This window comes from Macaca fascicularis, chromosome 2 (genome assembly GCF_037993035.2).
Source record: "Macaca fascicularis isolate 582-1 chromosome 2, T2T-MFA8v1.1".
NCBI classification, from domain to species: Eukaryota; Metazoa; Chordata; class Mammalia; order Primates; family Cercopithecidae; genus Macaca; species Macaca fascicularis.
In genome coordinates, this window is record NC_088376.1 from 111,532,553 (window position 1) to 111,598,847 (window position 66,295).

At 55.7% G+C, this 66,295-nt stretch overlaps 4 protein-coding genes across 4 annotated transcripts; all 4 read right to left on the reverse strand.

Annotated features, from left to right (window-relative positions):
- Window positions 1–979: 979 nt before the first annotated feature.
- On the reverse strand, window positions 980–1,794 carry UCN2 (urocortin 2). Its single transcript, XM_045386289.3, has one exon. The coding sequence runs from the start codon at window positions 1,421–1,423 to the stop codon at window positions 1,079–1,081; it is 345 nt and encodes a 114-aa protein (XP_045242224.2). The 5' UTR covers window positions 1,424–1,794; the 3' UTR covers window positions 980–1,078.
- A 572-nt stretch (window positions 1,795–2,366) lies between these two features.
- Window positions 2,367–34,202, reverse strand: COL7A1 (collagen type VII alpha 1 chain). The gene is made up of 119 exons (XM_065540561.2): window positions 34,163–34,202; window positions 33,970–34,055; window positions 33,263–33,443; window positions 32,437–32,596; window positions 32,256–32,349; window positions 32,002–32,163; window positions 31,675–31,838; window positions 31,470–31,599; window positions 31,251–31,367; window positions 31,002–31,148; window positions 30,798–30,914; window positions 30,573–30,722; window positions 30,364–30,492; window positions 29,600–29,743; window positions 29,386–29,511; window positions 29,140–29,283; window positions 28,520–28,639; window positions 28,247–28,390; window positions 27,790–27,915; window positions 27,562–27,708; window positions 27,185–27,307; window positions 26,701–26,847; window positions 26,326–26,460; window positions 26,096–26,239; window positions 25,878–26,014; window positions 25,464–25,590; window positions 25,233–25,379; window positions 24,975–25,147; window positions 24,841–24,876; window positions 24,731–24,757; window positions 24,590–24,634; window positions 24,456–24,518; window positions 23,935–24,015; window positions 23,810–23,845; window positions 23,634–23,669; window positions 23,385–23,456; window positions 23,199–23,276; window positions 22,936–22,962; window positions 22,801–22,854; window positions 22,618–22,680; window positions 22,456–22,515; window positions 22,293–22,328; window positions 22,030–22,074; window positions 21,917–21,952; window positions 21,518–21,562; window positions 21,387–21,422; window positions 21,232–21,267; window positions 20,825–20,857; window positions 20,621–20,674; window positions 20,174–20,233; window positions 20,049–20,084; window positions 19,861–19,941; window positions 19,724–19,759; window positions 19,484–19,528; window positions 19,187–19,258; window positions 18,906–18,950; window positions 18,637–18,663; window positions 18,390–18,419; window positions 18,193–18,273; window positions 18,086–18,121; window positions 17,975–18,010; window positions 17,803–17,883; window positions 17,525–17,560; window positions 17,038–17,100; window positions 16,906–16,950; window positions 15,267–15,302; window positions 15,159–15,194; window positions 14,946–15,041; window positions 14,792–14,827; window positions 14,669–14,704; window positions 14,518–14,565; window positions 14,136–14,171; window positions 13,905–14,027; window positions 13,622–13,822; window positions 13,491–13,526; window positions 13,348–13,410; window positions 13,081–13,149; window positions 12,961–13,005; window positions 12,772–12,834; window positions 12,546–12,590; window positions 12,181–12,216; window positions 12,016–12,051; window positions 11,849–11,893; window positions 11,652–11,684; window positions 11,510–11,572; window positions 11,358–11,393; window positions 11,199–11,279; window positions 10,997–11,065; window positions 10,831–10,866; window positions 10,709–10,750; window positions 10,467–10,511; window positions 10,341–10,385; window positions 9,581–9,616; window positions 9,439–9,498; window positions 9,193–9,300; window positions 8,973–9,044; window positions 8,797–8,832; window positions 8,607–8,666; window positions 8,466–8,510; window positions 8,216–8,251; window positions 8,060–8,095; window positions 7,927–7,983; window positions 7,715–7,786; window positions 7,127–7,198; window positions 6,849–6,884; window positions 6,417–6,497; window positions 6,164–6,217; window positions 6,036–6,089; window positions 5,900–5,962; window positions 5,463–5,525; window positions 5,242–5,358; window positions 5,000–5,077; window positions 4,850–4,903; window positions 4,577–4,625; window positions 3,929–3,961; window positions 3,704–3,790; window positions 3,403–3,495; window positions 3,074–3,271; window positions 2,367–2,714 (listed from the first exon to the last, which is right to left on the reverse strand). The coding sequence occupies exons 2-119, from the start codon at window positions 34,052–34,054 to the stop codon at window positions 2,698–2,700; spliced, it is 8,832 nt and encodes a 2,943-aa protein (XP_065396633.1). The 5' UTR covers window position 34,055; window positions 34,163–34,202; the 3' UTR covers window positions 2,367–2,697.
- A 3,661-nt stretch (window positions 34,203–37,863) lies between these two features.
- UQCRC1 (ubiquinol-cytochrome c reductase core protein 1) lies at window positions 37,864–49,452 on the reverse strand. The gene is made up of 13 exons (XM_045386286.2): window positions 49,356–49,452; window positions 48,953–49,093; window positions 45,223–45,309; window positions 43,817–43,946; window positions 43,400–43,598; window positions 42,729–42,808; window positions 40,214–40,329; window positions 39,846–39,989; window positions 39,551–39,711; window positions 39,341–39,426; window positions 38,922–39,010; window positions 38,495–38,570; window positions 37,864–38,052 (listed from the first exon to the last, which is right to left on the reverse strand). Exons 1-13 carry the CDS (start codon window positions 49,422–49,424, stop codon window positions 37,988–37,990), a joined length of 1,443 nt encoding a protein of 480 aa, XP_045242221.1. The 5' UTR covers window positions 49,425–49,452; the 3' UTR covers window positions 37,864–37,987.
- Window positions 49,453–60,713: 11,261 nt separating this feature from the next.
- TMEM89 (transmembrane protein 89) lies at window positions 60,714–62,543 on the reverse strand. The gene is made up of 2 exons (XM_005547032.5): window positions 61,325–62,543; window positions 60,714–60,904 (listed from the first exon to the last, which is right to left on the reverse strand). Exons 1-2 carry the CDS (start codon window positions 61,724–61,726, stop codon window positions 60,719–60,721), a joined length of 588 nt encoding a protein of 195 aa, XP_005547089.2. The 5' UTR covers window positions 61,727–62,543; the 3' UTR covers window positions 60,714–60,718.
- Between the last annotated feature and the right edge of the window lie 3,752 nt (window positions 62,544–66,295).

The window sequence follows — 66,295 nt, forward strand, 5'->3', positions numbered from 1 at the left end:
AGCCAGGTGTGACTCACCCCTCATGTGTCACAGCCTGGGTGCACATGACTGGGATTCTTGCACATCCCATCCTTCAATTGCTTTGCATTTATTGAGCACCTCCTGCTGCAGGACTTCCATGTCTGCTACACACACAATGCTCACAGGCTTGCTGGTGTCGCTTTGCTTTACAGATAAGGAAATCAAGGCTTGGAAAGGTGAACACCTTTGCCCAGGGCAATCTGTGCATGAAGTGGGGCAGAGTTTGGTCAGAGCTCCAGCAGCCTGAGCCCTGTCTCCTGTGAGCCATGCGTGTCCCTGGGTTGAGGCTGGGGATGCAGGGGTACATGGGGAGGACAGTGCCTGGCTAGGAGTTGTGCTTGCTTCATGCAGGTTTGGGGGACAAGCACCCACTCCTCTCAGACCCCTCACGTACCTTTACCCTGCTCACACACACTCATAGCTGTCAGAGGACCAGCCACACACGCACACATGCGTGCCATGGTCATAGGCTTCCTGTGTTCAGGCTTTGTGTCTGGAGATACCCCTCACAGCCCCGTCCATCTGGGGCAGGTGCTGCCTCATGGGGCACAGAGCAAGCAAGTGACCCTCAGCCAGCATCTCCCTGTGTGGTGGCCTGTGGCAGGACAGACCTATGGGCCTCAGAGGGTTGTCTCAGAGGCAGTGTTGAGCTCTCGTGTTGAGGCTCCTGAAAGTAACACGATGATGACTGCATGTGGCAGTGTCCAGGTGCTCTGTGACTATGGGGCACCCAGACACAGCAAGACTCGCCACAGCAGTGACCTTACGTGGTAGCATCCAAGCTGTTCAGACATATATTAGGTCTGTGGGGCACACAGGCATGGCAAGACTCCATGTGGCAGTGACCCAGCTTAGCAATGTCCAATATCCAAGCTGTCCAGACACACTGTGACTCTGTGGGGCACTCAGATGTGAAATGACCTGCATGACAGTGGCTTCATGTGGCAGTGTCCAGACACTCTATGCCCAGATGTGGCAGCATCTGTCCAGCTGTGTGGCTAACCTCCAGGTCTTCCCATCCAGGGCAGCCCTATCACTGTGACCCTCTCCCTCAGGCTCAGCGGCGGCCGACACGGGCCAGGATGCGGGCGTTGGTGGTGGCCTGCTCCCTGGCAGCCCTGGCCCGGGCTTGCTCCAGTAAGATCTGCAAGAGGCCGATGGAGACATCCAGCGATAGGACAATGCGCGAGCCAGAGTGGCGGGTGGGGTTGCGGTGGCTCTGGGCAGCCCAGGGCCATGTGGGAGCAGCTGAGGGGCTCTCTGAGGCTGCAGGTGCAGGTCCGGGAGTGGTCTGGGGAGCATTCTGAGGGCGGAGCTGGAAGGTTGGGATAGGGGTCACTGGGACAACCAGGACTCTGCCAAACATCAGGACCATCAGCACCAGCAGAGCACACCTGGTCATCGTGAGGTCAGGCTGCAAGGAGAAAATGGGCTCAGGGCAGGGGCCCTGGTCAACAGGGGTCCATGGACAGAGACAGATGGCAAGGGCAGAGCGACAGAGAGGGGGATGGAGAGAGAGGAAGACACCGAGAAAGGGGTTAGAGAGTCCAGGCCGGAGACAGAGAAGGGGAAACAAGAGGAAAGGCAGAAAGCAAGACAGAAAAAAAGAGACAAAGAAATTCAGAGACAGAGAGACAGCGAGAGGGGGAGATGAAGGAGATGGAGGCAGAGCAAAATGGAGACTGGAAGAAAAAGACAGAGACAGAAACCATCCCAGAGACAGGGAGCACGATGGAAAGAAAGATTCAGACAGAGAGAAACACAGAGTCCACAGGAGGGCAGGCAGTTCTCAGCAGGAGAGCTTGCAGCTGATCCAGGAAAGAGAAGGGCAGGAATGGGGTCTCAGAGGCAGAAAAGCAGCTAGAGATCCCAGAGCCCTCTGGGTCCAAGCCCTCCATAAAGCCAAACCCCAGATCCACTCAACCCCCAAGATCCTTCCCATCCCTACCCAACCCAGTCCTACCGCCACCAGCTTCTTCTGGGGTAAGTCAGGCTGCCGTGGCTGCCTGGGGCTGGGGCCAGGCAATGCTGTCCTGTGGTCTGACCCTCTACCCCGCTTCAGGGCCCATTTATCTCCCTCAGCCCCCTGGGGTGGGAGCTGGGACATGCTTCCTGGCATGAGGCAGCCCCCCAGCTATGACTCATCCCTCCCAGGGGGCAGTGGAGACATGTCCTTAGCTCCCACCCTATCTACTCCTTTCTGGGGACAAGTTAGAGACTGCAAATCACAAGACAGTGACCAGGACTGGGCAGAGGGACTGTGTACCCATGCAGAATAATACCAACCCCCCCAGGGAAAACCTTCCCCCTTGACACCCCCATTTTCCCAAACAGTCACAACAGGAGCCTTTTAAAACAGCAGCTTTAATGCCCCCCAGAATCAGCACCATGTCATCACAGGCTTGGGTCAAGGGGCGGGTCAGACGCCAGTCACATCCGCTCACTGCCCACAGCCACCCCCCACAGTGAGTCATCTGCCAGGGTGGCAGGAGCCACAATGGGGGTTTGTCCACAGGGGGGAAGGCCAGACCCACGGGACCAAGTCACTGAAATAACAGACATGCACACGCACGCTCACGTGCACACAAGCCTCTAGCACCAAGGGGAGGGACAGCGGGTTCTGCTGAGACCCTGACTCCTCTAGGGGATGCTGAATCTCAGCTCATCATCTGGGCCTCAGTCCTGGGTAGCACCTGGTGAGGACAGGTTGGAAACGGTCATCAGCCATCTGACCTTACCCAGAGAAGCTGAGGCAGAGGCACCCATGGGGAGGGAGTTGAGGCTACAACAGGAAGTGGGGGCTCTGACCTCAGAAGGGACCATACTTAGGTCTTTAAAGAAGGGAACATGGAAGGGGACCCTACTGGGGGCTCCACAGCTGGTGCTCAATATTCAGCTCTTTGGTCTGGGTGTCTGCCCCAGGTCCCCTAGTGTGAAGGAGCGTCTCCTCCAGGACCCTGACCTGGGACCCTGGCCCAAGGACTCCTCCCCCAGACCCTGATCCAGGCAGGTTCAGTGCCCAGTCCCCCCACTGTGGGGGCTCAGCTCATACCTATCCCCTGGCTCTGGGCCACTCGGGGTGGGCAGCGGCGCTCACAGGCCTCACGGGTCCCAAAACGGTTGGCATTCCCTCCACAGCCGCCATAGACAAAAGGGTGACAGGCCTCTGTGCTGCCTGGCACAGCCCGATGGTACCAGCGCAGGGTGTAGGCAGTACAGGAGCCCTCATCCAGCGGCAGGGAACAGGGGTCTGGGCCAATGGGGTCAAGTCAATAGGGGTTGTGGGAATCAGAGAGGGTTAAAAGGTCAGGGGAAGGTCAGCAAGGGTCAGCTCTGCCTGCCCCTCCCCAAGCCCCGTTGGGCGCAGCCCCCCATTCTCACCATCGCTATCCCAAGGGGCTTCAGGGTCCTGGTACTCCTCCACGGAATACTCGGAGTATTCGGAGTACTCATCATCCTCAGGGGGCACCCGCTCTGCAGGTAGGGCAGGGTGTGCTGGGAACAGTGGCTGCTGGCCCCGGGGCAAGGTGGGCAGCACTGATCTCCATTGTGTGCACACAGTGCCCATGCGTGTGCCCTGCATGCAGACCCTATGTGCTTGGCATGTGCCCTGCATGCATGAACACCCATGTGCATGTCTGGGCCCCACCCATAGCTGCCCCACGGGTTCAGCTGTCCTCACCTTCCTCCTCTGCATGAGAGACGCGGAGCACAGGCACAGCATGGAGCTGGGAGCCAGCAGTGTCTGCAGCATAACTAGGTAGGGGTCCTGGAGCCAAGAGCAGGGGCCTCAGGGCCCTGAGGTCACCATGGGCAGCCATCCCAGCCAACCCCGCTGAAAGGACCCAGGTGATAGGCAAGGCAGGGCCTGGGGTGAAGAAAGTTCTGCGAGTAGAAAACTACTCACGTGATCCGGATGCGATGAACTGGCCCTGGCAGGCTAGAGGGGGCAGAGAGGGATAGAGAGAAAATGACAGAGAGAAGGATGGGAAGATGGAGAGACAGACAGAGACACACACGCAGAGGGGTAGAGATACACAAAGAGACATCAGGAGAGGGTAACAGACAGGAGAGAGAGGAAGAGAGAGGGTGGGAGGTAGATAGAGAGATGGAAAAAGGGAAGAAGGCAGAGGAGAGGGAAGTTGGGAACAGGCCAACAAAAGGCAAGAGACAGAAGCAGGCCAGACACAGAAACACGCAGGCGGCGCAGACAGAGATGGGAAGACACAGCTTCACTCTGATGCCCCTCAGGGTCGTCATAGTCCCATCGGGTCCAGGTCAGGCCCAAGGGGACCAGCTCTGGCTCCCACCATCATCCTGCTCCCCATACAGCCAAGCTGGACATCCAAGAACACTGCATGGCAATCCTCATCTGCCTGTGTGTCGCCCTTCACTGGGGACACGTGTCATGTGTCAGTACTGAAGCACACGTGTCCTGTGTATCCATCCATCCCCCCATTTTCTTAACTGCTTGCCCTGTAAGTTCTAGGGGCCTGCCTGCCCTTGCCTAGGGTGCTGGCACGGAGTGGGAGACTGCAGGCTGGGCACCACTCACCGCAGTGCTGACTCATCTCCTGGCGCACAAAGCCCCGGATGTCATCCTCCTGGGAGCAGAAGGCCAAGGGAACCATGAAGAACCCATGGCTCACAGGAAGGACATAGGGCACATAATGCAGGGACCATAGAGAGACTGCATGGAGCCAGGGCCCAGGGGTCAGGGTGCTGGGTGAGGGAGGGAGGGCCCCAGCCTACCCAGGCCCACCCAGGCCCACCCAGGCCCATCCAGGCCCACCCAGGCCCATCCAGGCCCATCCAGGCTCACACTCACCGTCAGTGCAGCTTCTCCCTTCTCGCCTCGGGGGCCAGCAGGCCCTGGCCGCCCCTATGTGTAACAGATGGGACCAGGCTGTGACCTCTGATCTCAGGGACAACAGAGGTCACCCCGATCTCTGACCCAAGCCTGGGAATCCCAACTCACCTGCTCCCCTCTCTCGCCAGGGGCTCCAGGGGCCCCAGGAGCCCCCACCACTCTCTCTCCAGGGGGACCTCGCTCACCCTGTCAGACACAGGGACCAAATGAGCAGGGTCAGAGACAGCAGGGATCAGGAGTCAGGCAGGTTGGGGGTCACAGCTTCAAAGGTTGGGGCAGGCAGGCTGGAGGATGATTATGAGGTTGGAAGGGTAGGGAAGGGGTCAGGAGTCAGAGCTGGGGCCCCTTACCTTCTGGCCCTGAAGTCCTTCAGGGCCTCTGGGACCAACACCGCCAGGTGGCCCCGGGGAACCAGCAGAGCCATCACTACCCCTGGGGCCTGGGAAGCCCCCAATTCCTGGGGTTCCCTGGGGAGATATAAGACAGAGTCAGTAATTAGAGGCCCCAAAGATGGACCCTCTCCCAAAGGGCACGCTTCCCTCAATTCACCATGACCATGGCCTCAACTCACCCGTTCCCCTTTCTCGCCCTGGTCACCCTTGGGGCCTGGCTGCCCATCAAAGCCTCGGTCACCCTGGGAACAGAAGAAGCATGAGAGACCTTCTGCCCTGATCTCCCTCAGCTCTGGACCCTCCCTGAACTGCCATGCACTCCCTGGCCTAATGCCCAAACTTTCTGTAACCCGAGTACCTGTGAGCCAACCAGATGTGATCCCCATGACTCCAACTCCACTATAGCCCCCTGTCCTGATACACATGCCCCCTCTACCTCCCATGCTTTCATCCTAACTCCACTGTGACCCCAACCCACCTTGACACCTCAAGACTAGCCCCACTTCAGTCCCAACCCTCCACAGCCTTCCTTGTCCCTACACCCCCATGACCCGACTGTGAGCTTCCCTGCCCCATCCTGACTCCCTGTCATGTCCACTGTCCACAGACCCTGTACCTTGGGACCGATCAGGCCCTCCTTGCCAGGGGCCCCCGACTGGCCCGGCACACCAGGCTCCCCCTGGAGAAAAAAAGACATGAGCTTGGCCCCAGTCCGCCCATGGCCCCCTCATTCTGAGCGTGCCCACACTCACCATCTCTCCTTTGTGTCCTGCCAGCCCAGGGCGGCCTGGGGGACCAGCTTCTCCCTGCAGGCATCAGGCAGTGGGGTCAGCCTTAGGCCCCAGGCCCCATAGCCCCCCATCCCCCATCCCCTCTGCACCTTGTCTCCCTTCTCTCCATCAAGGCCACAGGCTCCCTTCACTCCCCGTTCACCCTGAGGGAGAAAAGCAGGTGAAGAAGTGATTCCCAGACGCCTCACTCTGTGATCCCCTTCGCCCTGAAACCAACTCTCCAAACAGGCCTCAGGTACTCCAACCTCTGACCCAGCACCCTAACATCTGACCCCAGGCCACTCGCCCTTCAACATTAGGCCTTTCTGACCAGAAAAAAATACAATCTTGTTTCTTTCCTACCTTGAGGCCCCGGGGACCCATGAAGCCAACATCTCCTTTTCCTCCTCGAATGCCAGGCACTCCATCCTTTCCTGGGGAGCCCTAGCAGGGAGAGGGTCCATGTGAGGTCAGAGGAGGTCAGCGAGGGACCAAAGAGAATTGCCCTGGATAGTGGGTAGGGAACTCCATGGGATGGGAGTCACCTCTGGAGGTCGGAGCCACTGAGGCTTGCCATGGGGACAAGGGTCACCACAGGCAGGGGATAAGGGTCACCATCAGCAGGGGATACCATCATAGGTGGCTACTGTGGAAGTGGGGGACCCTGGGCAACATGAGGACACCATGAGAGCACTGGGTCACTGTAAGGTCAAAAGCTACCACATTGGTGGGACCACCACGGTGACGGGGGCCCTCTGGGAACAGGGGGCCCCTGTGGGAGCAGGGGCATCTTACCGGGTCACCAGGGATCCCTGCTGCACCAGGTTGACCCTGTGAGAAACACAGATGGGGGAGCCCTTCAGTGGGACTGTCCCCAATGCTGGCCCATCCGCTGCATGTGTGGCCACTCAGATGCTCAGTGGCCGGGGCCCAGCCCACACACAGATCCCAGGTGAACACACATGGGGCCAGCAGCGAGGGAGCCAGAACCCCCAGCACTCAGAGGACCCCCAGGATATGTGTGTGTGTGATGCCGGCTCTGGACCTGGGCCTGGGCCTGGGGCAGGACTTGCCTGGGGTCCTGGGAGTCCACGCAGTCCTGGCGACCCAGCTGAGCCCTTGTCACCAGGCTCTCCCTTGCTGCCCTGTGGGATAGGGAGAGGGATACAATCAGGACCAGACCAGGCTGGCAGCTTAGAATACAATGAGCCCGCCAGCTGGGGCAGAGCTTGAGTCACTCACGACTGGACCCAGCGGCACGCCCCTCCCAGCCCATGCCATAGCAGGGTGGAGCTGGGGGCTGTAGTCCACAGACTGGCTCATTTCTTACCCCAAGGACTCCAGACTCTTGCCCCTCCCTCTTATCACTGGGTTCCTCATCCCATCTGAAGCACCTTCAGATGGGGACACCCAAGGAGCCCCCTTCCTGTCCCTATAGGGCCCCTCATAGGGCCAGTGCACAGAGCTCTCCTAACCTCACACCAAAGCCTTGAGCTCTCCCTGGAGCCCCTCCTCTCAGTCACTCCACAGTCAGCCACAGAACCCCTTCCCCCTGAACCCCAGAAAGTCCCCTCCTATCCTCCCCTCCTGCCCTCACAGACGCTGTGGAACTCCCATAGCCACAGGACCCCACAGACAGTACACCACCCCCTTCCCCGTACCTTGTCACCAGGGTCCCCACTATCTCCCCGAGGTCCTTTGTCACCATCCAAGCCCCGAGGCCCTCGTTCGCCCTGGGTTGGGTAAGAAGTCATGGTAAGGGGCTGAAGGTCCCTCACCCTCTGGGGGTTTGAGCTCTCAGATGCCCTGGGCCAGCCCCATGGGGTCCCTCTCGCACCCGGGGAAGACCCAGTCTGCATGTGAGCTCACTCACCATGTCCCCCTTGGCACCCCGTGGCCCTGGAGGCCCCAGGATCACAGCGGAGTCTCCCTGAGGGGGCAGGGAGGAGTCAGAGGAGTTGGGAGCACCCTGGCCCCTGCCCTGCCCTCCCCATGCCCACACTCACCTTGTCGCCCTTTAGTCCTGCAGTCCCAACATCACCCTATTGTGCGAAAGAGTGTGAGTCCCACCCAAACTGGGGAGGCCCCAGGCCTGAATTCTAATATCATGCAAGATCCACTCACCCGTCCCACTCATGCCAGGACCTTCCCCACATTCCTACCTTCTCCCCACGCTCTCCCCTGCTGCCAGGGGGCCCCTGTGTGAGAGAAGGCGACTGTGAGCTACAGGAACTAGGGCAGTGGAGGAAAGAGGAGGATCGGGGGGAGGAGGGAAACACTGGGGACCAAAGGGGACAGGGGTAGACCAGGAGGGCCAGAGGGCTAGGGAGGATGGCAGAGAGTCCTGGGGCACAAAGGGCACAGGCAGGGGACTGAAGTCACAGCACTGTCACTTCCTCCAGCGGGACCCACCGTGAGTCCTCGGGGTCCCTCCTGGCCAGGGCGGCCATCTTCACCCTGGATGGTGACATTAAGTTCATTGACTCAGAGGTTGGAAATCTGAGGCAAGAGCTGGGATGAAGGGAGCTCGGCTGTGGAGTAGGACGTACATACCCGGACGCCTGGCTCCCCACGCTCGCCTCGGGGCCCGGGCAGCCCTGCTCCAGGGTCTCCCTGGAGACCAACAGGACACGGGGGATCAGTGAGGGGAATCAGTGGGGGACGCAGGATCATGGGAGGTCAGTGGAGGCTGGAGGGGGTGACGAGGGCACAAGAGACAGCCGGTAGCATTTGTCCAACCTACCTTGTCTCCTTTGAGTCCAGAGGCCCCAGGTGGTCCCTATAGGTCAGAGTGAGGTGAGGGTCCTGTGGGTCTCAAAGTGCCTCCCCCAACACCCCACCGTATGGCCCGGCCCCCATCTTAAGTCCTCACGAGGACAGGCAATCAAACACGTGGGGCTTTAGGGCACCTCTACTCACCACTGACCCCGGTGGTCCAGGTGGCCCCAAGGGGCCTGGAACTCCTTCTCTCCCTGGGGGGCCTGCCAGACCCTACCAGAAAAATGGAGCAAGAGAGGCAGAGAGTGACTTGGAAACCCTCCTACCCTCTGCCCCCTCAAGACTGGGAACCCCCAAAGCAGGGCGCTCTCCTCCCACCACAGATTCACCAAGCCCCTACATGCTGTTTCCAGTCCCTCACCCGCTCTCCGCTAGGGCCTGGCTGACCCATCTCTCCTCGAGGGCCTGTCTGACCCGGGAACCCAACAACACCAGGAGCACCAGGGGGGCCAGGGAGGCCCAGATCTCCCTGAAATCAACACAGCAAAGGGAGGAAATGGTCAATGCAGGACCTCTCCCGGGACTCTCATCAGAACTCCCTCTTCCTCCTACCTCCAGCAGCCGCCTGGCCCGCTGCCCCCACAACCGGTGATGGGGTATGACTTACCTTCACACCTGGAGGGCCAGGCAGCCCAGGGGAGCCTGGGACCCCAACTCCTGGGTCACCCTTTGAGGAAAAGAGGCATCAGATCAAGCTCATGGAGTCTCAGGACCAGGACCCCAGCAGGGACCCTTCTGGGTACACATACCTTGAAACCTTTGGGTCCTGGAGCCCCTTTCTGACCCTAAAAAACCCAGCAAACAGCATGTGAGAGGGTAGGAACATGAGCACAGAGTTCAGACATGGCCCAAAATATTCCCAGGGGAGCTCAGATGTGACCATGAACACCTGGGAACTCAGACATGCGACCAAGAATTGGCTCACAGGAGCTCAGACATGACCATGGCCTGTCTCAGGATGGCACAGACAGAGGGACACTCAGATACGACCATAGACAGGTGGGAGTTCCGGCATGGCCACAGGCACACGGAGCCCACACACGAGTGCAGACATCTGGCTCCACAGACGTGAGTGCGGACACACGGGAGCTCAGAGGGGAACCCCAACACGTCCACTCCCGGGTAGAGCAGGCGTGGCCACAGGCTGAACGCTGGCAGTCAGGGGCAGGGGAAAGGAGGACTGTAAACACAGGACCAAGGAGAGGTTCACAAGAACTCAGGTGTGTTCTGGGATCTGGGAGATCAGACCAGAGCACACATGTGTGTCCAGATGCGGTGAGGAACAGACCAAGGACAGGCACACAGAAGCCAAGACACGGCCCCCCAGAGCTCAGTGTGTGGAAGCCAACAGCCTGTGGCTCCCTGTTCTCCAGGGAGCAGGCTCCTGGATGTTGGGACATGCAGCCTGACTCAGGGGCTCAGACATGTGCCCAGGCCCAAGAGTGGCCCCTTGTGCCCACCATCACCCGTCTCAGGCCAGGCTCACCCTTGCCCGGGCCCCAGACTCACATCTTCCCCAGGGTCTCCGGGCTCCCCTGCACGGCCAGCTTCACCCTGCAAAGAATGGCTGGAGAGGGGTGTCTGGACTGAGCCTTCTCTTCTCAGTACTCAGGTCCTGGGGCCAGCCCACCTCACCTTCTCGCCTCGCGGCCCTGGCAGTCCTCGGTCACCTTTGGCTCCCTGTTGACAGAGGTCAGGAGGCAACACAGTCACAGATGAGACTCCAGAGGGAGGCATGAGGCCAGGGCTCAAATATGGGGTCTACTGTGAAAGCTGAGGGTCATGAGGGTAGGTAAACTATGGGTCAAAGGTCAGATGTTGGGCCACTGGAGAGACAGGAACCCCAGAACTTCTGCTGTCAGAAGTTCCCTACTCACCGGCTCACCCACCAGGTCTCCAGCAAGGCCTCCAGGGGCTCCCTGGTAAGGGGGAGGGGTCAGTGGGATTCCTCGGCCCCCACCAGTTGACCCCTCCTCACTGGCAGCCCCTACACACTCACCTTCTCTCCCTTTGCTCCAGGGAGCCCGACCACAGCCTGTGGGGAATGCTAGTGAGTTTCCTTCTCCTCCCCGCCCCCACCCTGCCACCGCCACGCGTTTGGAAACAGGCTTGTGGGTGAAGCAGAGGAGTTACTGCAGGGGGTGGAAGTCAGGGTCAAAGATCACCTGTCCAGGGGCCCCCGTGGGGCCAGGCTCTCCTTTAGGTCCGACAGGGCCGGGCAGACCTGGTGATCCCTATGGCACAGCAGCGGGAGGAACTCAGTGTCTCCACTACCACCCCTGCTGCCCCACTCCTCATATTTCAAGCTCACAGCGGGGCACCACACCCCACAGCAGGCCCACAGCGAGCTGCCCCCAGAACACATACTGGCACACCAGGGCTCCCTCTGTCTCCATCTTTTCCACCGGCACCATCTCGACCTGGGGCTCCCGGCTTCCCTGTCTCCCCCTGAGAGGGAGGAGCTCTGTCAGGGCTGCCTGCTGACCCCTGACCCCTGGAGCCCAACCCTTGACCCCCAGAACTCACCACTTGTCCAGGCAAACCTGGAGACCCCTGTGGACCCTGAGGGAGAACAAGTAGGATGTCAGGGTAACAAGGGACACACAAGGACATGAGAGAACATGGGCCCCAAGGAGTGAAAACACAGTGTCCCTGCAGGGGCCCCAGGGCTCACTCACCACAAGGCCCGAAGGCCCGGGGGGACCAGGAAGTCCCACAGCTCCAGTAGGTCCAGGCAGGCCCTGGAGGAAGAGAAAGTTCAGGGCAGTGCCAACCCCACCCATCTCCCTATGACCCTAACATGTGAGCTAGGCCACTCACCCGTCCAGGGGGTCCTGTCTCTCCAGGCTCCCCCTGCAAACAACCCAGAGACTGCATGAGCAGAGCCCACGCGGCCAGGGCTCCTGGAGCTCAGCCTCACTGCAGGAGATGACAGCCCAGGAGGTTGGCACACACTACCCCGGGCATGGACATGGCTCAAAGGAGCCTCCTCCTCCCATCCACACACCTAGACTCACCTTCAGGCCAGAGGGTCCCTGGGGTCCTGCAGGGCCAGCAAGACCCTAGAGAAAAGGGTCAAGGGCAGGGAACAGGGCTCAGGGATTAACACAGAGAAGGTGTGGCTTATCAGTTGTGGCCAATGCCTATCCCATCCCTTCCAGACCCTCACTCCCTGGTCACTCACCGGGGCACCAGGTGGTCCAGGGTCTCCATGACCACCCTGTTGGGGAGAAAAAGAGTCTGATTAGGGGGAATTAGCCTCGCCCCACCAGGGAAACTAAGGCAGTACTGCTCATTGGGGCAGGGCACAGGATGGAGGCAGGATAGGTGAAGGTTCTTGGGTACTCACCGCTGGGCCAGGGGGTCCTCTTGGACCCTGCAGACCCTACGTAGAGAGGGCACTGATGAGCCTCAATCTGGGCCTCACTTGGGCCTGTTCCCAACCTCTGGGGCTTTTACCTTGGGGCAATTTCCATACCTCACCCTTTCCAGTCACAGATAACACCTACCTATGGGCTGCCTCTCACAGATAGCACACATGGGCCTGCACACACACATCCACATACAACCACACACACAGACACAGGCACACACAGACAGGCACACACAAGCAGGCACACACAAACACACACACACAGACATGCACACACACAGCAGCAGCAGCACCTAGCGGAGGGTCCAGAGCCTGGGCCGGGTGCTTCAGCCATCACTCACCGGCTTCCCTTCAGGCCCAGCCACACCACGCTCTCCCGGTAGACCCTGCAGAGAACAGGTTTCAGGCCTTAGTTTCCCAGTTCCAACTTCCCCTCCACCCACCATCCCCCTTGACAGAGTCAGGACTCAGACAGTCCCAGGCAGTGCAGACCCCAGCCCTGCACATAGAACAACATATATGAGAGCCACCTTCTTGCACATGTGTGGCTGTTGGGCAAGGACTTACCAGGTTGCCATCCTGGCCCCTCGGTCCAGGCTCTCCCCGGTCTCCTTTGATGCCTGGCACACCCTGAAGGCAGAGTGTTGTGCCCTGAGCCCCCAGTCACTGCCACACACCCAGGTACTTAAGCACATCACCTCTCACGTGCCCCCAGAAAGGAGGGGGACTCTATGGAAGTGTGGGGAGAGGTCTCACCCTGTCTCCTTTGGGACCTCGGTCACCATCGCTGCCTGGCTCCCCCTGTGGGGATGAGATGTCAAGTCAGTCCCTAGTGCCACGGTAGAGGGTGGCCCCGAGCTGAACCCACACACTGACCTTAGCACCCTTGAGTCCAGGGGGTCCCTGTTCTCCAGAGAGTGCAGGACCTGGCCCATCCACAGACACCTAAAAACACAAGGTCACAGGGGAGAGATGTCTCTGTCATAGAGGCATGGGCGGGTCATCACAGATCTTAGCATCACAGAGGGTTACAGGGTCAGAAATTCCAGGGTCATGGCACACACTACCATATTTCTGGGGACCAAGCTAAGGGTGGCTTCCTGGTCACCAGTCACAGGCTTAGGGCAGGGATGGGGTGATCACCTTGGGGCCAGGGGGTCCAGGGAGCCCAGGGGATCCAGGGAGGCCAGGAGGGCCATCTCTGCCCTGCAGGAAACAAGAAAACGGGGTGGCAGCCCCAGCACAGCCTCCAGGCAGCCTGCCCCACAGAGCCCATCGCAGCCCACCTGTTCTCCACGTTCTCCTTTCTCTCCCCGTTCTCCCTGAAATGCAAACAGCGGGTGAGGGCCAAGCCCATGGGGGTCCCACCCCTCCCAACCGCTCTTCCCTTACTCTCCCGGCCAGCCCCCAGCCTCACCCTCTCTCCTGGCCTTCCTGCCTCTCCCACACCCCCAGCCCTGCCTGGGAGCCCGGGAATACCAGGCTTTCCAGGCTCCCCGGCAAGGCCGGGAGGTCCAGGGGGGCCCCTCTCCCCAAGGGCCAGGCCAGGTGGCCCCTGAGGGCCAGGGTCTCCACGGTCTCCCTTCAGCCCGCGTTCTCCAGGAAAGCCGATGGGGCCCTGCAGGAGTTGAAGAGAGAATGCTGGTTGCTGTACAGCTACACCCCCACAGGGTACACCCCACTGAGCCACCTCTGCTCACCTCCTTGCCTGGGGAGCCCCGCTCGCCTGGGTCCCCCTTGGGGCCTCGACGCCGTTCGGGCACAGGCAGGAAGCTACCAGAGCTCTCATCCCAGGTCTCCACGATCTCCCGCAGGGCAGACACCTGAGGGACAGCAAGAGGTCAGAGGAGCGGGGTGCATCGCTGCAGCTCCCGTGCCTGTGGGCCCTGCTAGGCCCACTTGCCCCTATCCCCAGCCCCTAAACAACCCACCTTGATGCCTGCAGTTTCCAGCAACCGATCCACGTTCTAGGGACAAAGGCTGGGTGAAGGGCTGCCCATGACAGAGAAGCTCCTGCCTTCTGCTCCACGCAGCCTCAGGAAAGCACCTCCACGCCCTTTTCCCCAGGCCTCTTGCCCAGAGCACCCTTTAGCACTTGGCTGAGGCATGGCTGGAGACCCCTGAGAGCCCCTTTCTGGCATGTCCCCACTGCCCAAGTTCCCTTGAGTGTGGGCTACAAGAACCCCAATGGGGCAGGGCACTGAACATACAGCACAGAACCTATGGAGCCTCGTGGCAAGGGGAAGGGGATGGTGAGGTGGCCCCCATGGGCATGCAAAACAGAATCAAGGGGACTTCCCAAGGCTGGCTCACCGGCACACTTCCAGGCTCTCCTCGCAGGCCACGCTCTCCAGGGAGGCCCTGGAAAAATGAAGACAAACTGCTAGGAACCAGCCTATGGGCGTGCATGTGCGCATGTGGGTGCTGTGGCTACCTGGGCGTGTGGAAAAGGTGGGGGCCTCACCTGCTCCCCTTTGGATCCAGTCTCCCCACGGTCACCCTGAAAACAAGAATGACCAGGTGAGGAAATGACCCCCAGCCTGGTCAGCCCCTCATCACGCCCCCTACCCAACATCCACACACTTACCTTGGGGCCCGTGCCTCCTGGAACACCAGGAAAACCCTGAGATATGGCAGAACACAAAGGGGTCACACAGGCCTATGGCTTCCTGGGAGGGTTATCCATGAAAACATAATGGCTTCTAATGCTCTCAAGTCCCAGAATGACCCAGGACACTCACCTGGCCAGGAGGGCCCACTGGCCCTGGGAGGCCTGGAGGGCCCTGGGGTCCAAGGATGCCAGGAACGCCACGCTCACCCTTGGGGCCATCACGACCCTGTGAGGGATGCAGTCAGCATCAGGACCCTGAGACCTCAGAAAAGAGTGGAGTCATATCCCCCAGGGTCAGGGTCAGGGTCAGGGGTCAGAGGTTGCAGAAAACTCCAACACTCACTTCTCTCCCAGGGGCACCTGAATCTCCTTTCTCTCCCTAAGGAAAACAAGGATGCTTCAGACATGGCTCCAAGCAGAGACCAGGGAGACCCCAGGTGGGGGACTTTACCTTCCTCCCGTCTTCTCCAGGGTCCCCAGGTTCTCCCTGTGGGCAGAGGACTCACATCAGCCCAAACATTCACTTGTGTCTGACTGCAAGACACTATCTTGGCAGATTTCAGATGACTATGACTGTATTTCTGGGCCTGTAGCTCCATGGCTGTGTATGTCTTGGAGCATGGCCTGTGGCCGTCCGAGTGAGCTGCTGCATGTCTAAGGGTGTGCCTGTGCAGCCCTGCTCACCCCAACAGGCAACTGCACACATGTCCTCTGTCTCTGGCTCTCTAGAGGTAGCTCCACATTCATGCATCTCTGGGTTGGTGATTGTCCACATGTCCTGGGTGTGTGCATATCCATGTGTGTCTTAGTACATGTACCCATGGGTCTGGGTGTCCTAGTCTGTTTGCACATCTTGGCCCATGTCTGCATATGGGCATGGGCTTATATATGTCTCCAAAGGCTCCCAGTGCCTTGGGTCTTGAGGCCTATGTGTTGGCATCTGTCTGCAACTCGTGTGTAGCTCAATGTGTACGACCATAAGCGTGTGGGTGACGATATAAAGTCATGTGCCAGCATGTCGTAGCACATGTCACAGGTCAGAGCCATCCATGTGTGTCTCACCATGTCTCAACACAGGTCCACATGCAGTCTTGGGTCCATGTCTGAGCACATGAGTCTGGGTGGAAGTGTCTGGGTGTCAACATGTCTCTAAGTGCCTCAAATGTGGCTTCACACTAGTGTGCTTGTGCCTGTTGGCCTGTCTGTGGCTCTTCACTTGTGCCTATGGCTGTGGGTTATCTGGGCATGTGTCAACCCATCCTGGCACAAATTGGCCCATTCACCAAACCCCTATGTTTCTGTGAGGCTGCATGTGTGTGCATATAGAACTATTTTTCCAGGCCTGATGCGGTGGCTCACGCCTGTAAACTCAGCACTTTGGAAGGCCGAGGCGGGCGGATCACCTGAGGTCGGTTCGAGACCAGCCTGACCAACATGGAGAAACCCTGTCTCTATTAAAAATACAAAATGCAGCCGGGCGCAGTGGCTTAAGCCTGTAATCCCAGCACTTTGGGAGGCCGAGACGGATGGATCACGAGGTCAGGAGATCGAGACCATCCTGGCTAACACGGTGAAACCTCGTCTCTACTAAAAAATACAAAAAACTAGCCGGGCGAGGTGGCGGGCGCCTGTAGTCCCAGCTACTCGGGAGGCTGAGGCAGGAGAATGGCGTAAACCCGGGAGGCAGAGCTTGCAGTGAGCTGAGATCCGGCCACTGCACTCCAGCCTGGGCGACAGAGCGAGACTCCGTCTCAAAAACAAAAAAAACCAAAATGCCAGGCGTGGTGGCGCATGCCTGTAATCCCAGCTACTCAGGAGGCTGAGGCAGGAGAATCACTTGAACCCAGGAGGCAGAGGTTGCGGTGAGCTGAGATCGTGCCATTGCATTCCAACCTGAGCAACAAGAGCGAAACTCCGTCTCAAAAAAAAAAAAAAAAAAAAAAAGAACTATGTTTCTGGATGCATCTGTATGTCTGGGCCAGGATGCATGTGTCTGCACGTGTGCCTCATGTGTTGCTAGAGATCTTGGCTATGTAGGTGTGCTGGCGTTTCTTGGCAGGTTTCGCCGCAGTTGCCCTGGACACACTCACGTTTTTTCCATTCAGGCCAGGTTTGCCATCCTCGCCTGGCTTTCCCTGTGGGAACAGATCACTGGTCAGATGTCAGGGATCAGGTGAGGGTAGTAAGGGGGAAAATAGGGTAACATGAAAGTCTGGACTCACCGGTAATCCAGGGGAACCAGAGGGGCCAGGGGGGCCCTGTTCTCCACGGAGGCCTGGAAGCCCCTGGAAAAAGTATTTGTTAAGATTTATAGGGCCTCTGAGATATTCCTTGGGGCATACCCCATGGACTAAGAGGACCCCAATAAGATCTCCCTCCAGGGTACAGACCCCCAAGACTGGGAGGTCCCATTGAGATCCCTCAGGCACAGACCCCATGGATGGGGGGCCCCCTGCTGATACTCCCAAGGGAAGAACTCCCAGAACTTGGAGGGCCTATGAAGACTCCCAAGGCAAAGAAGGTCAGAAAGGGGGATTCTACTAAAACCTGTCTGCCAGGGACTGAGACCCCTCCCGAGGACTGAGACCTCTCCCAAAGGCAAGGGTGAACCAACGCCCCCCACTCTCCTGATGCTGTGACTATGATGATCTGGTCGGAGCTTATGCAAACCCCTGAGTTCCCTCTGTCCCAGCATCTCCCCTCACTTACGTCTCTCCCTGGGTCCCCAGCTTTGCCTGCAGCACCCTGAGGAGAGACTCAAAGTCAGTTCATCATGGTCATGGGGTCAGGGGCTCTAGTCCCTGTAAGCCTAAGGCCTGCATGGCAACAATGCACCCCACCCAGGCAGGGCTCTGGGAGAAGACAGAGACAACATGTCTGGCCCCAGAGCTCGTCAAGGCCAAGACCAACCAACGAGGCTGGGGTCTAGGGCCCTCATGTGAAGGGATAAGGGAAGGGGACAACCAGGCAGGACTACCTAGACTCACATTCAGCCCAGGGGGCCCGGAGGCTCCTGGTTTCCCATCCAGTCCGCTCCGGCCATCCAGCCCAGGGGGACCCCGGTCACCCTGTGGAAAATAGAGTGGTAAGAGGCCACCAAGGCCGAGGTGGATCTGATAACCCAGGCTCATGTCCTGAGAAACCTCCACACCCTCTCACCTTTTCTCCTGCTGGGCCTCGGACACCTGGGTCCCCCTGGAGGGAACAGGGTCAGATAAGAGGTGAGGGCAAGATGGGGACTCGGCAGACAGGGCAAAGTGCATCACTCACCTGTGGGCCTGGGGGCCCGCGAAGCCCATCTATGCCCTGAAGATAGGGGAGGAAGAAATCAGAGTGGGCCCTCCCACACCTGCACCCCCAGGACCAGCCATACTCACCCTATCCCCAGGGGCTCCAGGGAGGCCAGGGTCACCCTTGGGCCCTCGAGGACCCTCTTGTCCGCGGTCCCCAGGCTCTCCCTGTGGCAGAGATAAGCTTGCTGAGGAACAGCCTGGAAGCTAAGCCATGCCCAAGGTAGAACCTGCCGGGAGGGGCACTGGGGTCTTTCTTACCCTCCACCCACAGACCCTAATACCTTCTCTCTTGCTCCAGGTCCTATGTCTACCTGTGGGGGGAATGGCCAGTGAGAAGAATGGCTCAACAAGGGGAAGAGTGGTTGGCGAGGGGATACAGGGTCTGTGAGGGGCTCCAGGGATCTGTGGAGGTTTCAGAGGGGCAGCTGGGGGAAGTGGGAATTAGTGGAAGGAACGAGGGGACATGACGTGGAGCCAAAGGGGCAAGTGAGGGCAATGACAGAGGACCAGACCCAGTGCAGCCCTTACCAGCCGTCCCGGGAGTCCTGGGGGACCCTGGGAAAGGAAATGATTATAGTCAACAGGAAGCCTCAGGTCCCAGGCCATGGCTCTGGTTTGCTCCAGGCTCAACTCTGCCCCCAAGTTCCCTGAAGTACCCCAATGCCAGCCCCCAGCAGGCATGGATGGCCATCCATGCTTCCCACCTTGACCTCCAGACCCCTCGTGTGAAGGCACACTGGCAGCAGTGCCAGGGGACCCTCAATCCTTTCTGAGCCCAGGACACCAGCCCTACTCACCGGCTCCCCACGGTCACCCTTGGATCCAGATGGTCCAGGGCTGCCCTGCAGAAAGGCAGGGGTCAGGACCACTCAAGGTGGGCAGCAGTTTGGGGGAGCTTTGGAAGCACCATGGGGACTCATGGGAATGTTGGTAGGCTTCAGGTGGGCGTGATGCAGGGGTCACAGGAAGTAAAGATTGGGAGGGTTTAGCATTACGGGGTTGGGGATAGGATCAGGTGTTGGGAATTGACTGGTTGCAGGGTTAAGGTTGGGGTGAGGAATCATAGATTGGGACTCACATTTTGTCCATCCGCTCCAGGATCTCCCTGGTTTCCCTTCTCACCCACAGGCCCCCGAACTCCAGGTGCCCCCTAAGAAGAGCAGCTGGCCTGAGACAGACCCAGTATTTTGCAGGTACCCCTGTGACCCCCTACACTGCCTCAGGCTCCCCATCACTCCAAAATCCACATCAGAGGTTCCCATCACCCCATGCCTCCCTGCAGGGCCTCCCATCACCTCTTAGCCCCCCTCAGCCTTTCCTATCACCTTCATGCCCACCTCCCATCACCCCGTTACTTCTCTCTGCCAAGACTCACCCGAAGGCCACGCTCGCCTGCTTTTCCAGGCAAACCTGGGTCACCCTGGTGATAGAAAGAAAAGTCATACTGCACAGGGGAGTTAGGATCTAACTCACTCAGGGAGAGGGGACAGAGAAGGGCCTGAGCAGCAGCTGGACAGGAGGCAAGGAGTGGATGGATGGTCTGGTGGAGCCCCAGCCCAATGGGATCCTAGTTCAAGGGTAAAGGATCAGAAACCACAGTGGGAAGAAGTCTCACCGGAGGACCCTCGTCACCTTTCTCTCCAACTTCACCCTGTGAAACATGAGTGTCAGCCCTGGTTTCAAGAACCCCATGATGCTGGCAACAGCCCTACTCCCTTACCCGCCGTGACTCCCCCGGCTCCAGCCTCTTACATCTCGTCCTCGGGGGCCAACAGGTCCTGGGGGGCCAGACCGCCCAGGGTCTCCCTTCTCTCCAGGAGGCCCTGAGTCACCCTGTGGAGGAGGCAAGAGGGAGGTGATGCAGGATGCTCAAAGCAGGCAGTCCTCAAGGGGAGGGGATCCCGGAAGCCTTGAGGTTGCCCAGGGTCATGGGTACTCACTGGGGGTCCTGCTCTGCCAGTAAGGCCAATGGGACCCTGAAGGGAATAGAAGGGGGACAGGATTTAGTCAGGGTCCTACCACCTCATCTCCCTCTGTCACACTCCCCATTCCGACATTGATTCACCCGGTCTCCAGGGTCTCCCTTGGGGCCAGGGTCTCCAGGAAGAACCAAGCCAGGTGCGCCCTGTGGATGGAAGGATAAGAAGTCAGGAAGACAACCTCTACCAACCGCCCCCTAAACACTTCCCTTCACGGGCCAGGCGCAGTGGCTCACGCCTATAATCCCAGCACTTTGGGAGGCCGAGACGGGTGGATCACGAGGTCAGGAGATTGAGACCATGGTGAAACCCTGTCTCTACAAAAAATACAAAAAATTAGCCGGCCATGCTGGCGGGCGCCTGTACTCCCAGCTACTTGGGAGGCTGAGGCAGGAGAATCATTTGAACCCAGGAGGCAGAGCTTGCAGTGAGCCGAGATCCCGCCACTGCACTCCAGCCTGGGCAACAGAGCGAGACTCTGTCTCAAAAAAAAAACAAAAAAAAAACAAAAAAAACCACTTCCCTTCACTTACCCGTTCCCCTTGGACTCCAGTAGCTCCTCTGGGCCCAGCAGGCCCCACATCTCCCTGGAGGTGACAAAGACCATCAGTGCTAGTCCCAGGCTCCAGTTAACCCCCTGACCTAGCAAGTCCTATGACCCTCAAGTCCCATACATAGGCCCTATGACCTAGACCTCAACTCTGTAGAAACCTCCCCTTGCCCCATACCAGGCTTACCTTTTCTCCTTTGGGTCCAGCAACAGCAGGTCCCTGAAAACAAACAGGACAGATACAGCTTGGCCCTGCCTTGGGGTTGTATGACCAGTCTTCATTGGAATGGAGGTCACACGGAATTCGAAGTCATACAGCTCAGTCTCCACCCAGAAGTCACAGGGTCACCGCCGATAGCAGGGAAGGGGTTATACGAAATGGACTGACACAAAGAGCTCATGACCTGCATGGCGGTCATGGGGTCACAGGATCACAGCCAGGAGTCTGGAGGCAGGTTCTAGCAGGTGAGCCACAGAGCTCTGAGACTGCTCACGGGCCCAGCACTGTGGAATCACAGCCCAGATAGTGTTCTATAGGAGGATCACTGCTCAAGGGCTGTGCTGTGCTCAGAGCCCCATCCTCTCATCACTCACCACCACTGCAGGGTCCCCAGGACGACCAGGCTCCCCCTGTGGAGAGAGGATAGGAGCAGGGACAGGTCAGGGAGTCACCTTGGAGCCCCAAATCCCAGTGTCCCACCTGCCACACCCCTAGTACCAGATAGTACCACCCCCAGTCGAGGACCCACCTTCTCTCCTTGGCGGCCGGTGGGTCCTGGTGGCCCCTGAATGTAGAGAAAGTGGGAGTCCAGGAGGGGAAAGGAAAGGGGAGGGACACACAAAAGTCCCACTCGTGGTCCCACCACAGTCACAGACTCACTTCAGGACCCTCTGCTCCAGGATGTCCAGCAACCCCTGGCAGCCCCTGGAGGAAAGAAAGGGAAGAGCTGTGCAGGTGGGTGGGGATGGGGGATATGGGCAGGGCTAGAGGCTGGGGTGGGGGCTGGAGAGGGGTCAGGGAAGATTGGGATTTAGGTTGGCAGGGGTAGACTTGGCAGGAGGACAGAGACCAGGTCAGTGAAAGTCAAGGTCAGTTCAGCAGGGTCAGAGATTTAAAGCCAGGTCCCTGGGGCTGATGGTTAGAGCCTGTATCAGCAGGGATAAGGGGTCATTGAGGAGGGGTGAGGAGCAGGGGCAGCGGGGGTCAAGGGCAAAAAGCCAAAACCAGAAAGGGCACAGCCAGGTCAGCTGGTATGAGCATTGCAGCCAGTGGGCTTACCCGGGATCCCGCTGGGCCTGGGGGTCCACGTTCGCCCTGATGGAACAGAAGAGGTCAGAGCTGAGTTGGGCCAGATCCTCCAGGGCCCTTGGAGCCCCCCAGGTTACACTTACCTTCTCTCCAGCCTCACCCAGGGGCCCTGGAAAGCCCCGGTCACCCTGAAGACAGAGGATGAGAGAACGACAGAGAGAGAGGGTTGGTGGCGGGCTTGAATGTCAAACCCCAGACAAGGGGTCTCAAACTCCAACCACCCCCTCCAAAACCACAACCTCTGACCTGGAGGGAACTGTTATCTCCTGATCTTCCAGCCTCCCCTAACACCACGGGGAGCCCGGAGTAGCACCCCTCACACCTCAGTCCCCCAACTGGTACTCACTTTGGGGCCAATAGCTCCAGGAGGTCCCCGTGGGCCCTGGAAGGGATGAATTTGGGGGTTCAGAGATTTGCGTTTGGGCATGAGGATGGAGCAGTGGTTGATGATTGAGGTGGGGGCTGGAGCTGTGCCCACCACATTCAGAACCCCTGGCCCCTCCACTCACTTGCTCACCCGGAGACCCAGGTTGTCCTGGGAGGCCTGGAGCTCCATCCTCAGAGTCACCCTGAAGGAGAAACGCGCGGGTGGGAAGACCGAAGGGAGGCCCTGCCCCTAGCACCCAGCCTCCCACCCCAGAACTGGGATATCATCAAGTCAGGCTCCCTACTTTTTCTCCTTTCTCTCCAGGGGGGCCAACGGGGCCTTGGGGTCCAGGGCTTCCGGGAAGACCCTAGGAGGAAGTGAGTAAAAATGTGAGCAAAGAACTATGAAGCCCAGCACCCAACCACTGCCCCAGGAGAGACCCACAGCCCTGAGCAGGGCCCCCAGCAGAGCCTCAAGGCCCACTCACTGGCAGCCCAGGCTCCCCGGGAGCAATGCCACCTTCACCTGGTCCAGGGGGACCCTGGAAGAGAACAGCAGGTCACGGAATGAACAGGGGAATCAGACTCCAAGCCACCCCCAGCACAACCTGTCCCTCACTTACCCGCTCCCCACGATCACCTTTGTCACCCTAGAAAACAGATGATGACCCCATGACCCTGGGCCACACCTCACTCCCAAAGATACTAGGAGGGATGAGGGTCATGGGGTCCAATTGGATTACAAGGATCTTGGGAGAACTGAGGCATCATGGTGAGGATGGGGGTGATCAGAGGGTCACAAGAGCCAGAGGAACTGGTAGGGGTTATGTGGGTTCAAATGGGGTCACCAGGTCTCTGCATCACATGGCACTCATGAGGTTGTCACCTTCATGGCTGTTCCAGGAAGCCCTGGGGGGCCACGGGGTCCTGGGTCCCCCAGTGGTCCACGAGGTCCAGGGGGGCCCTGATGGAGGAGACAAAGTATAAGGTGCAACCCCATAGACCCTCCTCTCACCCCCTCTTGTCAGTCCCCCCACTACCCATCACTCGCCACCACATACTCTGGACTTACCGATGGTCCAGGGTCCCCTTTCCGCCCAGGAAGCCCAGGTCCTTCGCCTCCAGTGATTTGTCCGGGAGCCCCCTGTAGGGACAGAGAGCAGTGGGCAGGATTCAGGATATGGGGGCCTTGAGCTGGAATAAGTCCCTAGACACGTCCAGCTATTCCTATTCGCGCCTTAGGCCCTGCACAGGGTCTGGCGTGGGGCAGTCCTGCTCCTCCCTGGGACATCCTGGCCACCTCCCTTCCCCCTTCACCTACCGGCTCCCCCTTTGGGCCTCGAGGTCCTTGCTCTCCCTGAGGACCAAACAGAGCAGAGGGTGGTGCTTGGGCTCAGGCGAGTGTCAGCGTGGGCACTGACCCACCACCCCAGGCTCCCGCCCTGTGGAAGAGCCCTGGGAAGACACTTGGAGAGCAAAGAAGGGAGGGCGCCTTACCGGTTCCCCACGAGGGCCAGGCAACCCTGGAGAGCCCTGCAAATGGAGGCCAGAGGCAGAACAGTCGGAGCCACCCACCCACTCAGGCAGCGCCCACCCTGACCCGCAGGGCAAGGCTTGCTCACCTTTAGGCCAGGGGCTCCAGGGGTCCCAGGAGTCCCGGGGCGGCCAGGGCTGCCTGGACGCCCATCTGCTCCAGGGAAGCCCTGAGGAGGTGAAGAGGTCAGGGCAGGAAGGGACCCTGCCCCAAGGCCCCTGGTTTGCTGGAGGGGCCTCACCCCATCAACAAGGGGTCCCCTACCTCACTGGCCCCCAGGTATTATTGGGGGTGGAACAGTGAGGCAGAGAAGTGGCCCCTCAGAGCTGCACGGAGTCCAATTCCAGGCACAAGGGCAGTGACAAGGCAGAGGGCTTCCCTGCCTCTGGGACTTAGAGCTGCTGCTCAGGCTCTGCAGAGGGGCTAGAAGCCCCACTGGCCCTTCTACTTCAGAGTGTCCCCTAAAGTCTCTGCGGTGGTTTATAACCTCCAGCTGGGCTTCTAGGAATTTCCGATGATTCTAACTCTGCTTATTCCTTCCCTCTTGTAAAAACCCTGAGAAAGCTTTGAGGAGTGCCTCAGAGAAACCTCGATGGTCCCCACACTCACCCTTTCGCCCTTAGCAATGGCACTTCCAGGGGGCCCCTGGGGGCCAGGAGCACCAGTCCTGCCCTGAGAGAAGAGAGCAGGTTAGGTGGTGATAAGCCAGTCAGGGTGCAGGGACAGATGTGGGGGGCACTCACCGGGAGGCCAGGGTCGCCAGGAGGCCCAACTTGTCCTCTCAGGCCCTAGGAAGGGTGATCAGTGAGACCTGTGCTGCCAACCTCCCCTGCCCCACTGACACCCAACCCACTCTCTATTCCCCGCCCTACAGGGGCACTCACCATTTCTCCAGGTTCCCCCTTCTGGCCCTGGGGAAAGACATGTCAGATGTGGGTCAGAGTGGCTAGCCCCAGGTGCAGCTTCTGCCCACCTCTCGTCACAGGACTCTTACCTTTGGACAATATACTGGGCAGGGTTCTGGCCGGGGCTGTGGACATAGGGTCTCTTTGAGGTTGAACATTTCTACCAAGAACCCCCAGATCCCTTATTTTCTACCACCCAGTCCCCCAGAGGCCTCTTCCAAACCTGAGTAGTGAAGGATGCCTGACACAGGGCTGCGGCCAGACCACTGACTGCCCGGTCCAGGCTTGGCCCATCATCCACGGCGAAAAAGGTCTGGACAGAGTCCATGCCCGGCACCAAGCGACGCAGCTGCTCTGGGTCCGCTCCAGCCATTCCCAACATCACCACTTTAAGCCCTAAGGTGGGGTCCAGTGGCTGCTTGATAGCCCTGTCAGGGCCACCCCTATTCCCAGACCCCTTCCCCATCAGCCTACTCCTTACCAGCAGCCTGGGCCTCACGGATGGGGCTGAATATGTCACCTCTCAAGGGTTCATCCACTAGCAGAACCATCACCCCTGGCACGTGCTGGCGGCGCCCAGGAGCATCTGGTGCCAACACATATCTGTGAGCTGTGACCACGGCTGTGCCTGGAAGGAAGGACATGTCAGAACCCTGGGGCACCAAGTTCCCAGTGGATAGCCCCAAGAGTCCATGCCTGCTGCAGTCCTCACCCAGGTTGTTCCCACTTGGGTCCATGTAGGGCATGTCACGGATCCTTTGCAAGATAATGCCAAGGTCATAGGAGCCATTCAGGGGGAACAGTGGGGAGGGCCGGTGACTGTAAGACAGCAGGCCAACCTGGGGTGGAGGGAGACCCAGAGCCTAAGGAGGATGATAGAGCAGGGATGGGGGTGCACAGAGCCTGGAGAAACACATCAGGCTGTATGTGACCAAAGCCTGACTATCTATTAGGGAGTCAGCAGTGACGGCAGGATAGGAAGCCAGGCAGCAGGTGAGATCTGGAGCCTGTGGGAGAGCTGGGAGAATGACTGAACCTGTTGGGTGGTCAGGAGATGGTAACTGGCATGGAGCCTGGGTGGGGGGCCACAGGGAGAGGTAAGAATCTGGTTGCCCCAGGACCAAACCTGAACTGCCTGTGGCCCAAGAGGCCCAAGTGCCAACACCAGACGCTCCAGGACCCGCCTCGTAGCCTCCGCACGGTGAGCATTGTCTTGAGTGGCGTGTGGTAGGAACACCACATCCGCCAGGCCACGGGGACACACTGCAGGAAGGGGAACAAGTTACTGAAGCGAGCAGCCCACCCAGACACACCTTTCTGCCCTTCCCACTATGCCCGCCATACCTGGCGCCTGTGTGATGGATGCCTCAGGACCCTGCACGCCATCCAGGACAGGCGTCAGGGAGAATATGTAAGAGACGCCAGGCTCTAGCCCTGTCACCCGCTGGGAGCTTGAGATCCCTGGAAGTGTCTGCGGGGCCCCAGGCACTTATGCAGGAGAGAGAACTTGATTAAAAATCAGTTTCCACAGAACCCCAACTGCCAGCCCACCCCAACCCTGGCCTCCCCCTCACCCTGGCCAGGGCCTCTGAGTGGCCGCCAGGATAGGATGTAGCTGGATGCCCTGGACACTGGGGTCCAGGCCAAAGTCACCGAGTCGATCGAGGTGTCCACCACACGTAGTTCAGTGCTTGGAACACGAGGTGACTCTGAAGGAGGAATGAAAGATCGAGGATCAGAGGTTGAGTCCTGAGAACCCAGAGGGGAGAGAGATCTGAGATCCTGGGTCGGGTTTGTCTTATTGAAGCGTCATGAGAGGTCATGCTGGGGTCACCCAGGGTCAGAGGGTGAGGGGTGGGGGTACAGGAGGAGTCACTCAGAATCGGGGTGCAGGAAGCCAGGGTGGGTCATCAGTAGGGGAGGAGCACGCCAAGGTGAGGCAGGCTTACCAGTGCGCACAGTCATGTCTGCAGAGGGCCCTTCTCCAGCCGGCCCTAGGACACTCAGCCTCACGCGGTACTGTGTGGCTGGCTCCAGCCCGTCCAGGTGATAGCTGTTGAGCTCGGGCCCCAGGACCCGGGACTGTTCTTGGCCACCTGGGGCAGGCGTGAGGGTGGGGGCCAAGAGCATGTGGGAGAGTGACACCTGGAGGCATTAAAGGGCCCGCCCACCTCACTGGCTCTGTTAACTGGGTCCACCCTCCTGACTTCCTCATCCTCACTGACTCTGCCCACTTTATGGACCTTGCCAGACTGACCCTCCATGAACTCATTGATCCTGCCCACTTCATTGACTGATCTTACCTACTGTCACTGATCTCGCAGACCCCCAATGACAGACCCCACTCACTGTCACTGTCCTCACCTACCTTGCAGCATCTGCCACAGCTTTGCCCCCATTGGTTCCTAACCCCCTCCCAGGGACACCCCTCACCCTCTGGTTGCCAGCGCAGAAGGAAGCCCTGCACTCCGGGCACCGGCTCCCAGCGCAGCCTCAGCGAGTGCTCCCCGCGCTGTACCACGTGAAGCGTCCCCAGGGCTGGTGGAGCCTCAGGCGCTGGAGAGAAAGCTCAGGAATCAGGGAGGCTCTGCCCCAATGGCCCCTGTGCCAATCCCAGGCCCACCCTGGCACACGCACCCCACCCAGCCAGCCCCTCTGCCTATCCCGGGCTTCACCTTCCCTCCTCTCAGACCCCGCCCCCAAAGGCTCACTACCAATCCTGGTCCTTTCTCCAATCTGGAGCACAAGCCCCGATCCCCAAACCATCCACACCACCCATCCCGAGGCTCTCCAGCTCATGCTCTGCCTACGCGTGGTGACGACAATGGAGACAGGTGTGCCCTCGCGGTCCCCGACAAGTGCAGTCACTCGCACTGAGTAGCTGACTCCACCTTCGAGACCCCGGATCTCTGCAGAGTCTGTGTTTCCTGGGAGTATCTGGTGTCTCATGGGGCCACCTGGCCAGGTGGGCATAGAGCAATGGTTAGGGGTGGGCAGTCCCAGCCAGGAAGGATAGGGGTGGCATCAGGGAGCCATACCTTCACTCCGGCCCCAGGCCAGTCTGTAAGCTGTGGCCCCAGTGACCCCTACCCAGGTGATCCGCAGAACGTCGCTGGAAGCATTGAGGATTTGCAGCCTTGACACACGGCCCACAGGCTCAGGGGCTGGGGACAGAGGCAAGGTAAAGGGGTCTGGCAGAGAACAGAGTGGTAGTGCAGGCATGGTTGACACGGGGGTAATCTGAAAGTCAGTGTGAGGTTAGTATGGACAGGTCACTGTAGGCAGCCCTGAGAAGGAGGAGGTCAGTGCCTTGGGGTGGGCAGTGTGGGGCCACCAGGAAGTCACCGTGGGTGGACACTTAATCAGTGCGGGGTGGGTCAGTGTGGATAGGACAGTCACTAAGCAGGGGCGTGGAGGCAGCTGGGCAATCAGGAATACACAGCAGGGCAGGGTAGCTATTTCGGTGTGGCTAGCAGCTGGTCAGGGTCCACTCACCAGTCCTGACAACCACAGAGGCAGGGGGCCCATCCACACCAGCCACATGGGCCCTTACATGCACCGTATACTCAGTATCTGGCTCCAGCCCGTCCAGCTCAGCCACCGTGGCCTCCCCAGAAACCAACTGGGATTTCTCTGGGCCTAGGAGCAGGGACGGAGGCAACTCCAGGGCTAGTCAAACTCTGTCCCCCAGAGCCCCACCTGGACCCCCAATAAACCCCCAGCCCCCATTCCACCCTGACCTGCCCCCTCCCAAACCCCAGTCCCCACCGTGGGCTGAGTGCCAGGAAACCCTGTATCCTGTGGCGCCAGGAACCCTGGTCCAGGTAATGGTGACAGATGAGCTGCTGGCCTGAGTCACATGGACGGTCCTCACTGGGCCCAGTGGGTCTAGTGAGGAGAGGCAATGGGGAGTCTGTTGGAGCAGGCAGGAAGGAGTGGGGCTATCTGATACTGATAGTGGAAGGCGATGAGAGTCTAACAGAAGACAGGGATCTGATAGAGGAGATGGTGAATAGGTCCAGTGGAGAAGTGGGGAGATGGAGGTTTTAGGAGGCAGTGAGGGGGTCTGATGGAGGAGAAAGTGTAAATCTCAGAGGAGATTTGGGTCCAGCAAAAAAGGGGTGGGGGTCTGAGGGCTGAGGTGGTGGAAATTTGAGGGCAAAGATTGTGGGAGTCTTAGGGGAGAAGCGGGGGAATCTGAAGATGGGAAGGGCTTAAGGGGAGACAGCTGAAACTGAAGGGGAAGCAGAGTCTCTGAGGGAGGAGGGAGTAGGAATCTGAAGGGGGAGGCAGGAGTTCTGGGGAGTAGCAAGGGTCTGCAAGGGAAGGCATGGGGGTCTGAAAGAGCAATGGAGGCAGAGAGTCAAGGGACAGGGGTAGGCCCTGACCTGTTCGAGCCACGATGACCGCAGCGGGGCCCTCCTCTCTCCCTCGAAGTACAGACACAGCCACCTGGTAGGCGGTTCCAGGCTGCAGCCCTGTGATGTCTGTGACAGTAGAGTCTGGGGGCAGTGTCTGGCTGGACTCTGGACCTGAGGTCAGAGGGAAATGCTGGCATGGCTCCTGCCTGTCCCCTCCGGCCCCCATACCCTCATTGGTCCCTTCAGCAGTCCCCCCACACACCCCACACTGACCACTGCCTGTGCTCCAGCTAATCCGAAATCCACTGGCTCGAGGGACGGGTCCCCAGGCCACCCTCACTCTCGTAGCATCTGACACCACAACCCGCAGCCCTGGAACAGCAAGTGGGGTTTCCGGCTCTAGGGGTTAAACACAGAGGTCAGAGGTCAGAACCAGGACCAGAGTGAGGCAGACAGCTGTCCTCCACAAGCTTCCTGTAGTGCTCACCCCGGCGGACAGTGAGGACACTGGCACTGCCCTCACGGGAACCCACTCGAGCAGACACCCGCACAGTGTAGCTAAGCCCAGCCTGAACGTCATCCAAGTCGAACGCTGTCTGACTCCCGGGAAGCATCAGGATCCGCTCAACCCCTAAGAGAGAAGTCAGCGTAGGTGGGCAGGGGTCAAAAAGAGACAGGGACGTGGGACGATGGCAGTGATGGACAGGGACACACAGCGAGAAGGGCCATGGAGGTGGGGATGTGGGGTGGTGGGGACCAGAGAGATGGGATATGGTTGAAAAAAGTGAATGCAAGACAATGACATAGGATGAAAGGGGCCAGTGATGGTCAGGGACACTGGAGGACAGGGGTCCGTGGGATGCTGGCATGTAGGATGACAGGAGCCAGTGGACTGCAGTGAGAACTGATGAGCTGTTGATAGACACTGACGTGGGATGGCAGAAGTCGGTGCTGGATGGGGACATGCAATGAGAGGTTGGTGTACAGTGGTCACCACTAGGGTCACAGAAAGGCAGGTGACTGAGTTTGTGGCTGTGCAGAGTCGCAAGCCATGGACAGGGGTGTGGGGCAGGGAGGAGATCGGCTGGGGCAGGGTAGGGGCAGACACACCCTGTGACACTTCAGGGCTCAGTGCCATCCTGGGAAGCAGATGGATAAGGAGACAGGGAGGAGACTATAGGGACCCAGGTGTGGAAGGAGAGGCTGGAACTTCAGTGTGTGTGGTGGGGGTGCTGGTTGTGTCCACCTTACCCTGGGTGCTGCGCACAATGATGCGGTACTGGGTGGCACCAGGGACTGGGCTCCAGGACACTCGCACCCGCTGCCCGGGCAGCTCGGTGGCTTGCAGGTCCATCACAGGGCCCACAGGCAGCTCTGGTCCTGTTGGAGAGCACAGCATAGAGGCAGCCTGGGGCTCCGACACCTCCCCCACTCACTGGCCCAGCCCACAGAGCCCTCACCAGTGGGAACCACGGTTGCAGGGGTGGCCACCTCGCGGCCCTCCAGCAGAGTGTAGAGTGTGAGGCGGTACTCTGTGCCCGGCTGCAGCCCATCCAACTGGTAGCGGGTCACATCAGAAGGCAGCACCACCTTCTGTGGTGGCTCCAAGCCTGCAAGATGACAGGGTCAGGCCAGCTGACGCCATGCCCTGACCCTTGCCTGTCCGTCCCTTCCCCCACACTGACCAGTCTCACGCCGCCATTCCAACCGGTAGCCACGGGCCTCAGGCACCAAGTTCCAGGAAAGGAGGATGGATGTGGGGCCCAGGATGACCGGGCGTAGGGTCTGCTCAACAGAAGTGTCTGCCCAGGGCACATGGGATGTCAGTGGCCTCCGGTCCTTGCCCTGCCTGCCCGTCCCAGCCTGACGAAAGTGCCCAGCCTTCTCACCAGTGCGAGCCGTCAGGGAAGCGGTGGGCCCCACACTATGGCCAAACAGGGTGCTTATGGTCACCTCATAGTCTGTGCCAGGCTCCAAGTCGTGCAGCAACACTGAACCTTGCCCAGGGCCCAGCTCCTGCTGCTGTGTGGGCCCACCTGCATGGGGGGCACCAAAAGGCCAGTGAGCCTTGCAGACACAGGACTCTACAGTTTTGTCTGAGGTGCAGGGACTCCCCTCAGCCCACATCTCTCACTCACCACTGAGGACCCGCCATGTCACACGGTAGCCAGTGGCACCTGACACACTCCGCCAGGCCACCAGGAGGCTATGGGCTGTGGTATTCTGGATGGTCAGTTCCGGCCCCTCCAGGGCAGCTGGGGGAGAGTCCCACCAGGGATTCATGGAGTCAGGAGAGGGAGGGGGTACTGGGGTGGGGAGTTAGGTGAATGGGGTCAGAGGCTGGCAGAATTGCTCACTGGTCCGAGCTGTCCCGCTCACTGCCTCCCCGATGCTGTTGGCGTAGAGGGCAACCACAGTCACTTGGTACTCAGTCAGTGGCCGGAGACCCTGCAGCCACACGCTGGTCTCACCAGCTGGGATGTTCACCTGCCCAGGGCCAGAGGTCACTTTATCTTGCCCAGCCAAGTCCCCAGCCACCACTTATCACTCCTGACATCCTACCTCCTGCCGCTCGCTCGGCAGTGGCTGTCCCAGCCCCGTCAGAGGAGTATACTGGACCTTGTAGCCAGTCACAGGGCCACTGGCCGCTGTCCACTGTACTCTCAAGGATTGGCTGCTTGGCTCAGACAGCACCAGGTCTCGTGGAGCAGAGGTTGAGTCATCCACTGGGAATGGGGGATCAGGGGATCAGGCAGGAGGATTGGGGTGGGCATGTGTGGTGCAGAGTTGGGGTTAGGGTCAGGAGCACATAGGATGGAATCAGCACTCCCAAGTGGGGGTTGGGGTCCAGGGTCTAGGTCGGGGCACACCATGTAGGCAGGAACTCACGAGGCCAGGTCACAGGCATGCCACCAGCAGTTGTGCACACTCTCCGGGAAACGAGGGGGAGTAGTGTCCTCAAGATGCTGAAGTCATTGACGAAGAAGAAGAACTCACTGGTGGGCTGTGAGGCAACTCGCTTCAGCTCCTCAGGGTCGGCATTCTTGATCCCTGAAGTGACAACCAGTCAGGACTCAGTCACCCACATGCTCTCTGACCGCTCCCACTCCCCAGCTGACCTGTCATCCCTGCTCGGTCCTTACCCACAGCAAACAGCTTGACCCCCTGCCCCTTCAGCTTTTGGGCAGCTGTGTCCACCAGGTCCTGGGACTTCCCATCTGTGATCAGGATGCAGACCTGGGACAGGTGCAGGGGTCAAATCACGGCTCCTCTGAACACTTAATTTGGGGTCATCTTGGGAGGCATGGAAGGGGTAAGGATCACCTTGGGGACACCAGGTCGGGCCAGCTGGGGCAGGAAGACACGGTCAGCCACATGGAGAATTGCAGCCCCTGTGCGAGTGTTGCCCCCTTTGTAGCTGAGCTCACGGATGGCGCGGATCACATCACCCCCAGAGCCAAGTGCATCCAGGCTGAACTCTGTCCTGTTGGAGGGTAGGGGTGGCAACAGGCTAGGACTCAGGATCTCTTCTGGCCCTGGCCTTGAGGAGGCCTCTAGGGTGAGGGTTATGGGTATCAGGCTCTCTTGAGAGGTCCCTTCATTCTGTGATTCTCCACATCCACTTTCCTCTGGAACCCCCAGGTTAACAAACTCCCCAGGGGCTCCTTTGTGCACCATCTGCAGCTGGGCCTGGGCAGGCCTGAAGGAGCCCTTAGGGGCTCACAGTCTGTGGGAAACAAGATGCTGCTTAATTAAATAATTGCAGGAGGAGGGGTCCAGATGTAGGAAAGTGGATGCTGGCCAGATGGAGCACCTCTGGTGAACGGCTGCAGGGGTTAAGGGGCTAGAACATGAAGAGTCCAACAGGCATGGGGGGCCCCTCCTGGGCTCCCCATCTCCAGCTCAGAAAACACAGCCTGTCTTGCACCTTCCTGTCTTGCAATAGCCTGGAGGTGCTTCAGGGCATGAAGGTTCTACCTAGGGAATCCTTATCTCTGTCTCCAGAGGAGGTCCTGGCTAGGGGGTCTCTAGGTTCCCCAAAACTTGTTTCCGGAAAGACCCGGTCTGAGGTTTCCGGGGTCTCCTCCCTTCCTGGGGAAGGGGTCTTGGTGGGATCCCGGGGTCCCCAGCCCCCAGGGCCGCTACTCACCGTGGGTCATCACTGTACTGCACTGTGGCAAAGCGCACACCCTGTGCACTGGCTGCTCCAGAGAAAGGCAGCACCAGCCCTTCGAGAAAGCTGCGGACCTCGCGGAAATTGCTGCGGCCAATGGATGAGGAGCCATCCAGTAAGAACACAATGTCAGCGGCGTAAAGGCGCGTGCAGGTCACTGGGGCGGGCAGAAGAGATCAGGGCCTCTTCTGGGAGGCCAACCACCCGCCTCCCCGCACGGTGGCCTCGCTGGGACTTGGGATGGTGGGGAGAGTAGGCCTCATCTTATGCAAACCAGGGCCGAGTCGGCCTGAGCCTGGGGGCCTTGGAGGGAGTCGAGCTGGGTGGGTCCCAGAGCAGACTCCCGCGGGGGGTTGGGGTGTGCGGGGGAGGGAGAGTCGCCAGCACGGGTGTGGATTTGGGACTGAGGTCAGCCTCTAGGGGCCGGCGCCGATTGACATAAGGCAGGGGACCCCGCGTGCATCCAGGGAGCCAGAATTTGAGTCGGAACAGGATAGGAGGCAGTTTAGGGAACCCAGCACCGACCGCGGAGGGTTCGGGGAGTCCCAGAATTAGGAGGAATCCTCGGGGAGTCGCGGAGTTGGCTGGGTTGTGGGTGGGGGGGTGTCGGGGATGAAGGCCGAGTGGAGCGGAGGGTGACACGGTGCAGTGCCCCGGGCCGGGTCCTCCCTTGCGGTGCCCACCTCTCTCCCTGTGCTGGGCTCGCACTCGGGGCGCCCCTGCCAGGATCCCGGCGCAGAGCGCGGCCACCAGAAGCCGCAGCCTCATCCTAGTCGGTAGAAGCAGTCAGCTAGGACCCCCGCCTCTGCCCCTTGCTCCCCTGCGGCCTTGGCGGGTCCGAGCCCAGCGCCCCTCCAGCCCGAGTCCTGGTCTTGCCTGCGCGTCCGCCCGCTCCCGCCGCCGCCGCTGCAGTCCCGCGGGCAGAGCAGAGAAAAATCCCTGATCTCGGGGGGCGGAGCGGCAGGCGGGGACCCAGGCACCCGCCCTCACCCACATCCCTGAGAGGTCGCCGCCCCCACCACCCCTCCCCCAGACAAACGATATGACGCACTTAACTATAAACCCACCGACCCCCCTTGGCTTCTGGGAATTTCCCAGAAGGTTCTCCATGGACAGATGCTGAGGGAGTACCCCTAACTCCATCTAAGGTCACAGGTCTTGGCTACTTTAGGTCAATCACAGTGACCAGGCTGAGGAGTGGACAGGTTCCTGCAGAGCCACAAGGCAGCAGCGCCGTGGGGGGTGGGGGCTGCAGCTGAGGATGACTCACCGCCAATCCGGTGGGGGTGCCCAGACAAGCCCTCAGGCCATGGGTCCCGCCGGCCACTCCTGTGATTCAGCCATCTGTCTGGTGGGCCTCCTGAGCCCCACCCCAATCTCCTTGACAGGAGAGAAGCCCTGGCAAATGAGTGACTCTGGGCCTGTCTTAGGGAAACCAAGGTCCCCTTGGCCTAGATCCAAGTAACTCACCCTGTCTTTGTAGGGGATAAGCCAGAAGGAGGAGAGAACCTGTGTCATGCTTATGCATATGTCCCAGTGTCCCACACCCTCTACCATGTCCCAGGCAGATGCAATCCAGCTGTGCCTGAAGGGAGGGGGCCGCCCATCTGTGGAGAGCGGGACCACCCACAGTGACAGCTCATCTCTCAGGAATCCAGCCCTCCATGCCTCAGGCCGGGTCCCCCTACCTACATGTCCTCACCCATAGGCATCCCCTCATTCCATCTACTTTTCTTGCAGGTCCCTGCCACCCATCTCCCCCACCAGGCCGAGGTCTCCTTGGGCCCCTTCCTCCTTTCCTCATTGCCCTCATGGTACCTGTAGCTTCTGGCTTCATAACTGCCCGCTACCTTACTCCTCTCCCCTTACCCAGGCTGACTTCCCACCCTCCTCCAGCTTGGCTTCTGAGGCTGTGGACAGTCCCCCAATACACCAGACCAGGGCCACTGTCCCAAGGAGGTGGGACTTTGTATATGCGTATCTCTTCATTAGATGGGTGACACTAAGGCAGACAGGCACCCCTAAGAAGGGCAGGCCTCCATCTGGGTCCTGCTCCCCCTTTTTTTCTGCTAATCCTGAATAACTCTGGGCAGCCCAGAAAGCACATCTATACTCACCAAGGCTGCTGGGCCCCTTCTAATATGCCCAGCCCCACAGCCTGAGGACTCCGGTGTGGCCAGAGCTGGAGGCAGTGAAGACCATCCATGCTGCCTGCTTTCCTATTGCCCAAGGAAGGCTGGGGCTATTCCTTATTACTGACCCCCGAAACTATCCTGGGGCACAGTGCTGTGACCCCATGGGGCCTAGAACCTTATTCCAAGGTCAGAGTCTCCTCAACCATGTCCCAGGACCCCCCATCCCTGCAAGGTGTGCTCCAGGTGAGGGCTGCAGAGAACCACATATGTTCTCATCACACAAGCAGCCCCTTCCTACTAAGACTGTCACTTCCTCCTGCAGAGCCAGGGCGGGCGAGAGCAGGCCAGTGGCACAGACAGTACAGTACAGACATATGTGCACACGTGGGCCAGCCTTAGGGGAGACAGGAGGCCCAGCTGGGAGGGTGGGTGCTCAGGCAAACCTCATCAGAATTGAGGTGCCCCCAAAAGAAAGGACAGGTTGCTGTGAGAGGGTCTCTCAAAGGGTGCTGGGAGAGGCTGTTGGGAAGGTAGGAGTAAGGTTGGAATGACTACATGTCTGGAGCTCCTATGAGGCTTATGAGCAGGAATGTGGCCCTCTGAGGCCCCGGCTCTGGCCTCCTGGGAGGCACACAGCCTAGGGCACAGCCCCAGAGGCCAGTACCTATCTGCAATCCCATCAGGGCAGTGGAGCCCCCAGAGCACATCTTTCTCCCTCCCAAGCTTCCCTGAACATTTCCTTCCCTGGCCTCAGTCACTACCTCTCCCCATCTGTTTCCAACCAGGGCCTCTTTATCAGGTGCCAGCCCCACACATCCCACTGTGCCCTAGACACCACCAAACTCCTCACTGGACTATGGAAGATTACCCTCCTCCAATCCACTCCTGCCCCTGCGTCTCCCAGCCCTGCTGGGAATGTAGTCCTCTTTGTGTCCCCTGCAGCTGGCTCCAGCTCTTGTGTGGCCATGACCTCTGCTCTGCCACAGCACAGCTCACCAGGACTGATACAGAAATGTGGCCCGAGAGTCCCCATGCTGAATCTCAACGCTGACCAAGTCACTTCTCTTCATGGTAACCTCCACACACCTCCCCAGCATGGCTCCAGGGTAAAGACCAGAGTCCCTGGCTTGGTATGCAAGGTCCCTTAGAACCAGACCACTCCCAGCAGCTCAAGCTCTCATGACCAGCACACCTGTAGTCTCTAAGGGCCAGGCTGGGCTTACAGATGAAGCCCCATCCTCCAGGAGCTCAAACTTGGCAACAGACTTGGCACTTGTTCCCCTGCCTGGGTGTTGCATCTCCACGAGCACCCAGGGTTGGGCCTGTCAGGGTTCTGCGCTGCCCAGCATCTTCTCTCCAGCGGTTCACAAAGTAGAATGATCTGTGCAATGCCCTGGTCCCGGACCATAGAAGGTGCTTAACAAATGTCTCCGAATTGACAACTTATGGCACCCAATGGTGAAGGAAAGGCACTGGGGCAGGGTGAGAACGGTACAAGGGTTCCTTGGGCTACTTCCAAGCTAGGATGCCAGGGGGACTTCTCAACAGCCCTCTTCTAAACGACCTTGTCCCAGCACCCTGCTTGTGATTGCCAGGCAGTGACTTCCTCAAAGGAAAACTGGGCCCCTCACTTTCAACTTCCCCCTGGGATCCCAGAGAACCTGATTGTGGAAGCACTGGGGGGTGAAGGAGGAACGGCCTACCTGCCCACCCACCATGGGGACCAGAATCCAAAGAGATAACAGAGGGACTAGGTAGCTAAGAGCTGTACCGGGTCCTGGCAGCCTCAGGAAAATGGGGAGGGGATTGTCAGGGCAGCAGCTCTGGACTTGCCTGGGACAGATGTAGTTGAAGGAGGGGGCTTGGGCCCCACTGAGCTCAGGGCTATTCTTGGAGCCTGAGTCAGCGGAGGCAAAGGATTCTTGCCCTGCTTGTCCAGGCAGCAGTTAGAAACCAAATGGGAACACTATGCCCCAGGCTATCCTCCTCCCAGAATCCAGAGTAAACACACGCAAGAGGCATCCTTGGAGATACCCCTTGGCCCCTCTGGTCCACCCCAGCAAACTAGAGACCACCAGGGGGTGACCTGGCACAAGGTCCACAGTGAGGGGTTTCCCACCTGAGCCCCCAGGGATTCCAGGCTGACTCCTACAGGGGCAAAGGCTGGGTTTACACTTCCTATGGACTCCCATAGCCCACTCTTGGGACCGGCTGGCTGAGGAACATCCCCTAAGTGGCTGAGTGGAAACATCTGGGCTCAGCTCCCTGCAGGCATCAAAGACTTCCGGCCTCTGCTGCAGCCCCCATGCTTGCCCCTGGCTGAGGACACATCAGCCTGTGGGAAGGCAGGAGGATCCAGGAGCTGCAGAACTAGAGGGAAGTCCTTGCTCCCCATCTACTGCCCCATGGACTCCATGTCAATGCCAAAAGAGGGACGACACATTTCTCAGCAGAAGATTTTATTGGTGGTCACCTGCGGCACAGGTTAGAGGAGCCGGAGTGCTGTGTTTGTGGTGGGGGGACCACGAGCCCCAGCCCAGCTCTCTTGTTTACACAGGCTTCCCGCCTAGAAGCGCAGCCAGAACATGCCGCTACGGATCCGGTTGTAGTCTGGGAGCTGCTCAATGGGGCCTGTGGGGATAGGGTGGAGCGTCAGGGTGGGGTACCTGGCCTGCACAGGGACACCTGGCCCTGCGCCGCACCCAGTTCGGAGCTGCTGCCTAGAGCAGCACAAGACAGGCTTTGAGTGGAAAGAGGGAAGAGAACATTCCCCCAGGGGTGCTGAGCCTGTCCCTTCATGTTCTGGCCCTTGAAGCCCCACCCCACATGGAGGTGCCCGTTACCTGACGGGTGCAGGGTATTGATGGAGGCACCCTGGCAGGCAGTCAAGGAACTGCCGGGACAGGTTTTCTGAGCAAGAACTCCCTGGCAGCCAGGGGACTTGGGAGAGCTGCTTGGGGCCTTAACTGGCTGCTCTGTAAGCTGAGCAGCAGTGGGGGAGCAGAGATGGAAGGCGAGGCCAAGAGAATGGCCTGAGGAAATAAACAAAGAGCAGATCCCCTAGGCCACTTACCATATCCAGCCACCGCTGGGCACTGGTCATAGATGTACTTGGAGCAGATCTCACGCACCACACTGGCATCCACCTCCTGCAGGGTGAGGCAGAGGACATACTAGCTAACAGGCACCTGGCCACCACCTCAGCCAGTCAGCATCATCCAACTAGCTGAGATCTCCCACAGGCAGCATGCAGCTGTCCCCAACCCAAAAGGGGAAAGGCGGAAGGGATCCCTGCTATAGACTTCCATGGGCCGCACCCATCTCCACAGCCATCAGCACCTCTGCCCTGCCCTCCCACTATGCTATCCCTGCAGGTGACAGCTGCCTAGGACACCAGGGATGCCTACAGGAGCAGGCTCTGCTGTGCCAGGCCCCAACGCTGCACCTCCAGGTGTCTGTCAGGTCAAGATTCCAGAACCTCTCCCAGGGGCCCATGTTACCGCAATCCGGCTTTCCCATTCAGCCAGGGGGATGCGGCGGCCATAGGTCAGGAGGCTGCGACCAATGTCCTCACACACAGGAGTAGTGCCTTTAAGGATGGGGGAGGGCTCAGAAGTCCACCCAGCCCAATCCTGGACCCACAGGTACACAAACAACTTCCAGCCTAAGGTTGACAAGGACCTCCCTGACCTCATGCTGACCCAGATCACAGCCCTCTCTTCTGTGGTCACCTATTATGGTAGCGATGGGCTGCGGACCTGTCCCACACCTGCCTGCATCTCCAAGGGTGGGGTGATGGGGCACAGTGTGGTCTTCAAAGTTTTCCTTTCTAACTTTGGTTAGTTAGGAGTGGTGGCCACCTTGGGGCTGTCGCTGGCAAGATGCACTCTATCCCTCCCCACTGAGCTGCAGGACTCACCATCTAGATGAGATACCAGGGCATTTCTGAGGATGTTTTTGCCCCGGGCCACCTCACTCTCCGTGGCACTGGTACACAGGCGCATCCTAAAGTCGGAGGGGGCGGGGGTGGGTGGGTGGTGTTCACTTTGAGCCAATGTGTCCTCTCTCAGCCTCCCACTGCACTGGTTAAAGCCGCCATCCCACCTAGGAGTACCAGGCTGCCACTTACCACTGCCCTTGCAGGACGAACATCATGTCATCGATTTTCATTCGGTCACAGACAAAGTGTGCACCCAGCAAACCCGTGTCTGCATAGCAGATGCTGAAGGTCTGGAAACTCTGGCATAGCTTGTTGGCCACGGCACCTGAAGCCAGTGGGCTGGACAGGTGCTGCCAGGGGGATAGGTGGTCAGCACCCACCCTCTTGTCTTCAACCCATACTGTGACCCCCACGCACAGAAGCACACAGCCCCAGCACCCTCTCTTCCCTGAAGGTGAGGTACCATGCTCACTCTGGCACTCACCACGCCACCACCGTAAGTGCAATCATAGTGGCCGATGATGGCATTGGCCACTTGCAAGGCCACATTGTCCGGGCTGGCCCAGCCAGGACCCTCTACTGCAATGGCCACATGAGCAAAAGGTAGAGCATCGTCACGGTGGCGGATCTGAAACAGTATGACAAGGTTGAGGGACAGCCAGACTGCCGGGGGAACAGAAAAGGTGGGTAGAGGGTGTACGTGTGTGTGACCATGTGTGCCTGTGACGCAGAAGCCAGAGAACCCCTTCCCAACTGCTGAGGTATCTCTGGAGTCACCAGGATAACCATGCACATGGGGGTCCTCCCACAGGCCCCCAGCTGAGCACTACCCCGGCCCAACAGGCAGCACACCTCACTGCCAGTGAAGCGGCACGGAGTAAGAGCGGGCACAGTGTCCTCTGCGTATGTCCAAGGGATGTCACCAAGGTGCTTCTGGGCAAGGTCTAACAGTTGCTGGTGCTCCACTCCTGCTGAGACAGACAGTGGCATTACTGACCAGCCAGGGCCCAAAGCACAGGGTGCAGGGGAGTTCACAGACAGGCGGAGGACCCCCATGTCCTGTCTTAGTGGGAGAAACCAGGAGTATGTGACATTAGAACAGGGTGAGGAAAGAAGGTCCTCCTCAGACAGACCCTGCCTTGTGGACAGGACAGACACCTCAGGGCCAGATAGCTCCCACGGCCTCAGTCCTAGAAGAGCAGCAGCGCTCAGAACTTCAACACGGGCTGCCATGTGATGTAAGTGTGGGTTCTCACTTGAGAAGGTGCATTCCACCTATATCAAGGACAAGACTGGTACTCCTGGGTACAAAGCCACCTGGCCTGCCTTTTCCCTCTAGCTCTCCCTCAAGTATTTCTGGCTGCTGGCCCGGCAGGGGGTGGCAAGTGAGGGGGCAGAAAGAGGTGCTATTACAGGGCTGTGGTAAGGTCTGGGGTCCCCTGAGAGCTGGGGACATTTGCAAATAATGTTACAAACGTATACCCTAGGACTCCTTGGATCTGGCCTCCTCACCTCCACAAGAGGACTCTGTGGTGCCACCAGTTACGCTGGCCTTTTTTTCCCCCCCAAGACGGAGTCTCGCTCTGTTGCCCAGGCTGGAGCACAGTGATGCGATCTCAGCTCACTGCAAGCTCCGCCTCCCGGGTTCACGCTATTCTCCTGCCTCAGCCTCCCAAGTAACTGGGACTATAGATGCCCGACACCATGCCTGTCTAATTTTTTTGTATTTTCAGTAGAGGCAGGGTTTCACTGTGTTAGCCAGGATGGTCTCAATCTCCTGACCTCGTGATCCGCCCACCTCAGCCTCCCAAAGTGCTGGGATTACAGGCGTGAGCCACTCCACCCGGCCTGTGTTGGCCTATTTTTTTTTTGTTTTTGTTTTTTGTTTTTTTGAGACGGAGTCTCGCTCTGTCGCCCAGACGGGAGTGCAGTGGCACGATCTCGGCTCCCTGCAAGCTCCACCTCCCAGGTTCATGCCATTCTCCTGCCTCAGCCTCCCAAGTAGCTGGGACTACAGGCGCCCGCTACCATGCCCGGCTAATTTTTTTGTATTCTTAGTAGAGACGGGGTTTCACCGTGTTAGCCAGGATGGTCTCAATCTCTTGACCTCGTGATCCGCCTGCCTCGGCCTCCCAAAAAGTGCTGGGATTACAGGCGTGAGCCCCCGCATCCTGCCCTGTGTTGGCCTTTTATTCCTTCCGTGAGCTCAAGCCCTGCTAGTCTGACAGACATGTCAGACTGCTGTTACCCCCAGGTTCCTCAGCTCCAAAGCCCCGGTCATGTTCATCCTATTGGTCTTTTATGCATACTCAGCTGCCAAAGTCAGCTCAGCTGGGAAGCTTTTTTTTTTTTTTTTTGAGATGGAGTCTCATTCTGTTGCCCAGGCCAGAGTGCAGTGGCACAATCTCAGCTCACTGCAACCTCCGCCCCCCGGGTTCAAGCGATTCTCCTGCCTCAGCCTTCCGAGTAGCTGGGATTATAGGTGCCTGCCACCACGCCTGGCTAATTTTTGTACTTTTACTAGAGACAGGGTTTTGCCATGTTGGCTAGGCTGGTCTCGAACTCCTGACCTCAAGTGATTAACCTACCTTGGCCTCCCAAAGTGCTAGGATTACAGGCGTGAGCCACCACGCCCAGCCAAGATGGGAAGCATCTTAACCTCAGTTCCTTACCCATGTCCAGACCCCAACCAGGTTCCATCTATAAAACCACCTGGAGTACATTTACTGCTCCCCCTTGCTCCTGCCATCTCCTGCCCAGTCCCTACCACAGCCCCTCTCTAGCTAGCCTGCCTGCACTGTGACCCCACACAGCAGCAGAGCAAACCTCAGACCATGACATGCTCTTCCCCTGTGCTCAGTTCCCCATACCACCTAAGTAACACTCACCACCTTTCAGTCTTCTGTTCAAACTACAGGTGCTTTAAAAAGCCCCTCCCCCAACCTACAACTCTGAGGCCCCAGTGAAATCTCCCCGACCCCTCTGTGCCTTCCTTTCAAGGCACTTCTTGGTCTGTTATCAGGCATGCATCAATACACAACTAATGGCTGGCTCTCCCAAGGGCAAGGCCACAAGGAACAAGGCCAGGGGCTTACATCCCCTACCAGCCCATAAACTCAGTATCCTAGGACTAGGTGGGGCTAAGACAGACCTGTACCAGAGGGACAGCATCCTGTTTAACCAGTCCCAGTGGTGGCAGCAGGGTAGACTCCTATCCCACCTCAGACAGCACAGGCGGAAGGTCATTCCCCTCAAGGTTAGGGTGGGAGCAGGGTCCCCTGGGGTGGAACGTCCCCTATGGTGGGAACCAGGACCTTGGCTTTGATAACCAAGGCTAGGACCCCACTTCAGTGAGTCCATCACTCACCTCCAGCTGCTGCCAGCACCATTCGAGGGGCCTTGTAATGAGTGCTGAAGTACTCGGTCAAGTCTGCACGAGACAGCTTCCTACAAGACATATGGCCAGTGTGTCAGCACCTCTACCACACTGGAGTGAGTTGGGGTGTGTGCGTGAATGGGACTGAGGAGGCAGACTAGGAGAGGCATGGTTTCTCCGAAGAGTGGGCCCTAGCACACCCCCAACCCCCTTTCCCCATCTCTGCCACCCACCCCTCCAAGGCCCAGAGGGCAACCCTCGTCTGCCCTTGCCTCATGCCTGACCTCAGGACAGGCTCATAGTCTTCTCTGAGAATGTGTGAGCCAACACTGTGGGACTCTCAAAGGGCAGTATCAAAGCTCCCAGAGCCATCACCAAAGGAGACAAGAGACCACATGGAGGGGACACCCAGACACCCCGCCCTTGGACTGTCAGGACATGCACCAAAACATACCTTAAAACAAAGCCCAAAACTCAAGTGAAGCCCACAAAGCCATTAAAAAAGACTCACTGGACCACATGGATATAGAAACTGTCTCCAATCGCATGACTCAGGAAAATAACCCCGACAGACAGTTAGCCAACTAAAAATGTGACCTGGAAAGGGTCTGGCCAGGCGAGAATGGGGCAAGCATCCCACCACAAGCCCAGCCAACTCTCACCTGACATTCTCACTGGGCCCCTCCACAGCCTGGGCTAGAGGTGTGCCCTGGAATGCTGTGGCATGCAGGTAGTCAAAGACCACGTCTCGCATAGATGCGTCATTCTCCTGCATCTCCCGCAGGATCACATCACGTTCCTTCTCGATCTGTGAGTCTTCCAGACTACAGTTCTGCACAATGTCACCCAAGAGCTCCACAACTAGATGCAAGGAGGACATGTTTAGGTGCCAGGTGGACCACTGGAGACCAATGACAGCACAAAATCCCCAGGCCTGGCATCTCCTGCTGCCCACACCTAGTTGCCCAGCTGCAAAGCCATACGCTAAGGGTAATAGGATTCTGTGGTCAGCCAGGGACTCCTGGGTAGCTGTCCTCTGCTCCCCTGCCCTCTGCCCCACCTCTTCCTCCAGGTGTTACCTTTTGGCAGATCCTTGGACAGCGCCTTGATGTAGTAAGCTGTGTGTTCCCGGGTGCTGTAGGCATTAAGATGGGCCCCCATGCTCTCCACCTCCTTCTCCAGGGCACTGCCAGGCCGATTCTTTGTTCCCTGGAATCAGATATCAACCAGACCAATCAGAAGCCACACAGGAGCCCAAGAACCCTGTCCTCAGAGGCTAAAGATCCAGCAGGACCACTGGTCCACAGGTACCTCCCTCAGCATAGACTCTGGGGACACAGATCCCAGAGTCTGTGTTTACCAAGTACTAAGCAGGCCTTGTGGTGACCAAGGCCATGGCATCATGGGCCAACAGAATAGAGATAACCAGGGTGAGGACAGAAGGGCATGGCCAGACCAAGTGTTTCCTAAAGCTCCTGTAACACCTTACCAACAAGCAGTGGGGTCATTACCAGTACACCTCCCCCTTCTTATTGACAGCCATGGTCAGGTAAGCCCACACCTGTGTTCAAGTGATACAACCCACTCCTCCCATGCCATTCCCATGACTGTATGTGTCTGTTTATACATGCTAGTGGCCACCTCTGTGGGACCCAATCCTAGTCCTATGTGTGGAGAACAGTGGTGCTATCTCTTGGTTAATACTGCACACATACCCGTGACATTGCAGCTGGCTGGGTTGCCCATTAGAGCTCCATGGCCCTGCCCACCCCAACCAAGGGATGCCCAGGTATTCCACCACAGCAGAACATTTCATAAGCAAGCATGTACGTCCATGTCTGTGGGTTTGTTACAATGCACGTGCATATCTATGTGTGTTCCACAGGTCTCCTGTATGCATGCACATAACACAGGCCTGGCTTCTCTGGTGAAAAGTGGGGTTCCTGTGGTTCCTTGGGTCTTCTTGGCTCTGAGGGCCTCATGCAGGGGCTCATCAGATACGTGCCTACTCAGGAGACGTTAAGCTCATGTGGTTCCTTTTAGGAAGGCTGGCCAGACATCCGCCCCGCCACTGAGGCCCATAATCAGGCTATTTTTTCTTTTTTCTTTTTTTTTTTGAGACGGAGTCTCGCTGTGTCTCCCAGGCTGGAGTGCAGTGGCGTGATCTCGGCTCACTGCAAGCTCCGCCTCCCGGGTTCACGCCATTCTCCCGCCTCAGCCTCCCAAGTAGCTGAGACTACAGGCGCCCGCCACCACGCCCGGCTAGTTTTTTGTATTTTTAGTAGAGACGGGGTTTCACCATGTTAGCCAGGATAGTCTCGATCTCCTGACCTCGTGATCCACCCGCCTCGGCCTCCCAAAGTGCTGGGATTACAGGCTTGAGCCACCGCGCCCGGCCTAATCAGGCTATTTTTTCTGACCTTCATCCTCAGGAGGGACAACAGGCAGCCCTAAGTCCAGAGGAGACAGACTTCAAGAGCCTCACCTTGAAAGCCAGATGCTCCAAAAAGTAGCCTGCCCCATTGTTCTTCTCAGTCTCAAAACGGCTGCCAACATCAATCCACACTCCCACCTGGACAAGAAGCCACCAACAAAGGTTACAAACAAACCACTCCCCAGCCCCCTACTCACACCCCACCTGAGTGACTCAGTACAAGCCCCAGGCAGGGACTCATGAATCCTGGAGTCAGGGAGAACTGCCCCAGCAGGACCCCTGTGCTTGGAGATACAGTCACGCCTGGCAAACAGAGGGCCAGCCGAATGACTAGTCACACTGCATCATTGCTCTCCTGATTGGCTATCAAGGACCCCCAGGGACACTTCTAACTGTGCACATTTACCTGGTCTCACCAGCATACAAAATCCTTAAATTCACTCTCACTTTTCAGTTAATTATTTGTTTTTGTCTAGGCATACAACACATCATTTGCAAACAACTACTTATTTTTTCCTTTCTAAAAATTACACGCTGCCTTTGTTCTGGCAATGATTTGATCCTTTCATCATTAAGGAAGGGACTATTGATTTAGACTGTATATTTTATCACACTAAATATTGTTCCTATAACACCATTTTGTTGTCGTTTTTAATCAGATCTGGACACCAAACACTGCCCAGTGTTGCCCTGGCACCCAATAAGATAATATTAATTTTCTTTCTTTTTTTTTTTTTTTTTTGAGACAGAGTCTCACTGTGTCTCCCAGGCTGGAGTGCAGTGGCGTGATCTCGGCTCACTGCAAGCTCCGCCTCCCGGGTTCACGCCATTCTCCCGCCTCAGCCTCCCAAGTAGCTGAGACTACAGGCGCCCGCCACCACGCCCGGCTAGTTTTTTGTATTTTTAGTAGAGACGGGGTTTCACCATGTTAGCCAGGATAGTCTCGATCTCCTGACCTCGTGATCCACCCGCCTCGGCCTCCCAAAGTGCTGGGATTACAGGCTTGAGCCACCGCGCCCGGCCGATAATATTAATTTTCTTGACAGCCTCCTGGTTGCTGTGAAACGTGCACCACAGGCCAGGCGTGGTGCCTTATACCTGTAATCCCAGCACTTTGGGAGGCCAAGGCGGGTGGATCACGAGGTCAGGAGTTTGAGACCAGCCTGGCCAACATGGTGAAACCCTGTCTCTACTACAAATACAAAAATTAGTTGAGCATGGTGGCACATGCCTGTAGTCCCAGCTACTTGGGAGGCTGACGCAGAAGAATCGCTTGAGCCCGGGAGGCAGAGGTTGTAGTGAGTCCAGACTGTGCCACTGCACTCCAGCCTGGGTGAGACAGAGACTCCATCTCAAAAAAAAAAAAAAAAAAAAAAAAGAAAGAAAGAAGAAAAAGAAAAAGAAACAGAAACATGTACCACTCACCCCACCTGGTCACATGGTCTAGTCTTTCAATTTAGTATTTGTTCACAGCTGATTTAAGTTTTTCACATCTACTTTCCTAAGATACTTTTCTTTTTTGAGACGGAGTCTCACTCTGTCACCCAGGCTGGAGTGCAATGGCGTGATCTCGGCTCACTCCCGGGTTCACGCCATTCTCCTGCCTCAGCCTCCCGAGTAGCTGGGACTATAGGCGCCTGCCACCACACCCGGCTAATTTTTTGTATTTTTAGTAGAGATTGGGTTTCACCATGTTAGCCAGGATGCTCTCGATCTCCTGACCTTGTGACCCACCCGCCTCAGCCTCCCAAAGTGCTGGGATTACAGGCATGAGCCACTGCGCTCGGCCACTTTTTTTGTTTTGACATGGAGTCTCACTCGGTCACGAGGCTGGAGTGCAGTGGCCTGATGTCAGCTCACTCAACCTCTGCTTCCTGGGTTCAAGCGATTCTCCTGCTTCAGCCTTACGAGTAGCTGGGACTATAGGTGTGTGCCACCACGCCCAGCTAATTTTTGTATTTTTAGTAGAGGTGGGGTTTCACCACGTTGGCCAGGATGGTCTTAATCTCTTGACCTCATGATCCGCCTGCCTCAGTCTCCCAAAGTGCTAGAACTACAGGCATGAGCCACTGCGCCAAGACTTTTTTTTAATTGTATAAATTTATGGGGTACAAGCGCAATTTTTAAAAGTTTCTATCCACACCCAAAACTCCATTTTTTTTTTTTTTTTTTTTTTTTTAAAGACAGAGGGCCTTGCTCTGTCACCCAGGCCAGAGTAATCATGGCTCACTGCAACCTCGTATTCCTGGGCTCAATTGATCCTCCTGCTTTGGCCTCTCAAAGCCCTGGAATTACCTGTGTTAGCCACTGTGCCCCGCACACAAGTGCGATGTTACATGCACAGAATGCACAAGTAGTCAAGGGAGTTCAAGACCAGCCTGACCAACGTGGAGAAACCCCATCTCTACTAAAAATACAAAAAATTAGCCGGGCACGGTGGCACATGCCTGTAATCCCAGTTACTCAGGAGGTTGAGGCAGGAGAATCACTTGAACCCGGGAGATGGAGGTTGCAGTGAGCTGAGACTGCACCATTGCACACCAGCCTGTGTAACAAGAGCGAAACTCTGTCTCCAAAAAAAAAAAAAAAAAGCACAAGTAGTCAAATCAGGGCTTTTACGTTATCCATCACCAGAATAACACACCTTGTACCCATTAAGTAATTTCTTCTTTTTTTTTTTTTGAGATGGACTCTCACTCTGTCACTCAGGCTGGAGTACAGTGGCACGATCTTGGCTCACTGCAATCATTATCCACCCTTTCATCTTTCCAAGTCTTCACTGTCCACCATTCCACTTTCTACATCTGTATGTACATATTTCTTAGCTCCCACTGATAAGTGAGAACATAAAGTAATATTTGCTTTCCTAAGAGATGTCAATGCATATATCATAAGTCACACAATCTTAGATGAACATGTATTTCACATCTAACATCTTGGAATGCAAGAGGCATTTTACAATCTACAGTACCCTTTTATCAAAATTGGCAAGACTCTTAAGATTCTCTGCACTGGAACACAGACGGCTCCTTACAATCTAGGACATTTTGAAGTTCATGTAATATAGCATTCTTTACTACAACAGGTGCCATATAACAAGGAAGTTGCAGGCCACCTTTTCCTATGCTTAGTAATAATTTAAATCGCAGGACATTGTTTCTGGAAAACTAAAAGGATGTGTCAATAAAAACATCTGGCCCTGGAGCTGGGGGATGGTGACTGAAGGGAGGAGGAGATAATTATTTCTTGGGAATCTTCTCACCTATTCATATATCTATTTGTGAGTCAAGATTTCTATCCTTGAGTCAATTTTGAGAATTTGTATTTTTTGGAAAATCACACATTTCATTGTACTGTTAAAATTAATTTCTTCCTAAAATGCATTTGTGGTCTAGCCTGGAGATTATGAGCTTGGGCATGATGAGGGTGACAGACCTGGACGCCTGCAAGTCACCTAAGGTGTCTGAATCCCATTTTCTGCATTGTAAGAGGAGACGTGATCACTTCTCTTACATGGGCTCCTTAACAAAAGGCTGGAAAAGAATTTGGCCGCCTACTTGACGGGCATTATATGCTAAACAATGTTGGCTTATAGTGAAGATTGTCCCGTGAAGCCAAGGCGTGGCTAGGGTCGCGAATGGGGCCATTCTTGGGGTGAGTGATCCTGAGTCCGAATCCAAACCATAAACGGGAAGACCCGAGCCCAAGGTCACACCCCAACCTGAGAAAAGATGGCAGGCCTAATCTGCAGGCCCTCTCCCCAGTGGCGTCCCCAGCTCACCGTGCAAGTGGGCTGAGAGGACTGCTCGGAGGCCACACGCAGGCCGTTGTCCAGCAGGCTAACCTGCGTCTCCGGCACGAACTGGAGCGCCTGAGCGAAGGTTGCCGTACTCCGCAAGGCTGGCGTCCGCAGCAGGGTCGGCTGTGGAAGGGAACAGCTGCGAGTGAGGACTCTGTTGGGGAATCGCTCACCACCTCCCAGGTGCTCAGGAGGATGCCAGTCCCCCTCCCCGCCCCCGCCCCTAGGCCAGCGGCGAGGTACCTTTCCCCGCCCTCCTCCATGACCTTCCCACGGCCCTGACCCCGCGTCCTCCCCACCTCGACCTGCCACTGCTAACAGCCCACACCCGTCCGCTTCCCGAAGCCCTGTCCCCTGAAGCCCCGCGCTCTCGCCACCACCTTACCGAGCGGCGGGCGCGCAATAGCACTTGTGCCCCGGAGGTAGCCGCCCGGCAGACCACGGACGCCGCCATCTTCCAGCTCTAGTCGGCTCTAAGTTGCGCCGCGCAAGCGTAGAGTAGGCGCGTTGGCGGTCGCGGCGCAGGCGCAGTATCGTAAAGTTGGCGCTCGGCCGCCTCCTGGCGGGATCCGGGACCGTCAGTTGTGCTGGCCTGGCTTTGGCTGGCTGGCTGGCTGGCTCTATCAGTGCCGCCGCCCGTGCCTGCGCACACAGTCCGCCTGCCGTCCATCAGCCCGAGCAGGTTTGCCCGCCGTGCGGTCCATCTCCCCGTTCCACGCGTGGAAGTCAGCGTGCACAATGTTTCTCACCAGCCGCGCTGCGTACTCCGAGTAGAGGTCTGGCGGGTGGGGCGTTGCAGCCGCAGCGTGTCCGCAGGTTCGAGCCCAGGGCTGAAGTACCAGAGTGGACCACAAGGCGGTGCTGAAAGTCAGTTTTTTTTCTCTTTATTTATTTATTTTTTATTTTCTGAGACGGTCTCGCTCTGTCGCCCAGGCTGGAGTGCAGTGGCGCGATTTCAGCCCACTGCAGCCTCCGCCTCCCGGGTTCAAGCAATTCTGCCTCAGCCTCCCGAGTAGCTGGGATTACGCCCGGCTAATTGTTGTATCTTTAAGAGACAAGGTTTCTCCATGTTGGCCAGGTTTGCGCCCTGCCAGTTTTCTCTTTAAAAGAATTAAGTTGAGACCGGGCGCGGTGGCTCACGCCTGTAATCCCAACACTGGGAGGCCGAGGCACGTGGATCACTTGAGGCCAGGAGTTGGAGACCAGCCTGGCCAACATAGTGAAACTTTTCCTTTCCTGTAAGAGGAAAAAGAATTCTAGCTGGGCGCGGTGGGTCAGGCCTGTAATCCCAGCACTTTGGGAGGCCGAGTCGGGCGGATCACCTGTCAGGAGTTTAAGACCAGCCTGACCAACATGGAGAAACCCCATCTCTACTAAAAACACAAAATTAGCTGGGCGTGGTGGCGCATGCTTATAATCCTAGCTACTCGGGAGGCTGAGGCAGGAGAATCACTTGAATCCGGGAGGCTGAGGTTGTTTGCCGTGAGCCAAGATCGCGCCATTTCCAGCCTGGGCAACAAGAGCGAAACTACGTCTCAAAAAAAAAAATTCTAAGGTATGCTTTGTTATGTCAACTAATGAAAAAAAAAATCAAGCTTTTAAATATTTAAAGTTAGTTCTATTCAGAAGTCTTACTGTGAATTACAACCCAGGAAAGCCTTTCAGGGAGTTTCTGCCAGATTGCTCCAAAGCAGCGTTTCCGACACAGCTTATACACTAGTGGTGGCGGCTTTCCATGTGCTCAGAAATTACATATGTGCTCAGAAGTTACATTAGAGCAAAGTCTCATCAAGGTTTGGGTGTGAGAGTACATCTGTTTATAGGTCACAGAAGTGTAATCATTAATCCTGTCGGAGAGTATCTTAAGTATAGGAAGAGGCAAGGGCTAGGATCATTGCATTTTCTACCATGTTGGCCAGGCTGGTATTGAACTCGTAGCCTCAGGCAATCCACCCGCCTCAGCCTCTCAACATGCTAGGATTACAGGGGTGAGCCACCATGCCTTACCCAAAAACTACTCTTATACTTAAAATAAAACTATCTTTATAAAAATCATGCCAGGCACCATGATGACCACAGGCTCGCACACTACACCCAGCTAATTTTTTAAATTTTTTGTAGAGACAGGGGTCTCACTATGTTGTCCAGGATGATCTTGAACTCCTGGGCTCAAGTGATCCTCCTGTCTCAGCCTCCCAAAGTTCTGGGATTACAGTCGTGAGCCACCGTACCAGGCTGACTTCATTTCTTTTTTTTTTTTTTTTTTTTTTTTTGAGACGGAGTCTCGCTCTGTCGCCCAGGCTGGAGTGCAGTGGCGCGAACTCGGCTCACTGCAAGCTCCGCCTCCCGGGTTCACGCCATTCTCCTTCCTCAGCCTCCCGAGTAGCTGGGACTACAGGCGCCCACAACCGCGCCCGGCTAATTTTTTGTATTTTTAGTAGAGACGGGGTTTCACCGTGGTCTCGATCTCCTGACCTTGTGATCCGCCCGCCTCGGCCTCCCAAAGTGCTGGGATTACAGGCGTGAGCCACCGCGCCCGGCCCAGGCTGACTTCATTTCTTATAAAAGGTTGCGACCTGCAGTCTGGGAAGTGGGCCTCTGGTCGAAACCAGAGACAGACCTCTCAAAAGAGGAGGGATTTGGGCAGGAGCTGTATGTCGAATGGCTTGGCTAAACATACATGTTCAGCTGGACACGGTGTCTCACACCTGTAATCCCAACACTTTAGGAGGCCGAGGTGGGTGGATCACAATGTCAGAAGATTGAGACCATCCTGGCTAACACGGTGAAAACCCATCTCTACTAAAAATACAAAAAATCAGCCAGGCATGGTGGCATGTGCCTATAATCCCAGATACTTGGGAAGCTGAGGCAGGAGAATCACTTGAACCCGGGAGGCGGAGGTTGCAGTAAGCCGAGATCGCACCACTGCACTCCAGCCTGGGCTACAGAGGGAGACTCCGTCTCAAACACCACCACCACCACCACCACCACCACCACCACCACCACCACCACCACCACCACCACCACCACCACCAAAAGAAATACAATTAGCTCCATATGTCAAAATATGAAGCAAGGATACAAAAGCACTCACTGCACAGGTTCCATAAACCAACTAAAGCCAGTCCCTGCTCAGTGGTCTCTTATCAGGAAAAAAATCACTAAAATCAGTCTCTTGTCCAATCAAAGCTATAGTTAACGGCTTGTGGAACAGGGAATGGGGTCAGTGTCTGGTGATGGATGAACTGCAATTGTTTCCGTATTGCTCATCTCAAGGCCAGTGCTTGTTTAGCTGCTGGAAAAAAAGAAATACCTTGCAGCAGTTAGAACATAGTTTATTCTTTGGTGAATGGCTTAACTCTTGCCTGGCATGGCCTTAGGTCTTGTTTATACTTTGGTATCTTATTGCTACAAAGAGTTCATTCTTTCAGTCTTAGGATCTCTATTATTTTTCTTTCTTTTTTGAGACAGCGTCTCATTGTGTCATCCAGGCTGGAGTGCAGTGGCATGATCTCTGCTCACTCCAACCTCCACCTCCCAAGTTCAAGCCAAGCAATTCTCCTGCCTCGGCCTCCCAAGTAGCTGGAACTGCAGGCACATGCCAATATGGCTAATTTTTGACGGAGTCTCGCTCTGTCACCCAGGCTGAAGTGCAGTAGCACAATCTTGGCTCACTGCAACCTCCGCTTCCTGGATTCAAGCAATTCTCCTGCCTCAGCCTCCCAAGTAGCTGGGATGCCACACGCCACCATGCCCCGGCTCAAGTGATCCTTTTTTTTTTTTTTTTTTTTTTTTGAGACGGAGTCTCGCTCTGTCACCCAGGCTGGAGTGCAGTGGCGCAATCTCGGCTCACTGCAAGCTCCGCCTCCTGGGTTCACGCCATTCTCCTGCCTCAGCCTCTGAGTAGCTGGGACTACAGGCGCGCACCACCACGCCCGGCTAATTTTTTGTATTTTTAGTAGAGATGGGGTTTCACCGTGTTAGCCAGGATGGCCTCGATCTCCTGACCTCGTGATCCGCCCGCCTCGGCCTCCCAAAGTGCTGGGATTACAGGCGTGAGCCAAGTGATCCTTTTACCTCAGGCTCCTGAGTAGCTGGGACCACAGGTGCTCACTATCATACCCAGCTAACTTGTATATTTTTTGTAGAGACAGGATTTTACTTCCTTCCTTCCTTCCTTCCTTCCTTCCTCCCTTCCTCCCTTCCTCCCTTCCTTCTCTCTCTTTCTTTTTTTTTGGAGAGGCTCTCTGTTACTCAGGCTGGAACGCAGTGGTGTGATCATGGCTCACTGCAGCCTCAACGTCCCAGCTCAAGCCATCCTCCCACTCCAGCCTCCTGAGTAGCTGGAACTATAGGCATGCACCATCACACCCAGCTAATTTAAAAAAAAATTTTTTTAGAGACGGGGTCTCACTATATTTCCTAGTCTGGTCTTGAATTCCTGGGCTCAGATGATCCTCCCACCTCAGCCTCCCATATGAAATATTTCTAAACCCAGTCACCTAGCCTCCCTCCCTATACTCACTGCTACGCTGGGCTAAGAAGGTAAGGCCATTGAAGTAGGAGACAACCAGGAAGTGTGATGCTGGTTGGGAATGACGTGTTTCAAGGGGTTGGTCAAAACAGGAAATATTACTAAAATGTTAAGTGCAAGCAGTGATCATTGCAATAATTTTGCCACAGTGTTTGGTGACTCATTGATTTTCTGGAATTTACTTGGTATATGGAGTGAGGTAAGGTCAAAATATCCTCTTTCCCCCTAAACGGCAAACTAAATTTTGTAACACCATTTCTTGACCAGGCCCTGTTTTCCAATCCATCTCTAATGTTCCCTCTATCATCCCAGAGATTCTCAAACCTGTACCAGGTCCCTGCAGGCTGTGTTCTGTTGGGAGGGCTCTGGTACTCACCTTACCCTTCTTACTCAATATTTATTTGATACATTCACCTATTTATTCCTCTAGATTTTTCTTTTTATTTTTTAAATTTACTTTTACTTTTTTAAAATAGAGACAGGATTTTGCCACGTTTCCCAGCTTGGTCTTGAACTCCTGGGCTCCAGTGATTCCCCTGCCTCAGTCTCACAGAGTCCTGGGATTACATGAGCCACTGCACACAGCTTTTTTTTTTTTTTTTTTTTTTTTTTTTGAGATGGAGTTTTGCTCTTGTTGCCCAGGTTGGAGTGCAGTGGCATGATCTCGGCTCACTGCAACCTCCACCTCCCGGTTCAAGCGATTCTCATGCCTCAGTCTCCTGAGTAACTGAGATTATAGGGGCCTGTCACCATGCCTGGATAATTTTTGTATTTTTAGTAGAAACAAGGTTTTACCATCTTGACCAGGCTGGTCTTGAACTCCTGAGAGATGGGGTTTCATTGTGTTAGCCAGGATGGTCTCTATCTCCTGACCTTGTGATCTGCCCGCCTTGGCCTCCCAAATCCTGGGATTACAGGCGTGTGCCACCATGGCCTGCCTCTTCTATTCATTAATGAAAGTGGGTGGTTGAAATATGTACTATAATTGTAGAGCTGACTACTTTCGATTCTGTTTTTGTTTCATTGTTTTTGGGGCTCTGTTAGGCACATGAATGTTTCTAATTGTCATATTGCCTTGTTTTGAAACTTTTATTAGTTGGGTGGATCACCTCAGGTCAAGAGTTCAAGACCAGCCTGACCAACATGGATAAACCCCATCTCTACTAAAAATACAAAATTAGCAGGGCATGGTGGTGCGTGCCTGTAATCCCAGCTACTCAGGAGGCTGAGGCAGGAGAATTGCTTGAACCCAGGAGGTGGAGGTTGCGGTGAGCCAAGATCATGCCATTGCACTCCAGCCTGGGCAACAAGAGCGAAACTCTATCTTAAAAAAAAAAAAGAAAAGAAAAAGGCCGGGCGCAGTGGCTCATGCCTGTAATCCCAGCACTTTGGGAGGCCAAGGCAGGCAGATTATGAGGTCAGGAGATAGAGACCATCCTGGCTAACACAATGAAACCCCATCTCTACTAAAAATACAAAAAAAAATAGCTGGGCATGGTGGTGGACACCTGTAGTCCCAGCTACTTGGGAGGCTGAGGCTGGAGAATGGTGTGAACCCAGGAGGCAGAGGTTGCAGTGAGCCATGATCGTGCCACTGCACTCCTGCCTGGGCAACAGAGCGAGACTCCCTCTCAAAAAAAAAAAAGAAATTTTTATCAATAGATAATGCCCTTCTTTGTCTCTTGTAACCTTTTTGATTTAGAGGCTACTATACCTGACAATAATAAAGCCACCCTGGCTCTCTTCTGGTTATTATTTGCATGAAATATTTTTTTTTCTTTTTTTTCTTTTTTTTTCTTGAGACAGAGTTTCACTCTGTCGCCCCAGGCTAGAGTGCGGTGGTGTGATCATGACTCACTCCAGCTTTGACCTTCCTGAGATCAGGTGATCCTCCCACTTCAGCCTCCTGGGTAGCGGGGACTAAAGGTGCACACCACCATGCCCAGCTAATTTTTTGTGTTTTTTGTAGAAATAGGGTTTTGCCTTGTTGCCCAGGCTAGTCTCAAACTCCTTAAGCAATCCACCTGCCTCAGCCCCCAAAGTGTTGGGATTACAGGCATAAGCCATCATGCCTGGCCATAAAATATTTTTTCCATCCTTTTACTTCCAGTGTTTTTATGTTCTTATATCTGAAGTGAGTCTCTGATAGGCAACATATAGATTAACCTTTTTAAACCAATCTGAAAATCCATTTATTAATAGGAGAGTTTAATCTATTTACATTTAATGAGGTTACTGACAAATCATTTGCTTCTGCTGTTTAACTATTTGTTTTCTGTATGTCTTATATTTATTTTCTTGTTCCTCCATTCCTCTATTACTGCCTTTTTTTTTTTTTTTTTTTTTTTTTGGTGTTTGATTTTTGAAGTATACCATTATAACATTTTGATTACTTTTTTTTTTTTTTTTTTTTTTTGAGATGGAGTCTTGCTCTGTCACCCAGGCTGGAGTGCAGTGGCTCCATCTTGGCTCACTGCAGTCTCCAACTCCCAGGTTCAAGAGATTCTCCTGCCTCAGCCTCCGGAGTAGCTGGGACTACAGGAGTGCATCACCACGCCCAGCTAATTTTTGTGTTTTTAGTAGAGATGGGGTTTTACCATGTTGGCCAGGCTGGTTTCAAACTCCTGGTGATCTGCCCACCTCTGCTTCCCAAAGTGCTAGGATTACAGATGTGAGCCATGGCGTCCAGCCTTAATTATCTTAGCTTCAAGTTCACTGATCCTTTATTCTGCCTGCTCCAATCTGCTGCTGAATTCCTCTAATGAAATTTTCATTTCAGTTACTATACTTTTCAGGTTCAGAATTTGTTTGGTCCCTCTAAATTTTTTCTCTTTGTTAATATTCTTTATGTTCAGACATAAATTTTCCTAATTTCCTTTAGTTCTTGTCCATGGCTTCCCTTAGTTCATTGAACATACTAAGACAGTTGATTTATTGTTTTTGATTAATAATTCCAATGTCTGGGCTTCCTGAGGGATACTTCCTGTCAATCTCTTTTTCAGCCAGGTGCAGTGGCTCATGCCTATAATCTCAGAACTTTGGGAGGCCAAGGTGGGAGAGTCACTTGAGTCCAGGAGTTTGAGACCAGTATGGGCAACATAGTGAGACCCTGTCTCTCTTTTGACTCCAGCCTACTTCCCCTTACTTGGAGGACATCAGAGAGGCTGTGGCATTTTCAGGGTCCAGCCAAGGGGAAGGTGGGTTGAGGATGGTCCCAGGTTGGGTTCTCTAGGAATCCGACTCCAAGAGGAAGATCAGTGTACAAGATATTTATAAGAGTCCCTTGAGATGAGCACCTGAGGGAAGGAGGGAAAGGGTTGGGCAAGGAAGAAGTCTGGCTATAGGGGCTCTGCACAGCCAGAGTGGACCTGTCTGCTGGCTGTCTCCCCAGTGGCTGGCAGCAGCTGGCCTTCATGTGGCACACCTCTGAATCTACCACAGGGAAACACCGGGTGTTATAAGTAAAATGTTTATTCAGAAACAGAATGCTGTTCTTCAGTACTGCAAGGAAAAATTAGCATTGAGACAAAAAGTTTTCTCAGCAAGGCAAATTTACTTTCTGCAGAAAGGGTGCTCCTTTCAGATGAAACAATGGTGAGAGCACACTTGAACAAAGGAGGGAAGCAATTTTTATTCTTTATGCAGCTTGTCCTTGCTACTGTGTCCTGTCTCCATTGGCTGGAGCTGGACTGCACAATCTAAGCTAAACTTGACTGGCTAATAATTTAAAACTTTCTTAAATAGGTAAAGGCAAGGGAGAACAAAGGAAAAGAGGAAGTTGCTTACAAAAAGACTTAGCCGGGCGCGGTGGCTCAAGCCTGTAATCCCAGCACTTTGGGAGGCCGAGACGGGTGGATCACGAGATCAGGAGATCGAGACCATCCTGGCTAACACGGTGAAACCCCATCTCTACTAAGAAATACAAAAAACTAGCTGGGCAAGGTGGCGGGCGCCTGTAGTCCCAGCTACTCGGGAGGCTGAGGCTGGAGAATGGCATGAACCCAGGAGGTGGAACTTGCAGTGAGCTGAGATCCGGCCACTGCACTCCAGCCTGGGTGACAGAGCGAGACTCCGTCTCAAAAAAAAAACAAAAAAAACAAAAAAAAAAAACCAAAAAGACTTAGAAGGACTTAGAAAAGTAATAAAATTTCTTTCTTTCTTTTTTTTTTTTGAGATGGCATCTCACTCTGTCGCCCAGGCTGGAGTGCAGTGGCGCAATCTCAACTCACTGCAAGCTCCGCCATGGGTTCTCACCATTGAACTAGCTGGGACTACAGGCGCCCGCCACCATGCCCAGCTAATCTTTTTTGCATTTTTGGTAGAGGTGGGGTTTCACTGTGTTAACCAGGATGGTCTCGATCTCCTGACCTCATGATCTGCCCGCCTCAGCTTTCCAAAGTGCTGGGATTACAGGTGTGAGCCACTGCACCCGGCCAAAAGTAATAACATTTCGAAATAAGGCAGGCACATAGGCTGCAAGTTGGAATGTGCCTGTGAGTGTGTCCAGCACAAATACCTTGGTTAAAGTACAAGGACATAGAATGTACTTATTTCTTTATATCTAACAGCTACATAGGATAGGGCTTAACAAAGTGAGGAGGCTTAAAGGAAGTTAATCTTTAAACTAAACTATTATTTTAACACATAATTTATTCTTTAACAAGGGAAACTTTGAAGAGGAACTTTTTTTTTCACTTTCTACACCAGGTTTAGAGGGACATATTTATGTGGTTTGCTCCACCCTTGTGTAAAGTTAGTTTATTGGTCTTGTTCTAGAATAAACTAGGAATGTGGCTTGTAGGAAAATCCTGCTGGGCAAGGACAGAAGTGCAAAGTCCTATTGCCTTAAGGACATGCCCCACGGCACCCAGTGCTGGGAAAACTGTGAGCCATGGAAGGAAAACAAGGTTTGAAATGCGTGGAGCCAGAACCTCATCTGTGGTAAATCCTTCCAAATTTCACAGTTCCTATATGACAGATGGCTGATGACAGTTTCTCAAATTTTACAACAATCCAGAACATTTATATGTCATCATCAACAGGTTAGGAATTTTAACTTTCCTAAACTACCAATAATTAAAACACAAATTTCAACCATGTTAGGAGGAAGACTGAACTATCTTTTCTCTGTATGGAAAATATCCCCCCAAAATCACAAAATCCTTGTCCTATGTGGAGGCCTTCAGAGTAAGAAGCCAAACCATGTAGGGGACCAAAGTATTATAGAAATATGTCAGGAAGTTGTCACAAATTATGTTATTTTTCTGGATTTAGTATTGTAGTATTTGTCAATTTAAAAAAAGTTTTCAAAAAAAAAAGTTTCCAAAAAAAAAGTTTCATCATTTCTTTTCTCATTATTTTAATTCACTTCCATTTTTGAATTCATAACGTTGTTCTCTTTTTCTAAAACAGGAACCTGGAACAGGCACTGTGGCTCATGCCTGTAATCCCAGCACTTTGAGAGGCTGAGGCAGGAGGATCAGCTGAAGCCAGGAGTCAAGACCAGCCTGGGCAAGATAGTGAGACCCCATCTCTACAAATATATATATTTTTAATTAGCTGGGTATGGTGATGTATGCCTGTAGTCTCAGCTACTTGGGATGCCGAGGCAGGATTGCTTGAGTTGGTCAAAAAAACAAAAAGAGGCCGTGCGCGGTGGCTCATACCTGTAATCCCAGCACTTTGGGAGGCTGAGGCGGGCAGATCATGAGGTCAGGAGATCGAGACCATCCTGGCTAACACAGTGAAACCCTGTCTCCATTAAAAATACAAAAAAATTAGCTGGGCCTGGTGGCGGGCACCTGTAGCCCCAGCTACTTGGGAGGCTGAGGCAGGAGAATAGCGTGAACCTGGGAGATGGAGCTTGCAGTGAGCTGAGATGGTGCCACTGCACTCCAGCCTGGGCGACAGAGTGAGACTCCGTCTCAAAACAAAACAAAACACAAAAAGAAACAATTTTTAAAAACGGAAAAAAGAAAGAGAAAGGGAGTAAAGTGAGGGTCCCTTCATGGAGCTTCTCCAGGGGCCTTGGAGCAAGGGCCACTGAGGTACTAGAGCACGTTTGAGACTGCCATAGAAACAAAGGCAGCTAGGGCGGCCTGCCTGACCCCAGGTTGGGGTTGCTGGAGCCAAGGATCTGGGGAGGGGCTGTTATTGGAGGCAGAGCAGTGGCCCCTCAAGGGAGGGCCTTGCAGGGCCTGGGAAGAAGAAACCAGAGCCAGCTGCTGATTGATGGCAGGACTAAAGTCACCTCCATGAGGTGGTGACAAGGATGGGTGAAGCCAAAGGGTGTGTGACTCTACAGTGACTGGGGGCTTGGAGCTCTCAGTCCCCCATCAGAGATCCTCAGTGTCTGGTTCCAACTTCACCACTGCTCTTCTCAGCTGACCAGGTCCCTCCTCGGCTCCCCCTGTGCACTGCAGAGGCCCAGGACCCTCACTCGGCACTTGAGGCCCTTTATCATGGGCACTGCCCACCTTGTCCATGTGCAGAGAGTACCAAAGACAGCACGTGGCCTTTGCTCAGAACCAGACCTCCACCTGAAGTTCCCTTCTTTATAGCCATTTCCCCTCAGGGCTCAGCCAGGCTCCTCTGGGCAGCCCTTCCTGAGCCACCCAAGTCTGTCCCAATGGTAAGTCCTCTCCCATCACACTGGGAGTCCCCAGGTACTGGTAAGGCCAGAGGAGCAGTTTTTGTTTGAGACAAGTTCTCGCTCTGTCACCCAGGCTGGAATGCAGTGGCACAATCTGGCTCACTGCAACCACTGCCTGCCAGGCTCAAGTCATCCTCCCACCTCAGCTTCCTGAGTAGTTGGTACTACAGGCATACATCACCATGCCCAGCTAACTTTTTTGTTTGTATTTTTTGTAGGGATGCAGTCTTGCCATATTGCCCAGGCTGGTCTCAAACTCTTGAGCTCAAGTGATCCTCCCATCTTGGCCTCTCAAAGCGCTGGGATTACAGGTGTGAGCCACCACACCCAGCCCAGAGGAGCAGTTGTGTCTCCAGGAGGGATCCTTAGGGAGGAAAAGTCAGTTGGTGGGGGCAATGGAGCAGTGTGAGCCAGCCTGTGCCCCACCTGCCCGCCCGTCCTGGACACCAAGTCAGCTGGCTTTAAAAGTAGAAAAGGGACACAGGGTCCAGACAGGCCTGGAGAGAGCAGACCTGGCCCAGGACCCCAGGCTGTCAGGCAGAGAGAGGCACATGTTTGGTCACCCACTCTGGGCGGAAGTCCCCTTTATTTGGATTTGCCGCTGGGTGGCTAGATGATGTAGGTGGCCTTCGATGTGGACCAGGAGGGCATCCAGCATGTGCAGGACCCCACGGAGCAGGGTGTGGTCTGAGATTGGGGCCCGCCGTTTCCAGGGTCCGCAGGGCTCAGTGGTCACCTGCGGATGCTGAGAACAAGACCAAGAGGCAGGAGTGAGAATGGAGGGCAGAGAGGGAGGTGCGATGAGGGGCAGTGATGAAGCTGGGGAGCAGGGAGTAGGGTGTGGGGCAGTGCCCAGATGGGATGGGAGACTCAGGGTGACAGAATCACCGAGGGTCTGTTTGGGCTACAGTGGTCACGGGGCCCTCAGGGGCTGGATGAGAGCAAGGGTTCTAAAGGGGAGAGCTGGGGGCAGGGTGCTGGCTGTGGGTGGTGGACATGGGTTCCACGAAGGTGTGTGGACACAGGGACAATGGGCTGTGAGCTGGGGGTGGGAGTGTGGGAGGCCCACAGGCCAGTGTGGACCCATGGGGCAGGGTTGGGTGGAAGACGGCTCACTGGGCGTACATGGAGGCAGGGGCTGTGGGGGAGAAAGAGCTGCGCTCACCTCACCCTTGGTGGCCTGTGAGCACCGCCGCCCCTGCAGTATCTTGCGGCAGATCATCAGCATGGTGGTGGTGATCATGACCCCAGCCACAGGGTAGATGCGGCTTGCTCCAGGGCCCAGCCAGTAACCAGGACAGCTCAGGCCACCCCTACAGCCCTCCATGCTCTTTGGCTGACACCCCCAGGGCTGCAAGTCCAGCCCCACCTGGTACCAGAGGGGTCGCGACCAGGCGTGGGTTGGAGCAGGCATCGCCAGCAGGAGCAGCAAGGGCAGCGAGGCCAGCACGTGCAGCATGGCCGCCGCTAGTGCCAGGGGCCGGAACCTGGTCACCTGGCGACCGGCAAACGCCCCTCCCCCAAGAACAGGCCTGGCTCTGAGGCAGCAGGTTCCAGCGAGACCCATGGCCTTTCATGAGCAGCCTGGCCAGAAACTGGCTGTGGTAAGGGGGCTGGAGTCCAGGGCTTGAGGAGAATGGCAGACCTGGGTTCTGGGTCCTATTCTCCCAGTGGGCCTGGCTGGCCCCAAACTGAGGGAGCACCTCCTTTTGAAGCTGGGCCCTAGGCTGGGTATAGTGGCACACACCTGGAATCCCAGCACTTTGGGAGGTTGAGGCAGGTGGATGGCTTGAGCCCAGAAGTTTGAGACCAGCCTGGGCATCATGGCGAAACCCCCTCTCCATAAAAAATACAAATAATTAGCTGGGTATAGTGGCACATGCCTGTTGTCCCAGCTACCCAGGAGGCTGAAGTGGGAGGATCACCTGAGCCTGGGAGGTCGAGGCTGCAATGAGCTGTGGTTGCACCACTACACTCCAGCCTGGGCGACAGAGTGAGATTTTGTCTCAAAAAAGATAAAAAAAGAAACTAAGCCCCGAACAGTTAAACCAGTAACTAACAGAATTTTTTTTTTTTTTAAGAGACAGCGCACTGCAGTCTTGACCTGGGCTCAGGTGATCCTTCTGCCTCAGCCTCCTGAGTAGCTGAAACTACAGGTGTGCACCACCATGCCTGGCTAATTTATTTATTTACTTATTTTTAACATTTACTTTGTAGAGATAGGGGTCTTACTATGTTGCCCAGGCTGGTTTCAAACTCTTAGCCTCAAGTGATCCTGCCACTTCAGCCTCCCAAAGTGCTGGGATTACAGCTGTGAGCCACCATGCCTGGCCCCTAGAAATCCTTGAGTTTACAGGATGGTAGATAAGGAAAGAAACAACTTGCTGAAACGCCGAAATTCCCTCTGCTTGTAAGATAACAAAACTGAAATCAGATGGACCCAATATTCCCGACTGGAGTGTGCACAGAAAGAGCTTGCTGACATCACAGCCTGAATTTCCACCATGTTTCATATAACTCCTCCAGAATTTGCACAGGAGACCCATGAGGAGGCATGAAGAGTTAATTGCACATGCCTGAGAACTTTCCAGACCTCCTGCTTCCTTCTACCAATCACCCACCTACTAATCCCAGTATCCATCCCCTAAACCTTTTCTAATAAAATTACTGCCTTAAAGCCAGCACAGGGAGACACATTGAAGCTGGACTCCTGCTTCCTTGCTAGTTGACTTGCAATAAAAAGCTTTTCTTGGCTGGGCACGGTGGCTCACGCCTGTAATTCAGCACTTTGGGAGGCTGAAGTGGGTGGATCAGTTGAGGTCAGGAGTTTGAGACCAGCCTGGACAACATGGTGAAACCCTGTCTCTACTAAAAATACAAAAATTAGCCGGGTGTGGTGGTGGGCACATGTAATCCCAGCTACTTAGGAGGCTGAGGCACAAGAATTTTTTAACCCGGGAGGCGGAGGTTGCAGTGAGCCAAGATCACGCCACTGCTGTAATCCTAGCCACTGGGAAGGCTGAGGTAGGAAAATCACTTGAACCCGAATCTGGTGTCCGGCCCACAACTGTAATCTCAGTACTCTGGGAAGCTGAGGTGGAAGGATCTTTTCAGCCCAGGAGTGAGACCACGGTGGGCAACATAGTGAGACTCCGTCACTATATTTTTTTAAAAAAGAAATTAGTTCAACATGGTGGTATGCACCTGTAGTCCCAGCTACTTGGGAGGCCAAGGCGGGAGGATTGCTTCAGCCCAAAACCCAGTGTCACAGTACTGGTTTCTAGCATTTCAAGCAGTGAGTCGTTTTGCTCAGTAACACTTTCACCCTGGCCTTCTCCTCACCTATCAGCCAATCCCTAAAATCCAAACACCTGCAGTGGCTCACGCCTGTAATCACACTTTGGGAGGCTGAGGCTGAGGATCTCTTGAGCCCAGGAATTTGAGCCCAGTCTAGGAAACATAGTAACAACCCATCTACGGATTTTTTTTTTTTTTTTTTTTTGGGGGGACAGACTCTTGCTCTCTCACCCAGGCTGGAGTGCAGTGGCGCAATCTCAGCTCACCGAAACCTCTGCCTCCCTGGTTCAAACGATTCTCCTGCCTCAGCCTCCCGAGCAGCTAGGATTACAGGCGTGCATCACCACACCTGGCTAATTTTTTGTATTTTTAGTAAAGATGGGGTTTCACCGTGTTAGCTAGGATGGTCTCAATCTCCTGACCTCGTGATCCACCCACCTTGGCCTTCTAAAGCGCTGAGATTACAGGCTTGAGCTACTGCACCCAGCCCCAATTTTTGTATTTTTAGTAGAGACAGGGTTTCACCATGTTGGCCAGGCTGGTCTCGAACTCCTGACCTCAGGTGATCCACCCACTTTGGCCTTCCAAAGTGCTGGGATTACAGGTGTGAGCCACCACACCCGACCTTACAAACTGTTTTTTAAAAACTAGGCTGGGCGCCATGGCTCAGGCCTGTAATCCCAGCACTTTGGGAGACCAAGGCAGCCGGATCACCTGAGGTCAAGAGCTTGAGACCAGACTGACCAACATGGAGAAACCCTGTCTCTACTAAAATAGCCAGGTGTGGTGGTACATGCCTGTAATCCCAGTTACTCAGGAGGTTGAGGCAGGGGAATCACTTGAACCTGGAAGGTGGAGGTTGCGGTGAGCCGAGATTGCGCCATTGCACTCCAGCCTGGGCAACAATAGCAAAACTCCATCTCAAAAATAAATAAATAAATAAAAGCCCGGGTGCAGTGGCTCAAGCCTGTAATCCCAGCACTTCAGGAGGCCGAGGCGGGTGGATCACGATGTCAGGAGATTGAGACCATCTGGCTAAATGGTGAAACCCTGTCTCTACTAAAAATACAAAAAAAAAAAAAAAAAAAATTAGCTGGGCATGCTGGCACACCCCTGTAGTCCCAGCTACTCGGGAGGCTGAGGTAGGAGAACTGCTTAAACCGAGGAGGCGGAGGTTGCAGTGAGCCGAGATCATGCCACTGCACTCTGGCCTGGGCGACAGAGCGAGACTCCGTCTCAAAAAACAAGCCAACAAACAAAAACTAGCTGGGGCTGGGTGCGGTGGCTCACGCCTGTAATCCCAACACTTTGGGAGGCCGAGGCAAGAGGATCACTTGAGGTCAAGAGTTCAAGACCAGCCTGGCCAACATGGTGAAACTTCGTCTCTACAAAAATGAGCTGGGCATGATGGTGGATGCCTGTAATCCCAGCTACTCAGGAGGCTGAGATAGGAGAATCACTTGAACCCGGGAGGCAAGATCGTACCATTGCACTCTGGCCTGGGCGACACAGTGAGACTCCATGTTTCACCATGTGAGACTCCATCTTTTTTTGGGGGAGGGGGGAAACTAGCTGGGTGTGGTGGCGTGTGCCTGTAGTCCCAGCTACTTAGGAGGCTGAGGCAGGAAGATCGCTTGAACCCAGGAGGTCAATGCTGTAGACAGTGGTGATCACAGCACTGCACTCCAGTCTGGGGGACAGAGCAAGAGCCGATTAAAAAAAAAAAAAAAAAAAAAATCGACATGGCCCCTAAAACCTTTTGCTTTCCACCAGGGGCATCACCTCTCTAGGCTGACCAAACTTGCAGGTCCCCCACACCCAGCCTCAGCCCCACAGTCCACATCGCAGTTGGGTGAGTGCTCGAAGATGTGGGATCCAAATCCACAGGCGGCTCCCCCACTGTCAGAACAAAGCCCGAAGGCTTCCCCTGGACTGTGAGGTCCCCTCACCCTCTCACCTCAGCTCATGCTGCCCCTGCCTCCCTCAATACCCCCACTGTTCCCAGTGTCAGGACCACAGCTCCCCATGTCTAAAAAGTCACCTTCTTATGGCTGAAGTTTCAGTTCCAGGGTCACCTGCTGAGTCCCCCTCCCATAAGCATCTTGGGTAACATATGACCTCTATCACATGACCCTGCTTTATTTTCTTCAAAGCATTTCTAAATACCTGAAATTTCCTGTTTGAGATCTACTGCCCTCTCCAACATATAAGCTTCATTCAAACAATATTTACAGAGCAGCTGCCAGGCACCATTTCTGATGCTAGGATGTGGTGTGACAGAATAAATAAAAGCTCTTATTTCCTGGGGCTGAGCTTCTAGGCCATGAATGGGGGTGGTGGGGATGATGGTGCCAGGCAGCAACACAGGCCATGATAAAACAGAGCCAGGCAAGGGTGTCTCTGTGATTTGAAGGGCAGGGTGGCCTCTGTCCATGCTCAGGATGGTGCCCAGACCCCAGCACAGGGCCTGGCACCTGCTCGGACCTGATGAACAGCAGCGCTCACATGTTTGGAGCAGAGGACCTGAGCCCAGCATTGTTCTAAGCATTTCCCAGCATTTCCTCATTTATTTATTTATTTTTGAGATAGGGTCTTGCTCTGTCACACAAGCTGGAGTGCAGCTCCCTCCAGCACGATTTCAGCTCACTGCAACCTCCACCTCTTGGGTTCAATCAATCCTCCCACCTCAGCCTTCCCAGTAGCTGGGATTACAGGCACCTGGTACCATGCCCAGCTCATTTTTGTATTTTTAGTAAAGATGGGGTTTCACCTGCCTCGGGCCTCCCAAAGTGCTGGGATTATAGGCTCGGCATCTACTCATTTAATATTCACTGAGCAA

Bases quoted from the DNA above. Each gene is read 5' to 3' on its own strand.
- UCN2 (XM_045386289.3), bottom strand. From the start codon at position 1,423: ATGACCAGGTGTGCTCTGCTGGTGCTGATGGTCCTGATGTTTGGCAGA.
- COL7A1 (XM_065540561.2), bottom strand. From the start codon at position 34,054: ATGAGGCTGCGGCTTCTGGTGGCCGCGCTCTGCGCCGGGATCCTGGCA. The intron at 28,391-28,519 runs GTGGGGACTGGG...CCCTGCTCCTAG, and splicing joins TTCCTGGCACTCAGCCCACG to GCCCAGAGAAATCCCAGTTG. The intron at 22,855-22,935 runs GTAAGTGAGGGA...GTTCTCTTCCAG, and splicing joins AAGGTGATCGTGGGGAGCGG to GGTCCCCCTGGACCAGGTGA.
- UQCRC1 (XM_045386286.2), bottom strand. From the start codon at position 49,424: ATGGCGGCGTCCGTGGTCTGCCGGGCGGCTACCTCCGGGGCACAAGTG. The intron at 40,330-42,728 runs GTGAGTGATGGA...CTGTCTCAGCAG, and splicing joins GGTGCTGGCAGCAGCTGGAG to GAGTGGAGCACCAGCAACTG. The intron at 39,712-39,845 runs GTGAGTGCCAGA...TCCCCCTGGCAG, and splicing joins GCACTTACGGTGGTGGCGTG to CACCTGTCCAGCCCACTGGC.
- TMEM89 (XM_005547032.5), bottom strand. From the start codon at position 61,726: ATGGGTCTCGCTGGAACCTGCTGCCTCAGAGCCAGGCCTGTTCTTGGG. The intron at 60,905-61,324 runs GTGAGCGCAGCT...TCTTGTTCTCAG, and splicing joins CACAGGCCACCAAGGGTGAG to CATCCGCAGGTGACCACTGA.